We start from the raw sequence: 72,089 nt of genomic DNA, 5'->3' as shown, positions 1-72,089 counted from the left end.
GTTTTGTCTATATTCTGGCCATTTCTAATTTCACCAGATGACCATGGAAGGGTGGTTGGAATTTGGAATGCAGCCCAGGGAAATACTGCTCTCCTAAGTAGCTCTTGTTTAACTTTAGTGGAGGAGAAGTAAAAATGAATGCCCACTATGTGAATGAAGATAGGTTTTGGAGCTCATTTATTCAAATCTCTTTCCCAGGTTGGCACGAATTAAAATAAAAAAATTAATCTCACTCTGTCTCCAGCTATTGTAAAACAATTTCTGATTTTTGTTTGTCTTTTCTTATTCTTTTTCTCAAACTCTCCAGCTTCACTAAATTTAATTTATGATGTTTTAAACTGAATAAACTGAAAAAGACTTTGAGATGAATCATTTTCTATTTATAATTTGTTTAGGTATCCCAGTTCTTAAATCCTATCTCTTGAAAGACTCAGGATTTTTATCATAACCTTTTAAAATTTGGTATATTACCCTTGAGGGGTAAGTGCGATGTTTGCCTAGAATCCTGCAATTTATGAATTTAAACAGCAAAAATAAATCACTACTGGCATTATATTAACAAAAGATTTATAGTCACCACAAAGCTGCAAACAATAAGAAGTTGTTATTTAGCTTCAACTTGATTAAAAAACTGAGCAAGTGATTATACATTCATGGCTTTTGCTCCTGTAGCTCAATGAGAAATATAGTATGGGAACCAGTTTTCTAGGTGTTTCGGTTACCTATTGTATATAGTCTGGGGTGGTTTGTTACCACCCCATCAGCGTTGTTCTGAAGCTGCAATGAGATGGGCAATATAAGATCTATAAGCATTCAATTATTGAAGGGGTGGCCTGCCCCTCCACACCTGTGGGTGCTTCTCGTTAGGTGGGACGAAAGACTTGAGAAAAGGAATAAGACACAGAGACAAAGTGTAGAGAAGGAAAAGCGGGGCCCAGGGGACCGGTGCTGTGCTTACAGAGGACCCACACCGGCCCCGGCCTCTGAGTTCTCTTAGTATTTATTGATAATTATCTTTACCATCAAAAAGATAAGGGAGTGACTGGACAATAGGATCATTGTAGGGAGGAAATCAGCAGTAAGACATATGAACAAAAAATCCTTGTAACATCAATAAGTTTAAAAGAAAATGCTGTGCCTTGAGATGCATATGCGAACATCTCCATAAACCTTTTAGCAGTATTGCTCCAGCAAGCCCCACCTTATTCCTAAAGGCGGTTTTCTCCTTACTCAGTAAACAAAGCACACAAAGGGTTTTACCTGGAGATGTTCCATCGCCCAGGGACGGGCAGGAGACAAATGTTTTTCTTTTTCTCTAGATTTAAGAGAATGGTGATGACCTTTAACCATAAGCAGCCTTTAGGCACTTGTTTAACAAAGCACATTCTGCACCGCCCAAAATCCTTTTAACCTTAAGTCACCACAGCACATGTCTCTTGCAAGGACAAGGTTGGGGGTAGGGTCACAGATTAACAGCATCTCAAATACAGAACTAAATGGAGTCTCTTATGTCTACTTCCTTCTATATAGACACAGTAACAGGCTGATCTCTCTTTCTTTTCCCCACAAATTATTATGAACTATTATTATTATCTTCCCTTATGATTTCAAGCACATTTATAACATAATAGTTATTTTAACTTGTATTTTCCCAGGCTCCCTGTAGTTTAAACAGCCAGGTTGATGATGATGCCCTTTACTAAAATAGGAGGAATGAGACAAAAATATGTAATTTTGCAAGGAATGATTCTAGAGGCTGTTAAGAATATGTATGAGCATATATTCAATTGTTCATGTGTACATGCATAGATTTAATATATGCAGACATATAACGAGAGAGAGGGAGAGACAGAAAGAGAGAGGGAGATAATGAGAGAGAGGTAAGGGGTAAATAATTTCAGAGCCAACTATCCCAGCTGATAATGAATAACTAAGACCTTCGTTACTCTTTGCTCTTGAAGGCAGAAATTTTACCTTATTCATCTTTATAGTTTCTCTGACACACAACATTACCTGTCAACTTCATGTGGCAGGGCATTCATAATTTTTTTTGCTAAACTGTACTAACATATTCCATGTAGAGTTAGCATGAGAAATAATCTGGAGACAATTTTTGAAGCTCCTCATTATTTCACAGATTCAGTTATTCCAGGTTAAACCATGCCTTTCATTTACTGAGTGTTCTAAATATTCTTCTTTGCTTTCTCAATATGGTAACAGAACACAGAAAAACGTACAATGTGAGCATTCTCTTTGTTTTCTAAGGTCAATAACTTTTTTAGAACGTGAAACGTATCTGTTTTGTCATTTATTAGTATTGAGTCCTAATTTATAATTCATAAAATGTTTTATTAGTCATTTCAGAATTTGATAAAAAAATAAACCTTTTGGGTATCACCATTATACTCATACAATCAGTAACGAAGCATGCTCAGAGTTTAACCATTCAGCTAGTGCATGGTGGAAGCAGGACTTAAACTTTTGTCTTCCAACTTCAGGATGGATGTGTGCATGGCAAGGGCTTGATCAGGAAAAAGCAACTTTGGGGATGTATATGAATTTAAATCATTCCTATTACCTTGAGTAAGTTGAAATGATCCTACATATTTCAAAACGTCTAATTAAAACACTTTAGAAACATCTTTTTTTTTTTTTTTTTGAGGCAGAGTCTCGCTCTGTCGCCCAGGTTGGAGTGCAGTGGCGCTATCTCAGCTCACTGCAAGCTCCACCTCCCAGGTTCATGCCATTCTCCTGCCTCAGCCTCCCAAGTAGCTGGGACTACAGGCACCTGCCACCACGCCCAGCTAATTTTTTTTTGTATTTTTAGTAGAGACAGGGTTTCACCGTGTTAGCTAGGATGGTCTTGATCTCCTGACCTCATGATCCGCCCGCCTTGGCCTCCCAAAGTGCTGGGATTACAGGCGTGAGCCACCGCACCCAGCCAGAAACATCTTTTTAAATGTACCACCTGTGATTCTTCAGCAACATTTATGATTATTTTAAATACACAGGTTATTAATTCATAATCAAATTGAACTACAATGCTAGTATAAAAAAATTGTCAACAAATAAATCTATCATTAAAGGAAACTTTTTTAAAGTTGTTCCTTTGGGGCTAGTTACTGTATAACATCTTGAAAGTAAAATTATTTTAATTCTAGCAAGCTAACAATACTATATCAGGTTAAGAAACTATTTTGACTACAATATTGTCTTTACTCATAAACACCTATCTTGGCATATAGAAAATTTCATTAAAAAGACTTTTTTTTTTCCTTCAGCAATTGATAACCACAGTACAAAGCTTTCTTCCACTGTTATTTTAAAATATAAACCTGGCTTGTAGCCAACACCAACTAACTTGAGACAGAGCGGGAGGTTATTAATGTTAAGCAAATGGAGATTCAATCCTGATTTTCAGAATTTGTTTCTATAAAGCAGAGAATTACACTCAGTATGAAAGTACTATGCTGGTTTTTTTTTTTTCAACCAAGCAGAGGTATGCCCAGCATTTTAGAAACCACAAAATAAACACAGAGACTTTTGTACAAAATAAAGAAGGATATATCCATTTGTCATTGCAAAGAAGGGTTCAAAATATTTTTTAATTCTCATCATGACTTCTTGTAACACATGGGTCATTTAAAATATGTGTTTTTATTTCAAGCTCCTTTTCATTACTGATTTCTTAATTTATTGTGGCCAAATATATACTCTATATGACTTTGTCCCTTTGAAATTTGTTGAGAATTTATTTTGAGGCTCTGTTATTACATACATAACAATTTAGAGCCGGAGGAGAGGATCAAAAAACTACTTATCACGTACTATGCTTATTACCTGGGTGATGAAATAATCTGCACATAAAACCCCTGTGATAGGCAATTTACCTACCTAATAAAACTGCACATGTACCCCGAAACCTAAAATAAGAATTAAAAAAAGATTTAGAAATATTTTGTCTTTCTCTTGAATTAAAACATTTATTTCACAATGGCCATTTTTATCTCATTTCCCTTTTGCTTATCTTCTTCCCTTCCTGCTTCTCCTTTTCTCCCCTCTCCTTCTTCTCCTCCCACATACTATACATACATTGTTCTAAACAAACCAAAAGAAGTTGCATTTTACTTACAACAAAAGTTAACCCAATTGCTCGGAAAGAAAATTTAGTGATTTACAAAAACCAGGTCAATCTCAAAGAAAAAAGAACCCATGTTATATTTCCACATGACTCCACACGATAGGTGCATTCAGATAGTAGAAATTTAATGGTATGTCCGGTTTGCTATGGCACACAGCTCTTTCTTTGTGGTTGATGATGTGTATGCTAACCACATAATATCTTCATTACCAGTATCACAGGGTATCACCAGGGAAACTGCTTATATGACTTGTCCCAACACAACAATTTTTATTTTTAATTGTTCTGGATTTATCCTTCTCACAGAAGTTTCGATATTATACTGAACTTCATTCAGGACAAAAGGATTCTTCCCTAGCACAGTAGGGATGTGGTATTGTGGTTTTAACATGAGTTGATGGACTGGCTATTATTCTAGATGCTGTTATCCATGATCAGGATTTGCTACAATTGTCATTCTGGACAGCTATTGATTAAAGCCTCTTTGCTTACCAACAATAGAAAACACACGTTTATTGAGCTTTCATTCTGTGCCAGGCCTTATAGAAGTGTGTATCACAGAGGTATTTAGTCCCCAGTTTGTTTTGATAGTTTGTCTAAACTTTTAAGAAGGAGCCAGTTTGGATAACACAAATGTCATTGCTCAAGGAAAGCTGAAACACCCTGTCATTTGTATGTTCATAAACACTTGCAACGTACTTTCTATGAGTTCCCCAACCCTCAGGATGATGCCAGGGGCAGGTATTATAATTGAGAGCTTCTAGTAAAGGGATTTGAAGTTTAGAGATGTTAAGTGATTTGTTCAAGGTCCCTTTAGTGGTGGTAGAGTAGGGTGCTGAGGCATACTGGAAAGGGCATGGCATCAGAGAGACCTCAATTCAACTTCTACCATCTCTGTCATTTCCTGTGTTACCTTGGACAGGTTCCTGAAATATATCTGATCCTGTTTTTCATATTCCTTGGCTTTGACACGGGGTTCTTGATGGGTTTAAATTAACTAATGAGTGTGGAAGTGTCTGCAACCTGAAAAGTGTTGCCAGAGTGTGAATCACTATTATTTAATCTTTAGGTAAGTGATGACAGTGTCACAGACCACATTTCAAGTCAGACAGAACTAGTTGTAACTAGTATGTGCTGCATGAATTTGAGTGTGTTCCTTGAGCTCCCTGGGTATCTGTCTCCTCAGCTGTAAAATATGTGTCATAATGCAACCTTGTGTATTGTGAATATTGACCAAAGCCACAGAAGTGAAGTGTGGTGCACAGGTCACAGGAAGCACTTGGTGAATGTCAAGGCTCCTCTTTCTGGAATCAGCCCAGTGTCTGTATTGGGACAGCACCATCTCCTTAGGATAGCACTGCCTGCGTTAGTGTAGCACAGGAGATCTGTAATGGACTATGCGGGCCATTCCACGGATAAGTAATCTGACCTAGAAAGGTGAACTGACTTTTTCAGGTCATAGAGCTAATGGCAGAGTTGAGAGTTGAACTGCATTCTGATTTCAAATTCAGTAATTTTTTTTACACTATTAACATTTTAAAAATTAAATAATAACATTTTTAATCTTTCACCTCTGGAAGCACAGTGTGTTGCCTCTTGGAAATCCAGTCTTATCCCACAAAAGAGAAGTATGTAAACATAGCTGTTTATTAATTCTCTCTCTTTTTCTCTTTGTCTTCCTCCTCCCTCCCTCTCTCTGTCTCCCTCTATACCTCTGTGTTTCTCTCTGTCTGTCTCTGTCAGTTCTGTAAGGATCAATTCAACTCTCTTAAAATACCCCTGCTGTCCTCATGTGGACATCTGCTGAGAAGCATGATGTGCTCGAAATTGATGGCCAAGTGGTTAAAGAGGAATTGGTGGAATTATCACCTAGCTTCCACCAATGGGCTCCTTGTGAATTGCCGCCATCTCTGGCTGCTGCCAGGACTTTGACCTACAGTCACAGCTTTACCAGGTCTTTGGTTTAATTCGATAGACTCAGCTCGTTTCCTGGTGCTGGTAGCATATGAGTAGTTCTTCCTTATTTTCTCGTCTCAGTACCAAGGTCTGTAGTCAAAGGAGAAAGCAAGAGCAATTTCTTCATTGAAGTGCATGAAACTTCTCCATGTAAAGAGTTGTTAGCTCTCTTTGGAATGGAAAGGGCTGCCACCTGTTGGATTGTTTCTAGATGGGATCGGGATGGTCCTTCTCTGGTGTCCAGATTGACCTTCATCCTGGGCACCAGAGAGTCTCTGTGGGCTCTTTCTGCTGTTGCTTTATTTTTCCTCTAGGACTGGGCAGAATTCATTTTCTGAAGTTATAAAAATAACACATGTTTATTTGTACAAACTTTAAGAAAAGCAGATAGTAAAAGAAAGAAAAGTGACTCATGAATCTCAACATACTGTCATACTGTTAATAGTTTGCATTTTCATCCTATATGTGTATATACTTCTTAGGATCATTGTATCCCATTGTAGATTAGAAGTGGTTTTATACCACTCTTTACACAAAACAGCATATCGCAAGAATTTTTCTATGCTATGATGTATAATTGACATCATTGTTTTTACTGCTGTTCAGCATTTCTCATATTGGCATTGGTGCTTTTGCACTTGGATTTCCTTTTGTGAGGATAGGAAGATTTGAAAGATCTTCCTTTGGTTGGTTTCTTGTTGTCATGCAATCCTCAACCCAAATACCACCACCTTAGCATGGCCTTCCTTTGTCCTCAATCTAAAGAGTCTCCTCTGCCACTTGTCATTTCCTATGCCATAAGTCACTCGTCCTCTGAAACGATCTTGTTCACTTATTTGTTTGCTTGTGTTGGCTCTGCCCTGTGTAGAATATGGGCTCCCTGAGAGCTGAAATCTTCTCTATCTTTATTACTACACATCCTCGGGGATTAGAATAGTATGTGATGCGGATAATTTCCTCAGCAGATATTTGTAGACTGACAGACTGAATTCACTCGGTTGCTGCACCAATGTACCAAATGCATTCAAGCAATTTCTTATTGCCAAGATCTCAATTGTACTGTTTTTTTTTCTAATTATTTTATCTGATTATTAGTGACATTGAGCGCCTTTTCAACATATTTTCAAAATATGTTATTTCTGGGTTCTCTATTATGTTTTATTGGGCTCTCTATTCTGTTTCATTGGTTTGTTTTCCAGAGACAAGGCTTTCCTCTGTCACCTAGGCTGGAGTGCAGTGCAGCAATCATAGCTCACTGCAGCCTCAAATTCCTGGATTCAAGCAATCCTCCCACCTCAGCCTCTCAAAGTGCTGGTATTACAGGAATGAGCCACCATGCCAGGCCCATTTATAATATTTTAACAACATTACAAGAATGTCTTTGTGCAGTAAGACAGATCTTTTTTTTCCTCTCAACATTTTAAATTGAAACATTTTAAACATCCAGATAAGTAGAAAGAATACAGCAATGGACACCCACATAACTTTGATCAAAATTAAAAATTGGTTAATATTTTCGCACACTTTCTCTCTGCACACTTTCTTTGATGAACCATTTAAAAGTAATTTGAAGACTTTGTAATACTTCATAATTAAATATGGTATTAAAAAGAGTTTGAACTTAGGTTGTCTTGCAGGCTGTGATTTAGTACAGTTCATCTATTTTGTGAACCATAGTACAGTTTTGTAAGTAATGGCCTTTATTTTAAGTATCAATTTCCCCATTTTGACCTAGCTACAAACAGGAATATTTATTTATTTTTAAAACAACTTCATTGAGGTGAAATTGATATATAACAGCTGCACATATTTATAAAAATATGACTTATAAAATCGTCACCACAATCAATGCAATAGATACATCCACCCCTCCAGAAGTTTCCTTGTACCTCTTTGTTTTGTAGCAACATATAACATGAGATCTAGCCTCTTAACAAATTTTTAAGTGTATGATACTGAAACTTTATACCCATTGAATAACCACTCCCAATTTTCCCTTCCCTCAGCTCTTGGCAACCACCATTCTATTCTCTGCTTTTATGAGTTTCACTATTTTAGATTCCACATATAAGTGAGGCCATGCAGTATTTGTCATCTGTAACTGGCTTTATTTGTTTAGCATAATGTCTTCAGGTTTATCCCTATTGTTTGAAATGACAGAACATTCTTCTTTTTAAAAGCTAAATAATATTCACGCACATTTTATCCATTTTTGGATATTTGTGTTATTTCCATATCTTGACTATTGTAAATAATGACTATTGTGAATAATGAACTTGGGAGTGCAGATATATCTCCAGGGTCCTGGGTTTTCTTCTTCTGAATATATACCTAGAGGTGATATTGCTGGATTGTGTGGTAGTAATATTTTTAATTTTTTGAGGAACCTTGATAGTGTTTTGCACAGTAGCCACACCCTTGTACATTCTAATCAACAGTGTACAAGGGTTCCAATTTCTACAATCATTATCAACGCCGTTATTTTTTAAAAGTTTTTTTTTTTTTTTTGATGGGGTCTCACTCTGTCACCCAGGCTAGAGTGCAGTGGCATGATCTGGGCTCACCACAGCCTTGATCTCCCCAGACTCAGGTGATCCTCCCACCTCATCCTCCTGAGCAGGTGGGACTATAGGTGCAAACCACCACACCTAGTTAATTTTTGTATTTTTAGTAGAGACAGTGTTTTGCCATGTTATGCAGGCTGGTCTTGAACTCCTGGGCTCAAGAGATCTGTCCACCTCAGCCTCTCCAGGAGCTAGGATTACAGGCATGAGCCACTGTGCCTGACCTATTTTTTTTTTAAATAATAGCCATCCTAACAGGTGTGAGGTGATGTGTCGCTGTGGTTTTGATTTGCATTTCTCTGATTATTAGTGGTATTGAGTGCCTTTTCAATATGTTTTCCAAATATTTTATTTCTGGGTTTTCTATTCTCTTTTATTGGGCCCTCTATTCTGTTTCATTGGTCTATATGTCTGTCTCTATGCCAGTTCCATACTGTCTTAATTACTGTAAATTTGTAATACATTTTCAAATCAGGAAGTGTGATGCCTCCAGCTTCGTTCTTCGTTCTCAGGTCACTTTGACTATTCTGGGTGTTTTGTGCTAAGCTCTTGGCTTGACTTTATGGACCATCCAAGATATGCAACCCCATAATTAACACATTTTCTAGTTTGCCTATTTAAAGCTTTAGACATCTTGGGGCTTTGCTGATCCTGGAGAGACTGATCCTCCCAGGGCTAGCCAGTTTTTAGAGATACTAAGGGATTCTCTTGCACGTGTGCCTTTCATATGCAAACCAACCAACCTGGAGCCCACGCCCCACCACTTTCTCTGTTGGCTCTCACACTCTGGGCCACTATCCATCTGCCCTACTCACCCAAAGGCCAAATACCAGAAAGTAAGAACAATTCTTCTGCCTCAGAGCCCACTGAAATTATTCCAGCTAGCCAATCCTAAACCTGCTTGCCCTGCTAGTTCGAGTTCATAGTTGCTCTGAATAGCATCCTTGACTGTAACTGGAACCACCTGGAGGTGGGGCGAGGCTTTAAAACACTCACACTCAGCCTCAACTCTAGACTTACTAAATCAGTTTCTGGTGATGGGTCAGAGCTCGAGTATAAGGATTTTTAAGGAGAACCCGTTGATGTTTAAGTGCAGCAAGTATTAAGAATTACTTATTTAGTCTTTTAACATCTAAAGGAGGCCTCCTACTAGACTCTTTACTTTAGACAAGCTCTGGTCTTTGACCTCTGTCTGCTTACTTCATAAATACCTTCAAAACTGAAGGTTGCCACCATGGCACATGTATACCTGTGTAACAAACCTGCACGTTCTGCACATGTATCTCAGAACTTAAAGTATAATAAAAATAAATAAATAAAATAAAAAGCAAAACAAACAAAAATTCCTGAAGGTTCATTCACTTGGTTGGCAAATGCTATTAGGAAAAAAACAGCTTCAATACTCCACTTAACTCTTTGGTCTCCCACCTTCCCTTGGAATTTGGTCTTTAAGATCATTCATGACAAATTAGTCCATTTTTAATACTGCTTTTAAAAATATTAAACATTTTTAAATCCAAAATTTTACATTTTTTTCAGCACAAATCTTTGTCTGCATAGATTATTCAGATTAGTCTACCACACTCCCCAAATCCTCAGCCTAAGTTATTGCCAAAACTCGTATCTGCTCATTCTGCCACTTGCTTCTATTCTCAAATCCATTTAGCAGTGCAGCCATAGCAGACAGTTCCAGCAGCTGCTATGTCCTCTGTTGAGAGTCTTTCTCCTTTACTTACTCAGGTTTTTGTTCAGGCTATGTAAGGCTGCCTCTTTTGCCCAAGCACAGCTTATAAATTCAGAGGAGCTAAAGTCCCTGAGGGGAACTCTCAACCAATGGAAACTGGGTTGTTAAATAAATACTCCACATTGTCCCTCAAAGAGACAATTATGAAATGCACTCTATATAATTCTGCAGAATATCCACTTTGGGATTGATCTCCAGTTGCTCACAATAGTAACCAACTTTTGTGATTTAGTAATTCGCCTTTTTAGCTTTGTCCGTGTGTTACTCTCCCTTTCCCTGGCTTCCTGTCACCATTTCCCAAATAAACCATACACATCCAAGTCTTTCCTTCTTGGAGAGAGAAATCAAATAAAAATATATTATCCCCATGGGAACCTAAGACCTTACCATTTCTTTCATCATTTCAATTAACCTTTAAAAAACCTCCATCATAGCCATGTTTACGTTAGAAAATGCATACAGTGTTCTCAATGTATGAATTTGATTTATTTATATAGCTGGATTTCAACTTTATTATAACTTAAATTTTATTATGAATTCATTTTATATTTCAAATATGTTTTTTATTTTATAATCAATATATTACCAAAATTCATTTTATAATAAATATTTATATTAATACCATTATTTATAACACACTTAATCAATATTTAATAAATAATACATATATAAAGTTTATATTTACAATAATATTAATATTATAGTAAACTATATATAAAATTTATTTCAAGTATTTGAAAAATAAATTTGATTTAGCCATAATTTATAATTTATTATGAATTTCTATAAACTCTATTTTGCCATCAATAAATTTCCATAAATTCTATATTGATATCTATATATTCTATATTGATATCACTTTCCACAGGAAAATTCAATCATTCGTATATTACCAAATAAATTACCAAACATAGCCACATGATGGCAGTGCCTGCAAGCGCTTATCTCTTCAGTGTAGGCGTGCTACATCCATGGTAACAGTGCTGGTCCTTAATCTGTGTTTGAGGTGAACAGGCCGTATCTAGCAAATGCAAGCAGAAATATCTCTGCAAAATCTGTATTTATAACTTCATCATTGTCCACCCCACTAGGACTAGCCGGAGTCATCATGACATACATCCAAATGTTAGGCTTTCTTGCTCACTCACAGGGGCCTGCAGACCTGGGCAGGTGTTCCCCTAGCCAGACCAGGTTCTTCCTCATTACTACTGATTATGTTCCATCACCACGTGTTACTCTATGGCTTATGTAGGAGCTGTGGGCAGCGCTATGCTGTTGGGAGTTAGACAATGAATTGAGCAGACATGTCAATTCATTGCTCAGGAATCCAGGGAGAAATTCACTTGACTGATAGTCAGATAGACAGAGTAAACACATTTTTTGTTGGTATCTCTGCTCCGATGAGAATTTTTATATGTTGTTTGATCCAAATCACCTTAGAAGTAGACAGATTGAGAGCCTGGAACTGATCCACTAACTTGTAAGATACCTGGGCTGGTAATAATCCCTTGCATATTGTTCCATTAACTTTACCTAATCCAGGGGTCAGCAAACAAGAGATGGGCCAAATTTATCCCACTGCCTACTTTTGTAAATAAAGTTTTATTGGAACACAGGCACACTCATTTGTTACATATTGTCTATGGTTGCTCTGGAAGAATAGATTTGACAGAGACTTATGGTATGCAAATCCTAAAGTATTACTATTTAGCTTTTACGTTTTTTCAGAGATGGAGTTGCCTACATCTGGAGTGTAGTGGATGGCCTCAAGCGATCTTCCTGCCTCAGCCTCTAGAGTAGCTATTACTCCTGGTGCATGATAACATGCTTGGCTTATTTAGCCTTTCATGAAAAAAGTGCAAGAATTTGAGCAAAATGTTAAGGATGAGCCTCTCTAGATATGCAATTAAGGATTAGTTATTTTTATCTTTACTTGTCTTTATTTTTAAATTATTTTGTTGTAAAATGATTACTTGCTAAACTAGACATATATATGAGTATATACATTCATATTTATATATTGGTATGTTATATATAATTAGCTCTTAACAAGAGAGTTCACTTGCCCCTTAAAGCCTTGAAGCCAGGCATTGACTTCTCTTCTCTACTTAATGAAAGATTATATTTTATATGTGTATATATATATATATATCCATCCATAAAACACACACATACACACACAGAGTTTGGACTATATAGTTATTTTTAAGTAATAAGGATCAGCCAGATAGGGACTAATTTTATTTCTAATAGAAGTGTATACAGCTCTTACTCTGAAGCTTTCCAAAGTGTGACTACTAGAAAGATAGAAAAAAAACTCTCTCTTCAGGTTGTGATTGCCTAGAAGCTCCTTGACAGCGACGGTCTTGCTGTCTGCATTTTTGGGCCTGCTGCAGGGCCTGATAGAGGTAGCCATGCAGGCGCCCACCATGGCTCTTTCCAGGCCAATCACTGCTGCCCTGAGTTGATGTTTGGGGAGCAGCACATCCGGGGGGACGCAGCATGCCTGGCTGTCACTGCTCAGCTGTCATTGGTTCAAGTGGAGAAGTTGAGCTTCCCCAGAACTAAAGCCAGCCACAGACTCCTGCAGGCCAGGCAGCAGGCACCCTGCCCTTCCTGCCCATTCCTCAGTTGCTACTCTTAATCAGAAACCAAGTCTTGAGTTAGGAACTAAGTTGCATTTAAAAGAAAGTGAACATACCTGCTCTACAGCACTGCAGGTCCAAGAACAGTTTTCAGTTGCCTCACTCACCCCTTGGTCTCTTTCCTCCCTCTACTTCTCTTTTCTGTTCCCACTTAAAGGAAGAAAAAATAAAAAAGCTGACGGAGCTAGTTATTTCCACAAATGAGATGGTGCAACAAAACTAAACTTGAATGTAAAACTAATCCATGCTATTGTTGAAGAGTTTGCCAAGACATGCCTGAATCATCTGATGTGAGTTTGAGGATGGGTGTTGGGTGCAGGGGTGAGAGGAGGTCAGAAAAAGCCACTGATACTGCACAGTCACACCTTATTAGCAAGCACAGTCCTGTCAGATTGCTTTTGTCTTCTCCATCTTGGAAGGCTTCACGGGCTTTCTTCTTGATACCCCTCCCAGTTGGCTTTAGTTTTTTTAGTGGTTTTTTTTTTTTGCACAGAAGATAAAATCCACAGTAGAAACATAAAGCTCTAGAAACCAATAATATTTTTAAGCATTTTTCTTCTAGTTAGAATTCCTGGGTTCTTTTTTTAGTGTACAGCTTTTGATATTTTAAATATGTTTCCCCCGTCTCCATGACTCCTACCTCCCACCACAGGCATACTAAAGATATTGCAGGTTTGTGCCAGACCACTGCAAATAAGTGAATATTGCAATAAAATGAGTACACAAAACTTTGGTTTCCCAGGGCAACATGGAACTTACATTCACAGTATACTGTAGCCTACTAAGTGTGCAATAGCATTATGTCTAAAAACAAAATTACATACCTTAATTTAAAAATTCTTCATTGCTGAAAAATGTTAATCATCTGAGCCATCAGCAAGTTGTAATCTTTTTGCTCGTGGAGAGTCTTGCCTCAATGTCGATGGCTGTTGACTGATTGGGGTGGTGGTCACTGAAGGTCAGGGTGGCTGTGGCAATTTCTTAAAATAAAATGACAGTGAAATTTGATGCATTGACTTACTCTTCCATTACAAAATATTTATCTGTATCATGAGATGCTATTTGATATTATTTTACCCAGTTTTAAAAAAAATGGTAGTCAGTCCTCTCAAACCCTGCCACTACTTTATCAACTAAGTTGATGTAATATTCTAAACCCTGGGTTGTTGTTGCCACATGTTCATACCATCTTCACCGGGAGTAGATTCCATCTCAAGAAACCACTTTCTTTGCTCATCCGTAAGAAGCAACTCTTCATCCATTCAGGTTTTCTAATGAGATGCAGCAATTCAGTCACTTCTTCGGGCTGTAGTTACAATTCTAGTTCTCTTGCTATTTCTGTCACATCTCCAGTTACTTCCTCCACTTGTGTCTTGAATCCCTCAAAGTCATCTATGGAGGTTGGAATCAACTTCTTCCAAGCTGCAGTTAACATTGATATTTTGACCTCCTCCCATGAATCACAAATGTTCTTAAAGGCACCTAGATGGATAAGTTTTTTTCAGAAGGTTTTCCATTTACTTTGGCCAGATTTATCAGGGGAATTACTCCTATCTATGTCAGCTATAACTTCACAAAATGTATTTCTTGTGTAATGAAAATTGAGAGTTGAAATTATTTCTTGATCCATGGGCTACAGAATGCATGTTGTGTTAATAGACATGAAAACAACATTAATTTCCCTGTACGTCTCCATTAGAGCTCTCAGGTGACCAGGTACATGGTCAATGAGCTGTAATATTTTGAAAGATATATATTTTTTCTGAATCGTATGTCTTAACAGTGAGCTTCAAATATTCACTAAACCATGCTGTACACAGATGTGCTGTCATGCAGGCTTTGTTGCTCCATTTACAGACCATAGGCTGAGTACATTTAGTATAATTTTTAGGAGGGGTCTTAGGATTTTCAAAATAGTAAACAAATGTGGGATTCAATTTAAAGTTACCAACTACATCAGCCCCTAACAAGAGAGTCAGCTTGTCCTTTGAAGCTTTGAAGCCAGGCATTGACTTCTCCTCTCAACCTATGAAAGTCCTAGGTGGCATCTTTTCCAGTACAAGGCTGTTTCTTCTACATTGAAAATCTGTTGTGTAGTGCAGCCACCTTCATCAATTATCTTAGTTAGATCTTCTGGATAACTTGCTGCAGCTTCTACATCAGCACTTGCTGCTTCATCTTGCACTTTTCTGTTATAGATACAACTTCTTTTCTTAAACGTCTTGAACCAATCTCTGCTAACTTCCAAGTTTTGTTCTGCAGCTTCCTCACCACTCTCAACTTTCCCTGAAGCCCAACCCTAATCCAGAACAAAGCCATAGAATTAAAAAAAGCTATGGCTTTGTTCTGGATTAGGGTTGGGCTTCAGGGAAAGTTGTGGCTGCTTTGATCTATCACTAAACTTTCCACTGTTACTAAAGCTGTCTGCACTAAAATGTTAGTAATAAAAGACCACAAAAACTTTCTTGCTATTAGTGATTAGGATGTCTCACTTTCTCATCATTCGTGTGTTCACTGGAGTAGCACTTCTAATTTCCTTCAAGAACTTTTCTTTTTCATTCACAAGTTAGTAACAGCCACGTGAGGCCTATCTCGGCTTTACATGCCTTCCTCGCTAAACTTTAATCATATCTAGCTTTTGATTTAAAGTAGGGGATTTGGGCCGGGCGTGGTGGCTCATGCTTGTAATCCCAGCACTTTGGGAGGCCGAGGCGGGCGGATCACGAGGTCAGGAGATCGAGACCACAGTGAAACCCCGTCTCTACTAAAAAATACAAAAAAAAATTAGCCGGGCGTGGTGGCGGGCGCCTGTAGTCCCAGCTACTCAGAGAGGCTGAGGCAGGAGAATGGCGTTAACCCGGGAGGCGGAGCTTGCAGTGAGCCGAGATTGCGCCACTGCACTCCAGCCTGGGCGAAAGAGCGAGACTCCGTCTCAAAAAAAAAAAAAAAAAAAGTAGGGGATTTGCAACTTTTTCTTTCACTTGAGCACTTGGAGGTCATTATAGACTTATTAACTATCCTAATTTCAATATTGTTGTGTCCTAGAAAATATGGTTGCCCAAGGAGAGGGAGAATAGCAGGGGAATAACTGGTGAGTAGAGCAGTGAGAACACACACATTTTTAAAGTTTCTGTTTGTGGTGCACCGAAACAATTCCAATAGTAACGCCAGTGATCACTAGTTGCAGATCACCACAGCAGGTATAATAATAATGAAAATGTTTGAAATATTGCGATAATTACCAAAGTGTGACACAGAGACTTGAAGTGGGCACATGCTGTTGGAAAGATGAAACTGATAGACTTGCTCTACACAGGATTGCCACAAACCTTCAATCTGTAAATACACAAAGTCTGTAAAGTACAATAAAGTGAAGTGCAATAAAATGAAGTCTACTTGTATGTATGTATTCATATATGTGTGTGTGTGTGTATGTGTCTGTGTGTGTGTATATAAATATATGGCATAAATCTGTGGCACAATGGATGTTTAGAGTTTATTTGAGGAAGAAAACATGAATTGGGAAGCACCAAACCCAAGGAGGTTCAGCGTTAGGATGACAAAGCATCAGAGGCAAGTACTTATAAGGCAACTATGGAAGCAAAATAAAGAAATTACTTTAGCAGTTACAAGATTGCCTTTTTTAGTTTACCTTGTTGGAAAGTCTCTAGTCATGTAATCATACTTTATTTCACTGCTTATGACTGAGTCGGGGCAGAAAAACTTCTACCTCCATCCTTTTAGAGTCCTTGCTGGGAGCAAAAATTGACATAAGAAAGATTAAGAGGAAAGACACACAGGATGTTTTACATGGCATGAGAGCCATGTAAAGAAATGAAGACCCAAAGAAGTGTTTAGAATTAGTTACTCGTATAGTGGATTAAACAAAGAACAGTTGGCAGTGAAGAAGTAGCTAAATTATTTGGAGAGGCTTAAAAGATAAAACTATTTTAACAAGGTCTGTACAGAATTCCCTTGGTTTCAACTTCTCATCCTAAATATGAGGATATTGCCTTTCCTTCTAGTATAGACAGTGTGTCTTTTACATGGGAGTTTCATATTCTGCTTTTAAGAAACAGCATTATGATCAAACCCTGCTTTTTTTCTAGTGTCTTTAGCTTAAACATTCAATATGGCAGAATAGCATATTTTAACTTTCAGTTGGCTAAGCTTAAGCTTTTTTTCTAACATAAGCATTTGCCAGAAATTACCCAAGTTAACTTTTCACTTATGTTTGTAGTTTAAGTAAGGTTAAGGCTATTTTTAAGGCCCAGTTGATTTGTTTGCTCAAGGGTTTTTCATGCTCAGTGTCCATTTTATTTTATTTTTTAAATTTATTTTTTAATTTTTGTAGGTATATAACAGGTATGTATATTTATGGGGAACACGAGATACTTTGATACAAGCATGCAATGTGTAATAGTCACCTCTTGAAAAACTGGGTATCCATCTTCTCAAGCATTTATCATTTTTTGTTTCAAACAATCCAATTACATTCTTTTAGTTATTTTAAAATGTACAATTAATTATTGACTATAGTGCCTGTGCCTGTGGTGTATTACTCAAGAAATCGTTGCTCAGTCCAATGTCCTTGATAGTTTCCCCAGTGTTTTCTCTTAGTAGTTTTATAGTTTGAGGTTTTAAATTTAAGTCTTAATCCATTTTGATCTGATTTTTATATAGAACAAGAGTAGGGGTCTAATTTCATTCTTCTGCATATGGATATCCAGTTTTTCCAGGACCATTTATTAAAGGACTGTCCTTTCCCTAATGTATATTCTTGACACCTTTGCTGAAAATGGGTTCACTGGAGATGTATACACTTATTGCTAGGTTCTCTATTCTCTTCCATTGGTGTCTGTGTATGTTTTTATGCCAGCACCATGCTGTTTTGGTTATATAGCTTTGTAGTATAATTTGCAGTCAGGTAATGTGGTTCCTCCAGTTTTGTTCTTTTCACTCAGGATAGCTTGGTTTCTTTTGGATCTTTTGTTGTTTCATACAAATTTTAGGATTGTTTTTTCTATTTCTGTGAAGAATGTCCTTGCTATTTTGATAGAGAGTCTATTGAATCTGTAAGTTTCTTTTTTTTTTTTTTTTTGAGATGGAGTCTCACTCTGTCACCCAGGCTGGAGTGCAGTGGCGCAATCTCGGCTCACTGCAAGCACCGCCTCCCGGGTTCACACCATTCTCCTGCCTAAGCCTCTCAAATAGCTGGGACCACAGGCATGCACTACAACATCTGCCTTTTTTTTTTTTTTTTTTTTTTTTTTTTTTGGTAAAGATGGGGTCTTACCATGTTTCCAAGGCTGGTCTCAAACTCCTAGATTCAAGTGATCCACCTGCCTTGGTCTCCTAAAGTGCTGGAATTGCAGGCATGAGGCACCATGCCAGGCCTGTTTTGAAATTTCATACATATTTATAAAATGTGTGTTCAGGATGAGAGAGTATACAAAGAAGTTACATAGCATTGTATATCTGTATAGAATAAAAATGGTCTAAATCAATGTTGTCAGACCATGGCTTTATAGACACCATCTTCTAGTCAAATCACTCATCTGTTTTTACCCAGTGCTCATATTGTGGGAAAAGTGTAGGGGCACAGAACAGTGAACACTTTTGGGAATGTTGGAATCATTCTTTATTAGAATTTTATTCTTATACAAAATGTTGTTGAATCAGTCTGGATTTGGTCATGGAACCAACACCACTATCAATCCTTACAGAAAGAAGGTGTTTCATGTGGGAGTTTTAAGAATATAGGACAAATAGGATGTGGGAGAGCTGGGGTTTCAAGGTCTGATAAGGGAACGTTTGGTGGGATAAAGAAATAGTGACCAAGCACATGAGCCTGAAGAGACTTCTTAGAAACCTATCAGGCCCATATTTTCTTCTCCCAAAAGGCAAAAGTAATACTTAAGTCATTCTCACCAGGAGATTTGGCTACAGAAATGAATAACCCAATTTTTAATCTATTCAGCTAGTCTCACCACTGCTACCCAAAGAGCTACCTGAGAGTCTTGGAGACACAACTGAACACCAATGATAATCTCTTAGATTATAGCTGGGGATATTACCAAAGATGTGATTTACCCAGAAGGATTAACTCTAGTGAAGCAGCTAGATCAGGAAGGTTACTGGGGTCTGGGTTTGGACTATGCCCTGCTTGGAATGAATATATGGTCAGAAATCTTTCTTGTACTGTTAATAGAATGACCTGCTCCACTGGCCAAACCATCAGAGAACAGCAGAAGTCCCAAACTCCCTTGCTCATGTGGTCCTAGACAACTACATTGTTTTCGACTATCTCCTTGCTGTATAGGGTGATGTTTGTGCTGTTGCTAACATTTGCTGCTGCACCTGGGTAAATACATCCAGTTAGATTGAATTGGAAACATCTAAGATCCTAAAGTTAGCCAAATCTCTGAAAGGGAAACCTTCAAAAAGCCTCCTGGCTGGACTTCCTGGTTTGAATGTACAATTTCCAGATATTTTAAGTTGGCCTTTGTCTCTAGTCTAGGATACCTTCTGTGTTCCATCCTACAGATCTTAATGATCCTTCTATTTGGGCCAATCATTCGGGTACTCCTCAAATTGTTCTAGCCTGGTTTTTTGTTGTTGTTGGTTTTTTTTGTTTGTTTGTTTGTTTGTTTTTGAAATGGAGTTTCACTCTTGTTGCCCAGGCTGCAGTGCAATGGTGGGATCTTGGCTCACTGCAACCTCTGCCTCCTGGGTTCAAGCGATTCTCCTGCCTCAGCCTCCCGAGTAGCTGGGATTACAGGCATGCGCCACCACACCCGGCTAGTTTTGTATTTTTTAGTACAGATGGGGTTTCCCCATGTTGGTCAGGCTGGTCTCAAACTCCCAACCTCAGGTGATCCGCCCACTTCGGCCTCCCAGTGTGCTGGGATTACAGGTGTGAGCCACTGTGCCCAGCTCTTCTAGCCTGTTTTAACAGATATCTTCAAGAGACTTGGATCATGCTGACCTAACCCACGAGACTTTAAATTTACTCCAGACAGGAACCAGAATCAACATAACCTATGAGACTTTGATTAGAATCTGACAGGTACCTGAGTGCCTTTTGTAAGTAAATGGCTCTAGTTGCTCAATTGGCCACTGCTCTGCCACCAGGATCCCTAGAAGAGACCAGATAAACCTGAAGCACATAGCTAATCACTTCCATGCCATGATGGAATGCAATGCTGTCTGCCAACAAGTTTGAGCCAATCTTTCAAGGTGCATCCTGAGTGGCTAATTGGGCCTACATTTAAAGTTGAGCCAAGGGGCCATTTGCTAACGAGGGGACACACACATGTTCTGAGTTCACCCAAAACACATACCTTATTATTTTGGGGCTTTTCAGCTCACCGGCCTCTGTCAATCAGGGCTCAGCTGTATTGACCAATTAGAACCCAGCTGGGTTGACCAATCAGAACTAAGTGAGTTTCAAGTTTTAATTCTCAATTGAATGAACAGACCTGATTGGGAACCTGCATGGGAACTTTGGCTATACAAGCTGAGCATTCTTTCTGTTCTCTGGAAGAAATAATGTTTAAGTTGCTAACACTTTGTGCATTTTCCTAAAATTGAATCAAACAACTCCTTCTGAAACATAACCCTGATAGCAGGGAAGTCGTACAACATCGTGCTAAACAATTTTATTCCTCTAACCAAGGTCTGTGCCCCAATGAGCCGGAAGTGCTAGAGTGCTTGTCGCCCATTCTCCCTCAAGATTGAGAAATGAAAAACCAAAAAAAGGGGATTTGAAACTGCAGAACCAGCCCAATGTGGTTCAAGTTTGTGTAATAAAATAATGCGTTGTTTTACGGTTGCCACAGACTCCTGGTTTCAAGTTATGTTACCTGAGCATGCCCAGATACACATGGCGTGCAACCACGGTGGAACCTAAGTACTTGGACCAAGGAGCAGGGCTGATTTAAGAAGGAGACACCTCAGGGCATAATCTGTGATCTGATCAGATCCAGCCCCGACATCACCTCATGGCACGATGCAGTCAGATCGCACCTCATTACCTTCTGTCTATAAAACCTGCCCCAACCCCCAGATCTGAGAGACAAATTTGAACATTTCTCCCATCTCCTTGCTAGTCGAATAAAAATAAACCTTTCCTTCTACAAAACCCTTGTGCTTCCTTGTTTGGCTTTCCATTGCAATCAGGCAAACGGCCTCTATTAGTGTAGGTAACTAACACTCCCAAGACTCAAGGAGCTGCCGCGCAGCACTATTTTGAGAGCCCAGCCCCCATCAGACTGTATCTTGCTCTGGGGTGAACAGCCTCATCATCTCCACGTCCCTGGAGTCCTGCGGACATCTCTTCATTTCCACCCAGAGGGCTGCAACTTTGTCCCGTGGGCTGAATCCAGTGGTGCAGTAAGGAACAGGCAGGGCACCCCACTGGGGAGGCTGCTCCCAGGACAAAGGGAGCCCAAATGCACACTCTGCAGTTTCTGAAAGCCACTTGCCTGGAGCCACTGCCACTGACAGCAACCCTCTCAACCTTCCACCCGAAGCAGGGCCACCAAGCATCTGCATGTGCCTCCAATGGTCCTGGAGCTGGTCTGCCCAGACACTGTTCTGTGTCCTGAGGACAGGCTCTCACACCACCCACCACGCAAACATGCTGCCCAGGGCCTGGGGATCATGCTGCCTCAACTGTAGCTGCGGGCGTGTGCACACAACATCAGGAAGTCTGACAGCAGGCTCAGGTCACCTGCCACTGGGACCCAAGCATGCCATCCAGGGGCCTGGTGATTGCCCGGCCCCACTCGCCATAGCCTGCACCCTTGCACACCATCGGAGGGTCTAAGGGCAGGAAAGCAACATGCCTCCCTGGAGAGAGCTTGATTCTGTTCTGGCATATGCTAGAGAAAAGTACTAAACCAAGTCAGATGGTTTGGAATGTGGTCTAAATATTAATGCTACCAAACTGGGGAGGAAGTAACTCAGTTTTGCTGATTTTTCATTTTCTTATGCTTCATTGGTTAAGAAAGAAACCACTATTTGCTTTTGAAGGCAGAGTTATTATTTTCTACCATGAAGTTACTTCAACTCATAAAAATGTGTGTTATTTACACCTTTGTAGCAATGGAGTTTGGAAGAAAATATAAAGCATATCTACATGAGCATTTCATCTAGTATTCTGTGGTCTCACCTGGTCTTCTATGAAGTTTCAGTTCAAGTGAGGAAACAGCACCATGCTCTATTGTGAAAGGAGGCATTTGCCATGTGATTGGATCAGAGGTAGCTCAAGGTAATAAAAGGCCTCAAAGCAATTAGAAAAGACAGGATTATTAATGTGGATTTAATGGCATTAGCTGCTTCCCTCCTTTTTTCTTACTGTGTTATTTTGAATAACCACATAGTTTTTTCAAGATTCTAATATATATAATCTAATCCATATGATTTTTATACATGTGAGTTACACAAGGCAGGTATATAAAACTGACCAATGTTTCTGTAAAGCAGAGTTCTGCAAACTATGGCTTATGGGTGCCACCCTGTTATTGAAAGTAAAAATTGATTGGAATACATCCACACCTATTGGTTTATGTATTTTCTATGGCTGCATTTGCACTACATGCAGAGCTGAGTACTTGAGACAGAGACTGTATGACCTGCGAAGTCATAAATAGTTACTATCTGGTATTTTCAGAAAAGATTGCCAACCATTGCTATAAAGACTAAAACCTTATTTTCTGGCAAAAATAACTTTAAAAAGAAAACTTAATCAGAAATAAGAAGCCTAATGAAATATATTGTATTTTCAGTTCAAAAATAATTTTTAATTGCTATAAGAAACATCAACCACTTTCCTAGGACTTTTGACACACGAGATAAAGTCTATGTATATACTATGTAAACACAAGAACATTATTAAATAGGTCAAAAATGTCAAAAAACATCCCATATTCTCTTCTGGGGAAACTCAGCAAGATTTCAAGTATGAGTGTTAAGAATTAGAAAAGACTAGCATACGCTTTAGCATTCTAAATAATAAATAATTGAATTAGTTCAGTTCTGTTACACAGGATCTTTTAAAGTCCATCTTTGCAAATTCTACATTGCCATAAATACAGTGTGTAATTGGCATTATGTGACTTTGTTTAATCCAGTGTCAATTGTCTAATGGTCTAAAGTGTCCCATTAAAGTTATAATCTGGATGAACTGAACAAGAAGAAAAGTTTTCTTCTTTAGCCCATTTGTTTATCACTCAATTCTTGCTTCTGCCCATGGTTTCTTCCACCTACCTCTGGAGAACATAAAGAGATTCTAGATCTCTGTATAAGGTGGTTTGCTTTAGCTTGAAATCATCAGTGAAGACAATACATGGGCAATGTCCACAAATTACATTATTGCTCATAGACTGTGTAGCCCTGATCTAATGGATAACTGTACATTGTCTTCACTAAGAAGCCAGGGTGGTTGTCCTTGATATTGGGACATTGTAGAATTGGCCAGACCAATGCCCAAATATTTCCCAAGACTTTTACCTAAGACTCTGCTCAGTATCCATTTGTCTACTGCTGGTCATCTGGAAGAATAAACTTCTCCTGAGTGGTACCAGCTTATGAACCTTCCTGAGTTGGTACAGAGCTAAATCCATCTTTATTGCACAATTTACAGTCTTTTTTTTTGGAAAAAACATGATTTTGATCACTGTACCGCATGCCTTCATAAATTTTGGTGTTATAATGCAAGATCTAATTATTATCAAATGTAGTGACACGTGTTCCAAATTCTAAAATTGTTTCAATTATGCCTTGGGTAGGGGTGACAGGAAGGCTCTGGTCTTTAGCTTATGGTACATGTCCATGGTTGTATCATTGTCCTCTGGAGATTCTGTATCTCATTTTGGATTCTTCTGCTTAGGTTTTCAAATCTCTCTTTTAGTAGTCGCTCTTGTTCCTAAAGAGGGACAAATGGGGGCTGAATAAAGTGTAGCATCGGGAAAATTGAAATATTCTATCTGGTTTCCACATTCAATGATTTGTTATTTAATTTTCTCTTAAAATTTTCTCTAGCCTTAATTTTCATTATACTTTTGCTTGGGCATCCAGGCTCAGTGATTTCTTCTTCTACGAATCCTTTAGCTAAGAAAGAGTTTCAGCTTGTACATTTTGCTATGTTTGATGAATCTAAATTACCAGCCTTGATTTTCCCCCCATTAATTGTATACAGCCTTGGTGGGCAATCTTGACCGTATGTTTGGCTTCAACTCTTATCTATGCATTATACATTCTTTTATATACCTACCTACACATTTACTATTTGTCAGGCTCACGACTATGCCACAGGTCATGTTGAGGTCGGGAGGGAGTGGGCGGATGAGCCGAAAGAATACTCGGGGCCGTAGGCGTGTGAATATGATTTTATTCAGCACCAGCTCTTATCAACAGCTTTCTCACACTAGCTGTCTACACTGTCTGCCTTGTCTTGACTGCTTAGCCTGGCAGCCCCCCACACAGCTGTGCAGCCGGCTCTTCCCTGCCTTCAGTGTCAGCAACTTAACTCTTTCTCTCTCTCTAGGCACGAGTGGCCTGAGCTGTGTCCTGGTTCCCCTCTGTCTGTCTGCAAAGACGGACAGCTTTGGCTTTCTCTTTGGGTGCCAGCACCTGCACAGTGTCAACAGGGAATTATATCTTTTATAGACAATAGTGGCTTAGAGCCAAGTGATGGCCTTCCCTATGTTATGGCTATGGTGGTGAGCTTCTCTATGTTATGTCTGCATGGCTGTGATGACAAGTGGAGTTATACGCCTGTGCTCTAGACTCACTGAGTCACACAAGATGTAAACATCGTACTTTGGCCTATCCTTGACCAAAGCACAGCCATGTTCCTTACACTATTATTTATACAACATAACACAGAAATAAACAAAGTATCCTCAAAATCTCATAAGGTATATGAATCATGGACTAGGAAATTTGATCTAAGCTGCCACACCTTGGTGTCAGGGGTAGCAGAAGATAGGTAAGAAATCTGAGTGCCAGACTGACCATACTGAGTTTCTGCACATAGCTCACAACTCAAAACAAACTGGGACCAGGACATAAAAAATCGTCAGAATTAGCAGAGGGTTAGGAGCCTTTCTGCTCATAAAGGTTTTCTTAAGTTTAATTTCATACTAGGTGTCACAGAAAAAAATAATCATTGTGGATTCCACTAAGTGATGAAGACAGCTCTGATATACTTACTAGCTGTGTGACTCTATTTATTTATTATTTTTGGAAACATTGTTTATTCTCCTAAGTAATAAGAATATAGTTCTTGCTCCATATGGTATTAAGCAAGAGATACAGATATTTTAATGATGCCTAGCAGATAATAGCTGCCTTGAAATGAAGGATATATAGATAAAGCACTGAATGTGACACAACTGCAATATTTGCAGTTTAGTGACCAGACTTGGCAGTAGCCAGTCAGGCTGGACAGACAGGAATTGAAAAGTACAAGTAAGCAAGCAGGGTCCTTCCCCTGAGCTTCATGTTCTCTCTGCCACACTAAGTCTGTGATCGGGGAGAATGGAGGGAAAACAGAAAAACAGAAACCTCAAGGTGATGCAATTAGATACCTGAAGTTTAAGAGCGAGGGTCCTCTCTTGCTCTTTCAGCAACTGGGCCCTGTCCCTCTCCATCTTCTCAGTCAGTTGTTTCAAGTGTTCCTGATAACTCCTCTCCTTCTGTTCCATCATCTGCTCATTCTTTCTTTGCATTTGCTGCAACATTTTTGCTGAAGCCTGTGCAGACTCAGCTTTCACACGTTCCACTGTGGAGGAAAAGGAAGAAGGAAAATTTGTGTGGGGTTATCTTGTTGCCTCATTCTTCCTTATACACTTACCTGTCATTGTTGACTGCATATGCCCTACTCAGAGATGACCTCAGCAAGTAAGACACACCTTTGTGGATCTTGCTCTAGTTAAAGGGTCCCATGTTTATCCAGTCACGTTATTTCAATTTTTGGAGCTTTTGAGGCCATCTAATCTCTTAACTCACTCCTCACCTTCAATCTCCTTTTCCTTTTCTGTGAGACTCTGGTCTGTCTGGAGAATTGCATCAGTCATAGACTTCTTGGATTTCAAGTATGTCTGCAGAATCTCTTCAGCCTTAGGACCCAGAGAACACAGAGTGAGAAGTAGGAAATGGCTGTAAGCAGGTGTTCCTGTTTGTCTTCCTGCCATCCTTTCCTCTGGGAATTCTTTCTCTTGGCCCTGTTGACCTTGGTGGTCAAATTCCCTGTCAGAGCGAGAGGCACATGCTCCTGGCAAGCTGATTGGAGCATCCTCCTAAGCAGTCATTTTTAGTAGGCTAATATAGGTACTGGGAAAAGGAGAGTCTCTGTCCTGTTTAGATTAAGGGCTCTAAGTTTGGAACTGTTAATGCTGTGGTCCCATATGGGCTAAGCCTGCTGGGCAATGAAGCCATCATTGAGAAAGCAATATCAGAGTGACTCAGATAGAGGGAGGGTGGGAGGGAGAAAACTGTGGGGATGGGGGAACACTGGACAGAGAGACAGTTCATGATGTTACTTGAAACCTTAGACTCACCTGTCCTGTAAAGCCAGTTTGCCGCCTAAATCAATGAATTACTATTTTTGTTTAAGCAGCCACCATTAGGTTCCTGTCTCTTGCAACAGAAAAAGCCCAGCTTTAATGATGATAATAACAACTTGGTGCTTCATCTGCTAATTGAATTTGTAACTCAATAGTTAATTGTACTCTCTTTGTTGAGCACCCAGGATGTATCTGGAATAACAGCCTCTTTGCATATGTTATTGAATAAAAGCATGAATGTTATGCAAACAAAAAAGCACATCTGTGTGCAGTGAAGCTTGGTCACCTTGGTGTTTGTAGGAGGCAGGTCAGCAGGTTTCCATAATCGACAGATGAATCTTGGTTACCTGTATCCCCTTCCTCAGTTCCTCATAGTACTTTTTCTTCAGGTCTTGTAACTTCTGAATAAAGGGATGACAGCCCCCTGGTTTCGAATAAATTCCCGCCTTCACTTCTTCTTCTAGAGGACTGAAAATGTCCTATGTAATGGGATAATGTATTTGCAAGCTATTCAACTTACAAAGGACTAATGTTCAGAATATACAAGAGTCTCAACTCAAAAACAAACAAACAAATACTCTTATTTAAAAAATGGGCAAAATACCTGAATAGACATTTCTCAAAAGAAGAGATACAACTGGCTAACAAGTATATAAAAAATGCTTAACATGTCTTAGATCTGGCACGATGGCTGAACAGGAATAGCTCCGGTCTGCAGCTACCAGTGAGACCAATGCAGAAGGCAGGTGATTTCTGCATTTCCAACTGAGGTACCCTGTTTATCTCATTGGGACTGGTTAGGCAGTGGGTGCAGTCTTCTGCGTTTCCGACTGAGGTACCCTGTTCATCTCATTGAGACTGGTTAGGCACTGGTGCAGCCCACAGAGGGCGAGCAGAAGCAGGGTGGGGTGTTGACTCACCTGGGAAGTGCAAGGAGCCAGGGACCTCCCTCCCCCAGCCAAGGGGAGCCCTGAGGGACTGTGCTACCTGCCCAGATACTACGCTTTTCCCTGTGGTTTTTGCAATCTGCAGACCAGGATATTCCCTCTTGTGCCTACACCACCAGGACCCTGGGGTTTCAAGCACAAAACTGGTCAGCTATTTAAGAAGACACCAAGCTAGCTGCAGGAATTTTTTTTTTTCCCCTAGTGATGGAATCCCAGCGAGACAGAATCATTCATTCCCATGGAAAGGGGGCTGAAGCCAGGGAGCCAAGTCGTCTCGCTCAGCGGGTCCCACTCCCACAGAGCCCAGCAAGCTAAGAAACACTGGCTTGAAATTCTCACTGCCAGCACAGCAGTCTGAAGTTGACCTGGGACAACTGAACCTGGTGGGGGGAGGGTGTCCACCATTACTGAGGCTTGAGTAGGCGGTTTTCTCCTGACAGTGCTAAGGAGGCTGGGAAGTTTGGACTGGATGGAACTCAACAGAGCGCTGCAAAGCAGCTGTGGCCAGACTGCCTCTCTAGATTCCTCCTCACTGGGCAGAGCATCTCTGAAAGAAAGGCAGCAGCCCCAGTCAGGGGCTTATAGATAAAACTCCCATCCCCCTGGGACAGAGACCTGAGGGAAGGGGCAGCTGTGGGCACAGCTTCAGCAGATTTAAATGTTCCTGCCTACCAGCTTTGAAGAGAGCAGTTGATCCTGATGAGGAGGATTCTCCCAGCACAATGCTTGAGCTCTGCTAAAGGACAGACTGCCTCCTCAAGTGGGTCCCTGACTGGGAGAGACCTCCCAACAGGGGTTGACAGACACCTAATACTGGAAAGTTCCAGCTGGCATCAAGCTGGTGCCCCCCTGGGACACAACTTTTGGAGGAAGGAGCAGTCAGCAATCCTTGCTGTTCTGCAGCCTTTGCTGGTGATACCAGCAAACAGGGTCTGGAGCGGACCTCCAGCAAACTGCAACAGACCTGCAGAAGAGAGGCCTGACTGTGAGAAGAAAAACTAACAGAAAGCAAAAATACCAACATCAACAAAAGGGACCCCCCACACAAAAACCCTGTCCAAAGGTCATCAGCCTCAAAAATCAAAGGTAGACAAATCCACAAAGATGAGGAAAAAGCAGCACAAAAATGCTGAAAATTCCAAAAAACAGAATGCCTCTTCTCCAAATGTTCCCAACTCCTCTCCAGCAAGGGCACAAAACTGGACAGAGAATGAGTTTGACAAATTGATAGAAGTAGGCTTCAGAAAGTGGGTAATAACAAACTCCTCTGAGCTAAAGGAGCATGTTCTAACCCAACGCAAGGAAGCTAAGAACCTTGATAAAAGATTACAGGAACTGCTAGCTAGAATATCCAGTTTAGAGAAGAACATAAATGACCTGATGGAGCTGAAAAACAAACTATGATAACTTCATGAAGCGTACGGAAGTATCAATAGCCGAATCAATAGCAGAAGAAAGGATGTCAGAGATTGGAGGTTAACTTACTGAAATAAGGCATGAAGACAAGATTAGAGAAAAAAGAAAATGAATGAACAAAGCCTCCAAGAACTATGGGACTAAGTGAAAAGACCAAACCTACAACTGATTTGTGTACCCAAAAGTGATGGGGAGAACAGAACCAAGTTGGAAAACACACTGCAGGTTATTATCCAGGAGAACAGCAAGACAGGCCAACATTCAAATTCAGGAAATATAGAGAAGACCACTACGATACTCCTTGAGAAGAGCAACCCCAAGACACATAATCGTTAGATTCTCCAAGGTTGAAACAAAGGAACACACATTAAGGGCAGTCAGAGAGAAAGCTCAGGTTACCTACAAAGGGAAGCCCATCAGAGTAACAGCAGATCTGTCTGTGGAAACCCTACAAGCCAGAAGAGAGTGGGGGCCAATATTCAATTTCTTAAAGAAAAGAATCTTCAATCCAGAATTTCATATCCAGTGAAACTAAGCTTCATAAGTGAAGCAGAAATAAAATCCTTTCCAGACAAGCAAATGCTGAGAGATTTTGTCACCATGGGGCCTGCCTTACAAGAGCTCCTGAAGGATGCACTAAATATGAAAAAGAAAAACTGGTACCAGCCACGGCAAAAACATACCAAAATATAAAGACCATTGGCCCCATGAAGAAACTGCATCAACTAATGTGCAAAATAACCAGGTAATATGATAATGACAGGATCAAATTCACATATAATAATATTAACCTTAAATGTAAACGGGCTAAATGCCCCAATTAAAGACACAGACTGGCAAACTGGATAAAGAGTCAAGACCCATCTGTGTGTTGTATTCAGGAGACCCATCGCACTTGCAAAGACACACATAGGCTCAAGATAAAGTGATGGAGAAATATTTGCCAGGCAAATGGAAAGTGAAAAAAAAAAGAAAAGGAGGGGTTGCAATCCTAGTATCTGATAAAACAGACTTAAAACCAACAAAGATCAAAAAAGACAAAGAAGGGCATTACATAATGGTAAAGGGATCAATACAATGAGAAGGGCTAACCATCCTAAATATATATACTCCCAAAACAGGAGCACCCAGATTCATAAAACAAGTTCTTAGAGACCTACAAAGAGACTTAGACTCCCACACAATAATAGTTGGAGACTTTAACAGCCCACTGTCAATATTAGATCAATGAGACAGAAAATTAACAAGGATACTCAGGACTTGAACCCAGCTTTTGACAAAGCAGATCTAATAGACATCTACAGAATTCTCCACCCCAAATCAACACAATATACATTCTTCTCAGCATCACATAGCACTTATTCTAAAATCGACCACATAATTGGAAGTAAAACACTCTTCAGCAAGTGCAAAAGAACAGAAATCTTAACAAACAGTCACTCAGACCACAGTGCAATCAAATTAGAACTCAGGATTAAGAAACTCACTCAAAACCGCACAACTATGTGGAAACTGAACAACCTGCTCCTGAATGAATACTGGGTAAATAACAAAATGAAGGCAGAAATAAAGATGTTCTTTGAAACCAATGAGAACAAAGACACAATGTACCAAAATCTCTGGGACACATTTAAAGCAGTGTGTAGAGGGAAATTTATAGCACTAAATTCCCACAAGAGAAAGCAGAAAAGATCTAAAACTGAAACCCTGACATCAAAATTAAAAGAACTAGGCCCAATGTGGTGGCTTACATCTGTAATCCCAGCACTGTGTGAGGCCGAGGTGGGTGGATCATGAGGTCAGGAGATCGAGACTATTCTGGCTAACATGGTGAATCCCCATCTCTAGTAAAAATACAAAAATTAGCCAGGTGTGGGGGCATGCACCTGTAGTCCCAGCTACTTGGGATGCTGAGGCAGGAGAATTGCTTGAACCCGGGAGGCGGAGGTTGCAGAGAGCTGAGATCGTGCCACTGCACTCCAGCCTGGGTGACAGAGGAAGACTCCATCTCAAAAACAAACAAACAAACAAACAAACAAAAAAACGTAGAACTAGAGAAGCAAGAGCAAACAAATTCAAATTCAAAAGCTAACAGAAGACAAGAAATAACTAAGATCAGAGCAGAACGGAAAACCCTTCAAATAATCAGTGAATACGGGAGCTGGTTTTTTGAAGAGATCAACAAAATGGACCACTAGCCAGACTAATAAAGAAGAAAAGAGAGAAGAGTCAAATAGACACAACAAAAAATCATAAAGGGGATATCACCACTGATCCCACAAAAATACAAATTACCATCAGAGAATACTATAAACACCTCTACACAAATAAACTAGAAAATTTAGAAGAAATGGATGAATTCCTGGACACATACACCCTGCCAAGACTAAACCAGGAAGAAGTTGAATCCCTGAATAGACCAATAACAAGTTCTAAAATTGAGGCAGTAATTAATAGCCTACCAACGAAAAAAAGCCCAGGACCAGACAGATTCACAGCCAAATTCTACCAGAGGTACAAAGAGGAGCTGGTACCATTCCTTCTGAAACTATTCCAAACAATAGAAAAGGAGAGAATCCTCCTTAACTCATTTTATGAGGCCAACATCATCCTGATACCAAAACCTGGCAGAGACACAACAAAAAAAGAAAATTTCAGGCCAATATCCCTAATGAACATCTATGTGAAAATGCTCAATAAGATACTGGCAAACCAAATCCAGCAGCACATCAAAAATGATCAAGTTGGCTTCATACCTGGGATGCAAGGCTGGTTCAACATATGCAAATCAATAAACATTATCACATAAACAGAACCAATGACAAAAGCCACATGATTATCCCAATAGATGTAGACAAGGCCTTCAACAAAATTCAACACCCCTAATGCTGAAAACTCTCAATAAACTAGGCGTTGATGGAACGTATCTCAAATTAATAAGAGCTATTTATGACAAACCCACAGCCAATATCATACTGAATGGGCAAAAACTGGAAGCATTCCCTTTAAAAACCAGCACAAGACAAGGATGCCCTCTCACAGCACTCCTATTCAACATAGTATTGGATGTTCTGGCCAGGGCAATCAGGCAAGAGAAAGAAGTAAAGGGTATTCAAATAGGGCAAGAGGAAGTCAAATAGTCTTTGTTTGCCGATGACATGATTGTATATTTAGAAAACCCCACCATCTCAGCCCAAAATCTCCTTAAGCTGATAAGCAACTTCAGCAAAGTCTTAGAATATAAAATCAATGTGCGAAAATCACAACCATTCCTATACACCAATAATAGACAAAAAGAGAGCCAAATTATGAGTGAACTCCAATTCACAATTGCTACAAAGAGAATAAAATACCTAGGAATCCAACTTACAAGGGATGTGAAGGACCTCTTCAAGGAGAACTACAAACCACTGCCCAAGGGAATAAGAGGGGACACAATAAATGGAAAAACATTTCATGCTCATGGATAAGAAGAATCAATATTGTGAAAATGGCCATACTGCCCAAAGTCATTTATAGATTCAATGCTATCCCAACCAAACTACCATTGACTTTCTTCACAGAACTGGAAAAAACTACTTTAAACTTCATATGGAACCAAAACAGAGCCCGCATAGCCATGACAATCCTAAGCAAAAAGAACAAAGCTGGAGGCATCACACTACCTGACTTCAAACTATGCTACAAGGCTACAGTAACCAAAATAGCGTGGTACTGGTACCAAATCTGATATATAGACCAATGGAACAGGACAGAGGCCTCAGAAATAACACGACACATCTACAACCATCTGATCTTTGACAAAGTTTACAAAAACAAGCAATGAGGAAGGATTCCCTATTAAATAAATGGTGTTGACTGGCTAGTCATATGTAGAAAACTGAAACTGGACCCCTTCCTTACACCTTGTACAAAAATTAACTCAAGATGGATTAAAGACTTAAATGTAAGACCTAAAACCATAAAAATCCTTGAAGAAAACCTAGGCAATACTATTCAGGACATAGGCATGGGCAAGGACTTCATGTCTAAAACACCAAAAACAATGGCAACAAAAGCCAAAATTGACAAATGGGATCTAATTAAACTAAAGAGCTTCTGCGCAGCAAAAGAAACCATCATCAGAGTAAACAGGAAACCTACACAATGGGGGAAAATTTTTGCAATCTATCCATGTGACAGAGGGCTAATATCCAGAACCTACAAAAAACTTAAACAAATTTACAAGAAAAAAAACAACCCCATCAAAAAGTGGGTGAAGGATATGAACAGACACTTCTCAAAATAAGACATTTATGCAGCCAACAAACATATGAAAAAAAGCTAATCATCACTAGTCATTAGAGAAATGCAACGGAACCACAATGAGATACTATCTCATGCCAGTTAGAATGGCAATCATTAAAAAGTCAGGAAACAACAGATGCTGGAGAGGATGTGGAGAAATAGGAAAGCTTGTACACTGTTGGTGGGAGTGTAAATTGGTTCAACCATTGTGGAAGACAGTCTGGTGATTCCTCAAGGATCTAGAACTAGAAATACCATTTGACCCTGCAATCCTGTTACTGGGTATATACCCAAAGGATTATAAATCATTCTACTATAAAGACAAACACACACATATGTTTATTTTGGCACTTTTCACAACAGCAAAGACTTGGAACCAGCCCAAATACCCATCAATGATAGACTGGATAAAGAAAATGTGGGACATATACACCATGGAATACTATGCAGCCATAAAAAGGATGAGTTCATGTCCTTTGCAGTGACATGGATGATGCTGGAGACCATCATTCTCAGCAAACTAGCACAAGAACAGAAAACCAAACACCACATGTTCTCATTCATAAGTGGGAGCTGAACAATGAGAACTCATGGACACAGGGAGGGGAATATCACACACTGGGGCCTGTTGTGGGGTGGGAGACTAGGGGAGGGATAGCATTAGGAGAAATACCTGATGTAGATGATGGGTTGATGGGTGCAGCAAACCACCATGGCACATGCATACTTATGTAACAAAACTGCACGTTCTGCATATGTACCCTACAACTTAAACTCTATTAAAAAAAAACTACAGGCCAATATCTCTGATAAATATTGATGCAAAAATTTTTCAACACTACATTACCATATCAAATTCAACAATACGTTGAAAAATAATTTATGACTAAGTTGGACTTATCCCAGGGATTCAAGGATATTTCCACATATGCAAATCAAACAATGTGATACATTATATCAACATAATGGAGAACAAAAACCATTTGATCATTTCAATTGATGCTGAAAAGGCATGTGATAAAATTCAACATCCTTTCACAATAAGAACCCTAATAAAACTGGGTATAGAAAGGACATACTTCAACACACTAAAAGCCATATGTGACAGACTCACAGCCAATATCATACTGAATGAGGAAACACCGAAAGCCCATTCTCTAATACCTGGAAGATAACAAGGATACCCACTTTACCACTGTTATTCAACATAGTACTAGAAGTTCTAGGTCGAGCAATTGGACAAGAGAATGTCATAAAGGACATCCAAATTGGAAAGGAAGAAGTCAAATGATCTTTGTTTGCACATAATACGATCTTATATTTGGAAAAACCTAAAAACTCCACCAAAAACTATTAGAACTGATACATTCAGTAAAGTTTCAGGATACAAAAGTAATATACAAAAGTCATAGCATTTCTATATGCCAATAGTAAACAATCTGACATAGAAATAAAAATGCAATCACATTTAAAGTAGCTGCTAATAAAATTTTATACCTAAGAATTAACCAAAAGAATGGAAAGATCTCTACAACGAGGCCAGGCATGGTGGCTCAGCCTGTAATCCCAGGACTTTGGAAGTCTGAGGTGGGCAGATCACCCGAGGTCAGGAGTTCGAGACCAGCCTGCCCAACATGGTGAAACTAAAATGGTAAAACTCCATCTCTACTAAAAATACAAAAATTAACTGGCTATGGTGGCAGGTGCCTGTAATCCCAGCTACTTGTGGGGTTGAGGAAGGAAAATTGCTTGAACCTGGGAGGTGGAGGCTGCAATGAGCTAAGGTTGTGCCATTGCACTCCAGCCTGGGTGACAAGAGCAAAATTCTGTCTCAAAACAAAAACAAAACAAAAACAAAAACAAAAAACAAAACAAAAACAAAATCTCTACAATGAAAACTACAAAACACTGAGGAAAGAAATCGAAGAGTATACAAAAAATGGAAAGTTATTCCATGTGCATGGATTTGAAGAATGAACATTTTAAAAATGTCCATACTACCCAAAGAAATCTACAGATTCAGTGAATTCCCTATCAAAATATCAATGACATTCTTCACAGAAATAGAGAAAACTATTTAAGTTCCACATAAATCCTACAATTTATATGGAACCACTGAAAACTCAGAATAGCCTAAGCTGTCCTGAGCAAAAAACAAAATTGGAAGAATCATATTACCTGACTTCAAATTATACTACAGAGCTATGTAACCCAAATAGCATGTTACTAGCATAAAAACATACATGTAGATAATGAAACAGAATAGGGAACCCAGAAACAAATCCATACACCTACAGAGCACTCATTTCTGACAAAAGTTCCGAGAACATACATGAGGGAAAGAAAAATCTCTTCAACAAATGGTGCTGGGAAAATGCATATTCATATGCAGAAGAATGAAAATAGACCCCCACCTATCACCATATACAAAAAATCAAATCAAAATGGATTAAAGTTTTAAATCTAAGACCTCAAACTATGAAACTACTACAAGAAAACCTTAGGAAAACTCTACATTGGAATGGAAAAAGATTTCCTGAGTGACCAAAGAAAAAATGGACAAGTCAAATCACATTAAGTTAAAAAGGAAAAAAATTTAAAAACTGAAGAGACAACCCACAGAATAAGAGAAAATACTTGCAAACTATCCATCTGACAAGGGATTAATAACCAGAATAGATAAGGAGCTCAAATCACAAGGTTCCTTAAAAAACTAAAAATAGAGCTACCATATGATCCAGCAATTCTACTGCTGAGCATATACCACCCCAAAAGGAAATAAGCACATCAAAGGGATATCTGCACTTCCACGTTTGTTGCAGGATTCTTCACAATAGCCAAGATTTGGAAACAACCTAAGTGTTAATCAATAGATGAATGGATAAGGAAAATGTGGTACATATACACAATGGAGTACTATTCAGTCATCAAAAAGAATGAGATTCTGTCATTTGCAACAACTTGGGTTGAATTCATGGTCATTACGTTAAGTGAAATAAGCCAGGGACAGAAAGACAAACTTCACATGTTCCCACTTAGATGTAGGAGCCAATAGTTAAAACAATTGAATTTATGGAAATAGAGAGTAGAAACATGGTTACCAGAGGCTAAGAAGGGTAGTGGGGTGGTGTGAGGGAAAGTGGGGATGATTAATGGGTAGAAAAAGTAGTTAGAAAAGATGAATAAGACCTAGTTTTTTATAGCACAAGATGGAGACTACAGTCAATAATAATTTAATTGTACATTTTAAAATAACTAAAAGAATGTAATTGGATCGTTTGCAAGACAAAGGACAAATGCTTGAGGGGATGGATACCGCATTTACCATGATGTGATTATTATGCATTGCATGTGTGTATTAAAGTATCCCATGTTCCCCATAAATATATACACCTACTTAGTACCCACAAAAATTAAAAATAAGAATTAAAAATACATATTTCTCAGGGATAGTGGCCTGTAGTTTTCTATTTTTGATGTATGTTTCTATTTTTGATGTCTTTCATCTGGTATCATGATGTCATAATATCAGCCTTGTAGAATGAATTTGAAGTTTTCCCATTTCTTCTATTTTTTTTTGGAATAATTTGAGTTAGGATTGGTATTAGTTTTTCTTTTAATGTTTGGTAAAATTAAGCAGTGAAGCTATTGAATGCCAGCCTTTATTTGCTGGGAGACTTTTTATTATGGTTTCAATCTCATTACTTGTTACTGGCTTATTTGGATTTCAGATTTCTTCTTCTTGGTAGGTTGTATTTGTCTAGGAATTTATCCATTTGTTCTAGGTTTTCCAAGTTATTGGCATATAGCTCCTCAGAGTAGTCTCTAATGATCTTTTGAATTTCTGTGGTGTCCATTGTCATGTCTCTTTTTTCATGTCTAATTTCATTTATTTGCAACTTCTCTCTGTTTTTCTTAGGCTAATGGTTTGTCAATTTTATCTTTCAAGAAATCAACTTTGTTTTGTTAATTTTTGGTATTCTTATTCATTTTCACTTCATTTATTTCTGCTCTGATCTTTCTTATTTCTTTGTCTACTAATTTTGGATTTGGTTTGCTTTTGCTTTTCTAGTTTTTTAAGATGCATTATTAGGTTGTTTACTTGACATTTTTCTACTTTTTTGATATACATATGGTTTTCAATGATCACCTTATTATTCATTTCTAGTTATAATTTCAATGTTTTAGACTGTTTTGTGGTCTAACATATTGTCTATTCTTGAGAATGATACATGTGCTAAAGAGAAGAATGTGCATTGTACAGCTGTTGGATGAAAAGTTTTTAAGTATCTGTTTGGTCTATACTGCCTTTGTTGTCTAGTGCAGATTAAATCTGATTTTTGTTCTTGTTAACTTTCTGTCTAGAAGATCTGTCCAATGCTGAAAGTGGGCTGTGGAAATCTCCAGCTATTATCTCTTTAAAGGTGAAGAGAGAGATAGACCCCAATACATTAATAGCTGTCAATGTTGGTGCATATATATTTACAGTTGTGCTATTCTTTTGCTGAATTGACTCCATTATTATTATATAATTACCATCTCTTTCTCTTCTTCCAGTTTTTGTGTTGAAATATGGAATATTTTTTCTATCCATTTATTTTAATTTGATGTGTATTTTTATAGGTGAAGTGTGTTTCTTGTAGGCAACAGATAATTGGGGCTTGGTTTTTAAAAATCCATTCAACCACCCTTCCTTCCTTCCTTCCTTCCTTCCTTCCTTCCTTCCTTCCTTCCTTCCTTCCTTCCTTCCTCTCTCTCTCTCCCCTTCTTTTTCTCATATGTTTTTTCTTCTTCCTGGGCCTGGCAGGCTAGGAGCAGAATACAGACGAAACCACTGGAACATGTGGGACTGGAATAGCCTGATGTTCGACTGCTTGGGTGGTAACTGTGAATGGGTGGACCAGGGTGTGTAGGGAGCAGAGTCATCCTCCCAGAACTGAGAGAGGGCCCTTGGGGCATGCAAGCAATGCAAGTGTTGAGGTTGGCACGGGTACAAGAGTGAGGTTATGGCATGAGAGTGAGATGGATATGGTGGGGTGGGGTGACTGTTGGAAGAGCATGTTAGCATGTTTTAGAGTTGGGGCCAACTCAGGGCATGGCACGTTGGGGCACATTTGACCCTGGATCTTGACTGAGAAGCTGGGTGCCAAGGGCTGGAAGAACAAAAGGCCCATGGGTCAGCAGGACCCATGAAGATGTGACTGCAAATGGGATCAGCACTGGGAGAGGCTGAGGCTCCAAGGTGACTCCTATAGCAAGGCAGTGAATGGGCAGGCCTGGGTTTCCCATTTAGAAATACATTGTCAGCTGCAGCCACTCTTGGATATTCACTTAGAATGGTCTAGTGTCATCTTTGTAAAGAGATTTCAAGGCATGAAACGAAGCATCTGGCCTGACCAAGCAACTGATAAAGTTGCCAAAATCCATGTTCTCTCCTTCATGCAAGTAATGTCAGAATATTATGTTGTAGAGTTGTTCATTCAGGTGGAACCCTGCTGACTCAAAGGCCCCTGCAAGTTCACTGCTGCAAATGGTTCCGGATTGGTCAACATCAAACTGCTTGTATATTGTCTGTCACTTTTTGATGTTGTTCCACAGGTACTTGAATTCCTCAAAGTCCAGCTTGCCTGTGGTGTCACTATCCATCATGGCCACCATGCTTTGACATGTATCAATGCCAAAACCATGAGTCTTCAGTTCAGTCCTACTGATCACAACCTTGTTGACAACATTCATGAGTTCTGTGCCGCTGACCTCGATGTCATCTCCAGCCAACTGGACAAAGAGTCTCCAGAAATGATGGACCTCCTCACTCTTGTTGGCCTCAGTGTTGGAGCAATGTGTGTGTTGAGGCAGGGGCTCTAGGTTGTGCTGTGTAGCCACCTCCATGATGGAGCTAATGATTCCATCTAGGAAGCACATGGCCACTCTGCCGTCTCTTCTGCCTCTGCTGAAGAACTGACTGCCAGACCTCTGGATGTGAGGAGACATGTTCCTAGTTAACTCATTCTTGAAGGGTGGAGGTGGCAGTGTCAGGAATAGGAGAGATGAAGACCTGGATAGGGGCCTGGGAATGTGCTTGGAGGCCTGATCAGTGGGGGATCACTCTATGGCTTTTGATTAGAGAGTTTCATCCATTCACATTCAATGTAATCATTGATAAGTAAGGACTTAATCTTGTTATTTTATTTGTTTTCTAGTCGTTTTGTGGTCTTCTTTTCTTTCCTGTCTTCCTTTTAGCAAAGGCAATTTCCTCTGATGGTATGTTTTAATTTCTTGCTTTTTATTCTATGTGTATCTATTGTTACGTTTTTTGATTTGAGGTTACAATGAGGTTTGCAAATAATATTTTATAACCCATTATTTTAAACTGATGACAACCCTGATTGCATAAACAAATAACAAACAAGCAAAGAGAAAACTAATAAAAATTCTACACTTTAATTTCATCTCCCTGCTTTTCAAATTTTTGTTGTTTCTATTTGTTATTATACTGTCTATGTCTTGAAAAGTTGTTATAGTTATTATTTTAGATAGGTTCATCTTTTAGTCTTTCTACTTGAGATACAAGGAGTTTACACACCACATTTATGGTGCTGTAATATTCTTTTTTTCCCTGTATACTTATTACCACCAGTGAGTTTTGTACCTTCAGATGATTTTTTTATTGCTCATTAATGTCCATTTCTTTCAGATTGAAGGAGTTCCTTTAGCATTTCTTGTAAGACAGGTCTTTTATTGATGAAATCCTTCAGCTTTTGTTGGTCTGATATTATAAAATTGACTCATTGAAAAAATTATACATGGGATAATTTTATAGTATTATTTGCAATGAATCATTTCTTTTTATTATACATTTTCTAAATATAACTTGAAAGTAGTCCATAAATAGATCTTTGGCTTCCTATACTTTTTAAAAATGGATTTACCCAGTTTGAATTTTCAATAATAATCTCAGAAAGCACCCATATGAATTCCTGATATTAAAATAAATTGATTTTGTTGGACTAAGTCCTATTTTTGTTTGTTTTTTTAAATTTACATTGATTAGGAATAATATAAAGGGATCTGGGGATATGATTTGTCCCCAAAATATAAGTTATTTCCAATCTTCCAGATAGAATCTATTAAGAATTTGATCAAAAAACCCCCAAATTATACCAAATTATAAACTCTTGATGGCAGTAAAACTATAGGCCAAATCTAGAATTCTGGTATGGTTTGAAGATGTCTAATTCTATTTTCCTGATCTTCAGGTCCCTTCTTGTCAGGCGCTAATCTCATTTCCAGTCTCATCTTTCATTTCAACACACCTATTCAGTGCTTCAGTCAAATGGAATAATTCTACAGTACCTTTAGTAAGACCTATACTTTCTAACATATCTGACTTGGCTTATGCTGGTCTTTCCACTTGCATGGTCCCTTTATCTCTACAAGTACACCTTGTATAAATTTTTAAAAGACCAGCTATTTTAAGTCTCGGGCTATTTTTTATGGTAGTAGTCTCTTGTTCTGAACTCACAGAGTACTTGTTCCCATTTATTGGAATTACCACATTTTCTTTTACATTGTAGCTTTTGATATCATTTCTGGCAAACATTATCACCCTGGTTGCATTTATATTTTTACTTGTTTATTTCCTTCACCAGAAAGTCATCTTTATGAGGGCAGAGACTGGTATATTGAGTTATACATAAAATAAAATGCAGTGCCTGGCATTTAGTGGATGAACAATAAACATTTGTTGGGTTTAATTTATAGCATTTTTACCCTGAGTACAGCCCATAACTGATAAAAAATTTGCTAAAAAAATACTTATCCACATCTGAAGTTTGAACTTAAGACTGTCTTCAAAATGTATGTCTTTTTGTCCTGTTATCTAGCGTATATAGCCTAGCTGAAATACTCATAGGACAAATGAATGAATGAAGAGTAGATGCCTAAATCTCTTGCTGCCATATACTTTCTAGATTGATTGCAAGAATGACTTGTGGATTTTGGGCCTGATAGTGCTTTCGAGTGGCCACTTTGTCACAACACCATGGGCACCATCAGTCACCAGGCTCAGGAGAAGCTGTGGCATCCTTCTAGGACCTGAACCACCATGATTTATTGATTTTACAGGATTGGCAACTAAGGCTGTTCCTCTTTCTTATAACTCAAAATCAAGATTGGAGATAAGAGGATACAAGGCCAAAGAGAATGTTCATGAAACTTGTTTCTAAGTGATATTTGGAAATTGTGAGATAGGGTGCTTATCTTTCCTTAGATAAGGTCTATCTATGTGGCTGAACTAACAAAGCTAACCAGGGCATGATCCTCACTTAGAGTGGAGTAGAGAACTCCACTAAGTTTGAAATTTCTTTTTAGCTTAGTTTGAATTGTATGGGATTTTGTGCTGTAACTGAAGATAGTTGAATGCCCCACTACCAGAGATTAGTATCTGAAGCATGTCTTAAAACTGATTCGAGGTGACAGAGCATGACCTTGGTGGTAGAAAATTCAGTAGGAGGTGGGAATCAACCTAAAAATTTGATGTCAATTTTTATGTAAGACTTGATCAAAGCCTGTTTCAGTGATGATTTCTGGTTGTTGAAAGGTGATTGATAATTTATTTTCATGGGTTACTATTCCTTGAGAAACTCCAGCAGCTTGAGTTTGAGCACATTAAGGAAATTTAGGCCCAATGTTGGATCAAGTGATTGTAGGCCAATTAGTACCATAATATTTGTACCATATCCAGGTTACAATCAGTGCGATAACTTCTTAAGGCTCATATACATATATTCCTTATTAAATACTTTTTCTTTTCTATATCAAGAAAAATAACTACAGTCATCCCTCAGTATACATAGAGAATTGGTTCTAGGACCACTGTGGATAATCCATACAAAATCCTTGCATGCTGAAGTCCAGCAGTGGCCCTGCAGAATTCATGTATACCAAAAGATGGCCCTCCATATATGTGGGTTTCACATTCCTCAAATAGTGTATTTTCATACTGTGTTTAGTTGAAAAAAAATCCATGTTAAGTGAACTCAAAGTTCAAACCCGCACTGTTCAAGGGTCAACTGTAATCAAATTGGAAGTTTCTAAGCACAGAATAACAATGAAATAAAATAAACTACTTTTAAAAACATGTACTTACAGCATATTTTACTAGAGCCTAGATAGTTACATCTTTCAGAGAAAGAATATTTATACTTTAAAAAGTCAAGAAAAAAATAGACATATTCTTCCAGTAAGACAATAAAAAGCTTTATTTTGTCTTTCTCATGTTATCACCTTCTTCATTCTTTAACACTATCTAATAAAAGGTTGATTCTGTAAGAAAGATCTGGCCCTCAACTGGTTCCTGGGACATAACAGATAAGCCCTTAGAACAACCAGCCTTATAATAATGTTTTGGATATGTTGAGGGCTTGGTCGACACCAGGTACTTTATGCTAAAAATGTGATTTATGGTGGAAGTCTTAAGATATACCATACCAGTTTGACCTCTGAAGGGACAGGAGTCTGAGTAAATAAGATCAGCCACATGAGCACTCCATTCCTACATGACTTCCCTCTAATAAAAACACTAAAGTTTGTGTGACCATCCCTGGTTGACACACGTCACACATTATTTGTGGGAGAATTAGATAATGTCTGTGCAACTCTCAAGGGAGAAAACACAAATGCAAGCCTATCCTTGGTCTCAGACTCTGGTCCATGTCCCTTTTGCTTTTGTTGGTTTCAATTTGTAGCTGTTCAATGTAATAAGCTCTAACTGTGAGCATAAAATTTTTCTGAGTTCCATGTCTTCTAAAGAGTCATCGAACCTGAGGATGGCCTTGGGGTCTCTTGATCCCACTTTGTTGTCAAAATGGGATTCACTAGAATGTCTCTGAATCATTGAAACATGGCAAAAGCATGCTCAGAAAAGGAAGGATGAGTGGTGCTTATAAGGTGGTCTTATTGTGCCCCAACTGAATAGTGTCTTAGTCTTCTTGAACTATAGTCCTTAGAAAACATTGAATGGGATTCTTGTTACAGGCATCAAATATATCTGAAATAGATCTATCCAGTTTTGAAAGTATCAGATTTGACCTGATATGCAATACAGGATATTGAAAGCTCTAAAATTGTCTTCATTTCTTTACAGATCTGGGTGAACCACTCTATAAAGCACAGAGAAAAATTCTTTCTTTGATATAGTTTTATAGAAACTGTGATACATGAAGTTACAGATTTGTGTGAGGTTATAGGTTTGTCTGAGTCACTGTATAAAGCACAGAAAAAAAACTTCTATCTTTGGCCCAGTTTCACAGAGACTGTAAGACATGAGGTCTAGAGGAGGACACTGTACCAGGAAAATTTCTTTTCTTCTCATAGCTTTAATTTAATTTAATTTAATTTAATTTAATTTAATTTAATTTAATTTTTTGAGACAGAGCCTCACTCTGTCGCCCAGGCTCTGTTGCCCTGGACGAAGTGCAATGGCGCAATCTCAGCTCACTGCAACCTCCGCCTCCTGGGTTCAAGTGATTCTCCTGCCTCAGCCTCCTGTGTAGCTGGGATTACAGGCATGTGCCACCACACTTGGTTAATTTTTTATTTTTAGTAAAGGCAGGGTTTCGCCATGTTGGCCAGGCTGGTCTCAAACTTCTGACCTCAAGTGATCTACCTGCTTCGGCCTCCCAAGTTGCTGAGATTATAGGCGTGAGCCACTGCACCTGGTCTCATAGCCTTTAAACCACCTCAGAGACCTTAATCTGGTGTCGAAAATTCAAACAACTTATTACCACTGATCTCTGGAAAGTTCATGAGATTTTATCAATTGAAAATAATCACTCATGCATCATCCTATTGTTTTTATAAAAGAAGCTTATTTAGCACAACCTGTGCCTGAACATACTCCCAAGGAGATGTACAGAAAAATAAGGTATCTGTCTTCAAACAAACTTTACCTTTAAATTTCAAACAAATACTATATTGCAAGAAGTTCATGTGTGCCAAGACTATAATTACAACCTGGAAGCCCTAGCTCCCCATTTTAACAGGCATTTTATGATGACTTTCCATGATCTAGGTACCATGAGCAACTTGGATCCTGATTCCAAGGGTCCTTGAAATATTTGGGTGTTTGTATTTCCCTAGTATAGGGGTATCTAGTAAATGGCTCCAGAGGTTTCCTAGAAGGAGAACTTGGGAAATCATTATCATTTATTTGGGTCCTGGAGTTGCAGTGTCATTTTCCTGGGGTACTGCCCTCCACTCCAGCTGAGTTCAGGGTCTGAAATTAGCTCAGATCAAGGCTATGGATGTGACACTTTATCGGGGCTACTTCTTAACATCCTGGTAGACAGCATTTATTTCACTTGATTGTTTTCTTCCCATCCCATTTAACCCTATAGCTGATCCATTGTATTGGCTATCTTCAGAATTATCTCCGTCAGGCCTAGCAGTCTGCCACTCATTACTATAACTGAATCTTCTTAGATTCTAACAATTAAGGGTCAACACCAGGCCTCTATGTGTCTGGGTCTATCATCCCCCATCAGGGGGTTCAGTTCTGGAAAGGCACATTGTCCTTTCTATCTGAGCCTACCGCAAAAAGACCACTACTGACAAGGTTGGCAGGATCCTTCCTATCAGTGCTTAGTCTTAATGTTTGGTAATTTATGCTTCTAACACCTTAAAACTTGAATTCAGAGAAAGGAAGTAGAGGCTACTGTAGCTGAGATGTCAAAGGCCACAGAAAAGTGTATGCCTTAGTCTCGAAACAAATAGAAGGGATCGAAAAACCAGGCCAAAATGAAAACAAGAATAGGATGCAAATTTTTTGCATTCTAGTACTCAGATCTTAGTCTTAGACCCCTCATTGGGCTGGCTGATGTAATTCCTAGAAGCAACAAGCAATTTCATCATCTGATAGCCAATTTCACTATTTTTTTTATTGTTATCATTATTAGCATTGTCTCTTACATTTTCTTATTTATTTCTGAATCGGTAAAATAAGATTTCTTTACAAAATTCAAGAGTATCCAGTGAAGAGTATGTGTTCCTTCAACCCCTACTTTCACCTGGTTCTTCCCAGAAGGAGCCAATAATAATAGATTTTGATTAATCTTTCCAGAGATATATTTGCATGCTTGCATATAATAATTGCATTTTTTCCTTGGTGATAAGATAATCTACAATGCTTTACAACTTTTCTTTTTTTCATTTTATAATATCTCTTCAAGACCATTCTTTTTTTTTTTTTTTTTTTTGAGACGGAGTCTCACTCTGTCACCCAGGCTGGAGTGCAGTGGCGCGATCTCGGCTCACTGCAAGCTCCGCCTCCTGGGTTCACGCCATTCTCCTGCCTCAGCCTCTCCGAGTAGCTGGGACTACAGGCGCCCGCCACCACGCCCGGCTAATTTTTTTTATTTTCAGCAGAGACGGGGTCTCACCGTGGTCTTGATCTCCTGACCTCGTGATCCGCCCGCCTTGGCCTCCCAAAGTGCTGGGATTACAAGCGTGAGCCACCGCGCCCGGCCGACCATTCTTTACTGGTACAAATAGAGCTTCATTTTCAATTTGTTTACTGGCTATATAATATTCCAGTACACGCACATACTAAAATTTATCTTACCAATCTAATGTGAAGGACATTCAAGTACATTCCAATATTTTGCCATTAAAAGCAATGCCTCAGTGGACCTCTTGTATGTAAATGATTTTTCAAAATTCTATTTCCTAAAAGTGAACAAGATTTTTCAAAGTGTGTATGGATCTGTTCTATCTCACATGGGCCAGGCACTGATATCCTCTAATAAGCACTTTTTATGTTTAAAACTTTGCTAAATGAGGGCTGGGGGTGGTGGCTTATGCCTGTAATCCCAGCACTTTGGGAGGCTGAGGCGGGTGGATCATTTGAGGTCAAGAGTTCGAGACCAGCCTGGCCAACATGATGAAACCCCGTCTCTACTAAAAATACAAAAATTAGCTGGGTGTGGTGGTGTGCACCTATAATCCCAGCTACTAGGGGGCTAAGGCAGGTGAATCTCTTGAACCCAGGAGGCAGAGGTTGCAGTGAGCTGAGATTGCACCACTGTACTCTAGCCTAGGCGACAGAGTAAGACTCTGTCTGAAAAAAAAAAAAAAACTTGCTGAATGAAAATGAAAAACATACAGATCAAAAATAGTCCAAAGCATATATGTACAATCTATAATATCCTTAAAAGGGGAGCTTATGCTTTTTAAAGAGTGAGCTCACACCTTTGACACCATGACCAATTAATTTAGCAGGGGCAGACAATACTGCAGTTAGCTCGTCGGCAAGTGTGTCCAAGGTTCGTGCAATCCAGGGAGTATCATCATTTTTTGTAGTATCAATCATACGTTTAAAGTGACTTATCTCTGCATTCATCTCCTCAGATTTCTTCTTAAATCCTTCATGAAGCCAATCATTTTGGACCTAAAGACAATGTAGGAAGGAAAGTAAATTTTTAAAAATCCATATTCTTTTAAGACTTATATTTTGTATTTAAAACCTGTGTGAAACTTTCTTTATTTTACTCCTAAAAACATTTTCTCAATTATTAGAGGAGAACTCGGACCTAGACATTGTGAGGAAGCATAGTTTACAACTTTACTAATATCCACCCACCATTATGGTTTTGCTATGGTGCTAACCTAGGTATGAGGACAAATTCTACATGTTCCTGCCCAAAAGATGCCAGTTGGGAGGTAGCCATTGGTCTGATTGCATAAATTCTCAGTCCCAATTGGGCAGCATGGTCACCCATATTGTAGGAATAACAGAAACTTATAAGCTGATGTAGAAATCCCTTATGAGAGAACTTTCAGATGGACAATGCAAGAATTCTCCCTACACTGTGTGCTAATTTGGGCAGGCTACCTACACAGGGTGACAACTGCAGCAAGTTTAGAAACTGTCCCTTTCCTGTCCTTTTAAGTCTGGAAATTTCTAAGAGTTGTATGTCAGCATGGATCTACCTCAGGGTGTTTGGATGGTAGTAGAACTCCTGGTAATATGTGGTCTTGGTGAAGGAAACCAGCTGCTGTTCACATCAAATACACTGTGTGGAATATATGTTTAACCTCTTGAGATTACTTTTAAAATCTCCCAAAACAGCAGCTCCAACCCTATTTATATTCCCCAAGGACTTGTAGGGATCATAGTCAACCTTACCTCTCCAGAATCTAAGTATAGAGAATATAGAGAAGAATTCCAAGTCTTACTGAAACAATTAAGAAAAAAAGGATTCAGGGCTTTTAGTGACTGCCAAGCAGCAAATGGTGATGTGCTTCCTTCCATGATGTTGCTGTAACCTTCACCAGCCCTTCCTGAGGTACCTGGGCGAGGACCGTCTGGCCTGCTGAGGCCAAGGGCAGACTTACCTTCTGCGTGTGCTCCAACATCATAATCTGCTCTCTTAGTAGGTGTTCTCTCTCCATCTGCAGCTTCTCCTTCAATTGGGCTATGTTTTCCTTGAGACTCTTATCTTGAGCCTCCATCTGTTGCTGCTGCTCCTGTAATTTCTGTTTTAAAAGTTCCTGTTCCTTCTCAGCTGCCTGCTTCTTGGCCCGATCCACTGTTCCATGAAGATATTAGAAAGAGAAGAAAATAATAGGTGAAGATTCATCTCCACTTTTCTGAGCTGAGACTAAACCAAATTTGAAAGGCAGGGTGAGAAATCGCAGAATTAACCCAGGTCCACACCATTAAGAGCGCATTTGAGAATGTGATGGGAAAGGCTCTGCCTGTCTGGCCGATGTACAATCATAGCTCCCCTTGTTATTTTCAGATTTAGCAGAGTGTGTGTTCCACAGAAGAGAAAATTCCTCATTTTGGGAAGGTTTTCCTGTTAGATCTGTTAGAGGGCATTGTATAAACGTACCCCTCCTGCTGTAAGCTGAGCCCTGCCCCATACCTGCCATTGCCTTCTCTCTATCAGTGAGGGCTTTATCTGACTGCAAGATGGATTTCTCTATCACCACCTGTGACTCCAGGAACCTCTGGAAGACCTCTTTTGCCTATGGAAGCAAGAAAAAGCACTTAGATTTCTTTGAAAATCTATGTTCTGGGTATTAGTGTTGCAAGAACAATTATGGTCTTGTAACTTTTGCTCTATGCCTAAAATTCTAAAGTGGCCCCCTACAAAGTGTGCGGGCTCTTTAGGGTGACCAGAGCCCCTCCTCAATTCCTGCTTCCTGTCTCCCTCCAGTGCCTTTCCCACTGCTATAATATCTCCCTGTACCTGTTTTGGGTTCCGGCCAGGAAGAACTATGTGCACAGGTGTACAAACTCCCAATCTCTGATGCTTATACATGTTTGTCTTCCAGTGTGCAATGCTGCCTCTAATCTATGCTGTTGCTTTCTCCTGCCACTTGCTGGCTAGAACTTTAGGCAAGTTATGTAATCATCCTTGGGTACTAAGTTCAGATCTGTAAAATTTCCAAAATAAAGGTGCTTCTTAAAGTCATTAGGAAGATTAAATTAAAATGTCTGGGGAAGAATTTAACAGTATACTGTAGGTAATAACAGCTCGTTATGAGTTAGTTGTATTATTACTACTATTATGTTTATTACCACCACCTAGGTGGTAATTTTCATTCTGTCTCTCCTGGATTTCTGAATACTATACCCTTTGTTTTGGAATAAAAATTTTTATTCTAAGAAATAAATGTTAAGTAGTGGACATTGAAAGCTGAGGTGTTATGCTATCCCTCTGCTCTCTTATTACCCACGGCTGGTGCTGAAGACTCTATTCACTCTATCCTATAAACTTCCCCATGCTCCCCTTATTCCTCACCTTTACTCCTTTCCTGGGCACTTGCCAATAGTCCTGTTCAATCCTTTCCTTTGTTTCCGTGTAGAGCTTGTGCCCTCCAGGAACAGAGAAACTTCCTGCTGAGATACTTTCCATTAGCCCCTTTGAGAGCTCATTGAGTTTAGCCTGGCAGTATTGAACAGATGACTCTTCATTCTGCAGCAAGAAATCCCCCTTCTTATTCCTTGTGGTTTCCTGCAAGGGAAATGTAGAGAGATGTCACCAGAAGAAACATGGAGGAGATGAAATTCTAAAGAATCTGGTGGAAGAGTCAGTCTAACTGTGGTCCTCATGAGAAAAACATTCTAGTGGAGTAGATGTGGAATCAGAAACACAAAACTTCATTCATTTACAATGCTAGAAATTCTCCTCAAGGCTATGGAAAATTTCATTAATCTTCCTGAGCTTCAGGTTCCTCATCTGTGACATGATGGGCCTACATTCCATAATCTGTATGGTTTGTTGCAATGGTATCATCCTGTGTTCCTGTCCTCAGTGGTACAAGGATACAAGAAGGAGCAATGTAAGTTGAACAATGGCCCGGAATTAAGATCTGGTAAGAGAATCTTTGTTTCCTGGGAAAGGTAGACTATGCATAGAAAAAGTGCACTGCTCAGGGATGACTTGTGAGTGTTCAGAGCAGTCCTGGAATCCTTAGAAGTATTCACTTAAGGAGGATCTTAAGTGATCTGTATTGATTTTACCTCAGTTATCAAAATGTTTTCTAGTTAAGTGCTTAAGGTTTGGGGAGATAAAAGAGGGATATGTAGTCTTTTGAAACTCTATCCCTCATGAGACTCCACGATAAGTTATTCCTCAGTGACAGATGAGCATTGGTGACAATAAAGGCAACTATAGGCTTCATTCTTCAAGGGGAAGGATGATGAACAGTAATGACTAAGGCAAATTACCATGAGCTTCTTCTGGAATTCCTGATTTTCATCCTTGAAGGAGTGCTCCATGAAGATTGCAATGGCTTCCCTCTCACAGGCCGCATGCACGTCCAGCAGCTCCTGGAGCGTGTCTGTGGGGAGCTTCACTCGCTGGGCCATCTGCTGGCTGTAGTAGTCAGCTGCCCTCTGCATGGCTGCTGTGTTCTCACGCTGGGCCAGAGTTATCACTGCATTCTCCAGACAAGGCACTGCTCCACTGTTGATGGCCTCTACATAAGTCACTGCCAGAGTTCCCAGACCTAAATGAACCAGGAGATTTGGGGGCTAAATATGAAATTAAAGCTCAATGGGATCCTAGGCTACATTTCTGAGCACACACATGCACGTACATACACGCACGTGCACACATGCAAACACATACACCCACATCCCTACCTCCTTCTGCTATTATCACTTTTATTTTCATAATGACTCTTCAATTTTATGGATCTCCAGTCCACAGTGCTAAAAAATTTAAATATCTACTTGTATCTAACATACTAGAGGGTATACAAGAAGTACAATTTCTCATTTAAAAAATTACAAGTAGTTTACACAGATAAAATGAGGCAGGGTAAATCATATCACATTTATTCCTAATTCTGAAGCTACCAATGTATTTTCAGGGAATTATGGGCTAATATTTATTTCTAGACTTTTTTTTTTTTATTTTGAGGCCCAGGCTGGAGTGCAGTGGTGTGATCTTGGCTCACTGCAACCTCTGCCTCCCAGACTCAAGCGATTCTCCTGCCTCAGCCTCCTAAGTAGCTGGGACTACAGGCATGTGCCACCATGCCTAACTAGTTTTTGTATTTTTTGTAGAGATGGGGTTTCACCATGTTGTCCAGGCTGGTCTCAAACTCCTGAGCTCAAGTGATCTGCGTGCCTCTGCCTCCCAAAGTACTGGGATTACAGATGTGAACCACCACCCCCAGCCTTCTAGAGGTTTTTAAACTTGAACATATCTTTTCTATTCTCTTGGCAAAGAATACTGAACACATAGGACTTAGAAAATATTTCCCCTAAGAAAATATTATATGTGTTTTTTATTCAGTTAATTATTTTATCAGTGGGGGATTTTTTTCAGATATGTGGAAGCCACAGATATCAGTGACAGAGTTTGCAATATTGGAGAGGAATTTGTAAATTGCAATAAGTGTGATAATTATACACATCTCTTCACTGAGTGTGAATACCTGTATACACATAGTTTTTCTATATGGAATCTAACAAAAATTCTGAGAAACCCATTATACAATATATTCAACACACATGAGGCCCCACAGAAATGTAAAAAGGAGACTCACGATTCCCAGTGACTGTGATTCCCTCCCTGAGGGTCTTGGTTCTTGCATGCGTCAAGATGTAAGAAGAGAAAATATTTGTTTGTTCCTGGAATTTGGGATCCAGTTGCTTTTCTGACACCTTCTCAATATTAGCTAGAAGGTCTTTGTCATTTGTTGGCCGGTCAAAGACAAAACACTTCCGTTTTGGAAAGAAACGCCTGATGCACTCCCTTGGCAAATTGGATGTTTGAACTCTGGGATTCTTGCCTGAGGGATAAGAAAAACAGAGAATATAGTGAAAACAGTCTTGTTATAAGGGAGCTAAAGGTATTTTTGATAGGGTTTATTGTCTTTTTGCCATCTTCTACGCTTACAGACCTCCTTTAACATAAAAATTAAATACTTCTGTGCACATGAAACTTGTACCAGTGATAAAATGCTGGCAGGAAACTTTGGGAGATATCTTACCCAAGTACCAACAAAACCCATGGCTAGTATCTGTAGACCTGAACATAGTGCTGAGTATAAAGTAATTGTTATGAGATGTTTACTAAATGAATGTCTGAATTAATGAAATATCAAATGTAAATTCTTGTCCACTTCATTCCGTGTAGAAACTGAGCTGTGGGACCAAAAGAAGAGCCAGAAATAAACTATCCAGGATAAATATTATAAGTAGCAACATTTGGAATAGTAAAAAAGATACCATGATTATTTACGAAAACCACATTGATGCTGAAAGAATTTGTATAGTGTTAGCTATTTTTTAGTAAAATCCTCTGAAGACTAAATGTAACAAGAATATAATCTTTTATTGTTTTGTTTTTTCGAGACGAGGTCTTGCTCTATTGCCCAGGCTAGAGGGCAGTGGCACAATCACGGCTTACTGCATCCTTGATTTCCTAGGCTCAAGTGATTCTTCCACCTTAGCCTCGTTAGTAGTTGAGACTATAGGTGTGCACCATGACACCAGCTGATTTGTTCTAGTTTTTATAGAGACAGGGTCTCACTATATTGCCCAGTCTGGTCTCAAACTCCTGAGCTCAAATAATCCTTTCACCTCTTCCTTCCAAAGTGCTGACACTACAGGTGTGAGTCACCGTGCCCAGCCAAGAATGTAGTTTTAAGATAATCATCACTTCTTTATAAACTCTAAAGAGTAAAAGACTGTATTCGATTTGACAGTGTTGCTCTTCTGCCTATGAATTTTTAAGAAATGTTTCAAGAAAGCATAAATAGAAAAATGAAAGCAACAATGAGTTCACTGGAATTGATATTTCTCATAAGGTTTTATCAGATACACACTCAGATAAATGTAACCCATTAAAACAATTATTATGAAATTCTAGCATGGATACATATGTTGGGTTTAAGAGAAAAATCATAACATAGAAAGTAAAATGAATATTCCGACAATTATCAGAAATTTTGAAAAGGCACAGGTGGTAAAGACGTGCTTCTTCAGGTTGCTTTAGAACACAAAATCATTTTTGTAGATGATATAACTATATGGGTATTGAAAAGTTATATCCCTCCATGAGAAGAATAATATCTGTGTAACATGTTGATGTATTTTGGATGTGTGTCCCCTCCAAATCTTATGTTGAAATGTGACCCCAGAATGTTGGAGGTGGGCCTAGTGGGAGGTATTTGGGTCACAGGGGCAGATTTCTCATGAATACCTTGGTACCATCCTTGTGGTAATGAGTTCACACAAGATCTGGTTGTTAAAATCTGAGACCACCCCCCCTGTTGTTCCCTTTCTCACCATGTGACACACCAGCTGCCCCCTTCACTTTCCACCATTAGTAAAAGCTTCCTGGGGTCCTGACTAGAAGCAGATGCTGGTGCCATGCTTGTACAGCCTGCAGAACTATGAGCCAAATAAACTTCTTTTCTTTATAAATTACCCAGGCTCAGGCATTCCTTTATAGCAATGCAAAATGGACTAAGACGCACATTTATATTTTTATTAGATAGGCTTTTCATTGTAATTTCATGTCTAACAATTATCTGGTCAATCATTTTCTAAACACAGAAAAGCAGAGGGCAAAACACAGATCACAAGCATCTTGTTTTTAGAAAGTCTTAGCACCCATTGTAATCTGAATGCTAAGGTACTAATTGTACAAAGAACAAATCTGTCTTGAATAATTTATCTGCACTTTAGACTCTACTTTTCTTAAGTGAACTAGGCTCCATTCCTAGAGCTCTTCAACATACCCCGTTTCTACAGACCTCAATCTAGTCTCAAATACAAATGAAACCCCAGAGATGATGGGCAGTGTTTAGCAGATCACACACCCAGTGGACCACCCACAACCCAGGCCACATTCTGATACCTTGAATCAGCTTCAAGGCATTCTCCAGGTATTCATCTTCTGTGATAGGGTGACCGTTCAACTTCAGCTCCAGAGTGAAATCCCGTACTGTCCAAATAAAGTCTGGAAAGAAACTCACAAACTCTGTGGAATCTTCTACTCCATCAGGCCTTGGGGTGGACTTTGCCTTAATTAGTTCTGTGAGCTCCGTCACATAACTAGGACTTAGGTAAGGAAAAGCAACTGTCTGCCCACAATTCACACATTTCTCTTATAAAAATATTATAAACACTCTCTTTTGTCTTGGGTTCCCTATGCTGCACCACAGGTAATTACATTAAAGGAAAGGAGGAAATGACTTGATCTCCATTCCTATAAAGTCAATGAAACCTGGTGGTTCTGTTCTGTTCTTGGAAGGATACTGCAGCTGCTCCAGGGCCTGGTGGTTGATGGTGCTCATGCTGTTGTAGATAAAGGTGCTGCACAGGAGCACAGCCAGGGCAAAGATCCAGGAGTCATTCTTAGGGTCACCCTAAAAAGCACATTAGAGCAAAGGACTTAGGAGTGTAGTCTTTAGAAATTCACTGAGACATTTATTTTGTCAGTCTTTCATTTATGATTTCAGCTAATGTACTTGCTGTACAAAGAAGATAGACATGAATGTAAACAACAGTTTGTTACAATATGTCTTCTAATCACAATTTCTTTACATATAAAAGGATTCTAATCTTCATAGGGTTTTTCTTTTCCTCAATTGGATGAAATAAGATGCATATATGGAAAAACTAGTACAATATCTGGTTTTCAGTTGGATATTCATGATGAGTGCTAACACTTCTTTAGTCTACACATATTTATTGGCCATGTATCACCTACAAAAACCATACCATAGTATGCATAACTGGGGATTGTAATTATATTCAATTAAATTCAGCAAACACTTATAGGAAACTGAAGAATGTTTCTCACTGTTCTTATGTTTAGAAAAGCAAATTTAATAAATTTACTCTTAAGATGACTATTTCAAAGCTGTGACAAATATTCATAATGATGAATTCAATAAAAATGACAATATTTATAGATAACATCTTAGTAATGTACATAAGAAGTAGAACCCATAGCTGTAATGTTAAATTAAAAATTACAAGTCTATCCAGGAAGATAAGAGCTATGAAAATTGAAGAGTGTATGTGATATGAAGGTTTCCTGGAAGTCATGAGCTGAATGTTAAAAAATTGATAGAATGTGGATTTGAAGAAATGAAGGTGATTCTGCAAGTAGAAAGACCCACAGAAACAAAATTAGAGATTGTAGATTTCAGGAGTCTTTGCAATAAGAACAGAGTTTATTGGTGGGTGGAGCCAAGATGCCCCAATAGGAACAGCTCCGGTCTACAGCTCCCAGCCTGAGCGACACAAAAGACGGGTGATTTCTGCATTTCTGTTTCAGGTACTGGTTTCATCTCACTAGGGAGTGCCAAACAGTTGGTGCAGGACAGTCAGTGAAGCGCACTGTGCGCGAGCTGAAGCAGGGCAAGGCATTGCCTCACTCTGGAAGCGCAAGGGGTCAGGGAGTTCCCTTTCCTAGTCAAAGAAAGGGGTAACAGACGGTGCCTGGAAAATCGGGTCATTCCCACGCTAATACTGCGCTTTTCCAACGGGCCTGGAAAACGGCACACTAGGAGATTGTGTCCCGCACCTGGCTCGGAGGGTCCTATGCCCACGGAGTCTCGCTGATTGCTAGCACAGCAGTCTGAGATCAAACTGCAAGGCAGCAGCGAGGCTGGGGGAGGGGCGCCCGCCATTGCCCAGGCTTGCTTAGGTAAACAAAGCAGCCAGGAAGCTCGAACTGGGTGGAGCCCACCACAGCTCAAGGAGGCCTGCCTGCCTCTGTAGGCTCCACCTCTGGGGGCAGGGCACAGACAAACAAAAATTCAGCAGGAACCTTTGCAGACTTAAATGTCCCTGTCTGACTGACAGCTTTGAAGAGAGTAGTGGTTGTCCCAGCACGCAGCTGGAGATCTGAGAACAGATAGACTGTCTCCTAAAGTGGGTCCCTCACCCCTGAGCAGCCTAACTGGGAGGCACCCCCCAGTAGGGACAGACTGACACCTCACTTGGCTGGGTACTCCTCTGAGACAAAACTTTCAGAGGAACTATCAGACAGCTGAATTTGTGGTCTCACGAAAATCCGCTGTTCTGCAGCCACCGCTGCTGACACCCAGCCAAACAGGGTCTGGAGTGGACCTCTAGTAAACTCCAACAGACCTGCAGCTGAGGGTCCTGTCTGGTAGAAGGAAAACTAACAAACAGAAAGGACATCCACACCAAAAACCCATTTGTATATCTCACCATCATCAAAGACCAAAAGTAGATAAAACCACAAAGATGGGGAAAAAACAGAGCAGAAAAACTGGAAACTCTTAAAAGCAGATGCGATCAACTGGAAGAAAGGGTATCGCTGATGGAAGATGAAATGAATGAAATGAAGCGAGAAGGGAAGTTTAGAGAAAAAAGAATAAAAAGAAATGAACAAAGCCTCCAAGAAATTTGGTACTATGTGAAAAGACCAAACCTACGTCTGATTGGTGTACCTGAAAATGACGGGGAGAATGGAACCAAGTTGGAAAACACTCTGCAAGATATTATCCAGGAGAACTTCCCCAATCTAGCAAGACAGGCCAACATTCAGATTCAGGAAATACAGAGAATGCCACAAAGATACTCCTTGAGAAGAGCAACTCCAAGACACATAATTGTCAGATTCACCAAAGTTGAAATGAAGGAAAAAATGTTAAGGGCAGCCAGAGAGAAAGGTCGGGTTACCCACAAAGGGAAGCCCATCAGACTAACAGCTGATCTCTCGGCAGAAACTCTGCAAGCCAGAAGAGAGTGGGGGCCGATATTCAACATTCTTAAAGAAAAGAATTTTCAACCCAGAATTTCATATCCAGCCAAACTAAGCTTCATAAGTGAAGGAGAAATAAAATACAGACAAGCAAATGCTGAGTGATTTTGTCACCACCAGGCCTGCCCTAAAAGAGCTCCTGAAGGAAGCACTAAACATGGAAAGGAACAACCGGTACCAGCCCCTGCAAAAACATGCCAAATTGTAAAGACCATCGAAGCTAGGAAGAAACTGCATCAACTAATGAGCAAAATAACCAACTAACATCATAATGACAGGATCAGATTCACACATAACAATATTAACTTTAAATGTAAATGGGCTAAATGCTCCAATTAAAAGACACAGACTGGCAAACTGGATAAGGAGTCAAGACCCATCAGTGTTTTGTATTCAGGAAACCCATCTCATGTGCAGAGACACACATAGACTCAAAATAAAGGGATGGAGGAAGATCTATCAAGCAAATGGAAAACAAAAAAAGGCAGGGGTTGCAATCCTAGTCTCTGATAAAATAGACTTTAAACTAACAAAGATCAAAAGAGACAAAGAAGGCCATTACATAATGGTAAAGGGATCAATTCAACAAGAAGAGCTAACTATCCTAAATATATATGCACCCAACACAGGAGCACCCAGATTCATAAAGCAAGTCCTGAGTGACCTACAAAGGGACTTAAACTCCCACACAATAATAATGGGAGATTTTAACACCCCACTGTCAACATTAGACAGATCAACGAGACAGAAAGTTAACAAGGATATCCAGGAATTGAACTCAGCTCTGCAAAGTGGACCTAATAGACATCTACAGAACTCTCCACCTCAAATCAACAGAATATACATTTTTTTCAGCACCACACCACACCTATTCCAAAATTGACCACATAGTTGGAAGTAAAGCTCTCCTCAGCAAATGTAAAAGAACAGAAATTATAACAAACTGTCTCTCAGACCACAGTGCAATCAAACTAGAACTCAGGATTAAGAAACTCACTCAAAACCGCTCAACTACATGGAAACTGAACAACCTGCTCCTGAATGACTATTGGGTACATAATGAAATGAAGGCAGAAATAAAGATGTTCTTTGAAACCAACGAGAACAAAGACACAACATACCAGAATCTCTGGGACACATTCAAAGCAGTGTGTAGAGGGAAATTTATAGCACTAAATGCCCACAAGAGAAAGCAGGAAAGATCCAAAATTGACACCCTAACATCACAATTAAAAGAACTAGAAAAGCAAGAGCAAACCCATTCAAAAGCTAGCAGAAGGCTAGAAATAACTAAAATCAGAGCAGAACTGAAGGAAATAGAGACACAAAAAACCCTTCAAAAAATTAATGAATCCAGGAGCTGATTTTTTGAAACGATCAACAAAATTGATAGACCACTAGGAAGACTAATAAAGAAGAAAAGAGAGAAGAATCAAATAGATGCAATAAAAAATGAAAAGGGGGATATCACCACCGATCCCACAGAAATACAATCTACCATCAGAGAATACTACGAACACCTCTATGCAAATAAACTAGAAAATCTAGAAGAAATGGATAAATTCCTCAACAAATACACCCTCCCAAGACTAAACCAGGAAGAAGTTGAATCTCTGAATAGACCAATGACAGGTTCTGAAATTGTGGCAATAATCAATAGCTTACCAACCAAAAAGAGTCCAGGACCTGATGGATTCACAGCTGAATTCTACCAGAGGCACAAGGAGGAACTGGCTAGCCAGTTTTGCCAGCACCATTTATTAAATAGGGAATCCTTTCCCTATTTTTTGTTTTTGTTAGGTTTGTCAAAGATCAGACGGTTGTAGATGTGTGGTATTATTTCTGAGGGCTCTATCCTGTTCCATTAGTCTATATCTCTGTTTTGGTACCAGTACCATGCTATTTTGGTTACTGTAACCTTGTAGTATAGTTTGAAGTCAGGTAGCATGATGCCTCCAACTTTGTTCTTTTGGCTTAGGACTGTCTTGGCAATGCGGGCTCTTTTTTGGTTCCATATGAACTCTAAAGTAGTTTTTCCAATTCTGTGAAGAAAGTCATTGGTAGCTTGATGGGGATGGCATTGAATCTATAAATTACCTTGGATAGTAGGGCCATGTTCACGATATTGATTCTTCCTATCCATGAGCATGGAATGCTCTTCCATTTGTTTGTGTCCTCTTTTATTTCATTGAGCAGTGGTTTCTTGTTCTCCTTGAAGAGGTCCTTCACATCCCTTGTAAGTTGGATTCCTAGGTATTTTATTCTCTTTGAAGCAATTGTGAATGGGAGTTCATTCATGATTTGGCTCTCTGTTTGTCTGTTATTGGTGTATAAGAATGCTTGTGATTTTTGCACATTGATTTTGTATCCTGAGACTTGCTGAAGTTGCTTATCAGCTTAAGGAGATGTTGGGCTGAGATGATGGGGTTTTCTAGATATACAATCATGTCATCTGCAAACAGGGACAATTTGACTTCCTCTTTTCCTAATTGAATACCCTTTATTTCTTTCTCCTGCCTCATTGCCCTGGCCAGAACTTCCAACACTATGTTGAATAGGAGTGGTGAGAGAGGGCATCCCTGTCTTGTGCCAGTTTTCAAAGGGAATGCTTTAAGTTTTTGCCCATTCAGTATGATATTGGCTGTGGGTTTGACATAAATAGCTCTTATTATTTTGAGATACGTCCCATCAATGCCTAATTTATTGAGAGTTTTTAGCATGAAGAGCTGTTGAATTTTGTCAAAGGCCTTTTCTGCATCTATTGAGATAACCATGTGGTTTTTCTGTTTGGTTCTGTTTATATGCTGGATTATGTTTATTGATTTGCATATGTTGAACCAGCCTTGCATCTCAGGGATGAAGCCCACTTGATCATGGTGGATAAGCTTTTGATGTGCTGCTGGATTCGGTTTGCCAGTATTTTATTGAGGATTTTTGCATCGATGTTCATCAGGGATATTGGTCTAAAATTCTCTTTTTTTGTTGTTGTGTCTCTGCCAGGCTTTGGTATCAGGATGATGCTGGCCTCATAAAATGAGTTAGGGAGGATTCCATCTTTTTCTATTGATTGGAATAGTTTCAGAAGGAATGGTACCAGCTCCTCCTTGTACCTCTGGTAGAATTCAGCTGTGAATCCGTCTATATATATTCAATCTCAAAAAAGGGAATTTTGTCATTTGCAACAACATAGATGAACACTGAAGTCATTATGCTAAGTGAAATAAGTCAGACATAGAAAGACAAATACTGCATGATCTCACTTATTTGTGGAATCTAAAATAGTCAAATAGTTAAACTCATAGCAGCAGAGTAGAATAGTGGTTGCCAGGGGCTGGGGATGCAAGAAATGAAGAAATGTTGGTCAAAGAGTACAAAATTTCAGTTATGAAAGATAAATAAACTCTGGAGATCTACTGTACAGCAGTGTGACTATAAGTAACAATAGTATATTGATTGTGACCTTCATTTCTGCTGAGAGGACAGATCTTTTTTTTTTTTTTTTTTCTGGGGACGGAGGCTCGCTCTGTCGCCCAGGCTGGAGTGCAGTGGCGCGATCTCGGCTCACTGCAAGCTCCGAAGTGGACAGATCTTAATTTTTCTTACCACACCAAAAAATAAAAAGAGAGCATAGAAAAAAGAAATGGTAACTATGTGAGGTAACAGCTATATTATTGGCTGGATTGTGGTGATCATTTCACAGTGTATACACATATCAAAACATTAAGTTGTACAGCTTAATTATATACAATGTTTATTTGTCAATTATACAACACTAAAGCAGAAAAATAAACAGAATTTCTAACGCCTGTTTGGGCAAAAATAAAGTGTATAGAAATTTAGAAACTATTCCCAAATAAGTCTCAAACTAAGACAATAAGAGAGAGAAATTATTTATTTCACCCATTCATAAGAAGCTAAATACCAAAAATTCATCTTATAATGTTTATTGTAGGGAGAACAAATACTTTTATATGACGAGCACAATCAGAAATGTCTCAAAGCCTTCCAGAATGCTCTGTGGGTAGTTGATGAGCTTCACCATGAGAAATATAAACTGAACTCTCTTAATTCCAACCCTCAACTGTACTCTTCACATGGTAGCTTAGAAGGTGGGTGAGAGGGCTCTCCTCATCTCCTGAGATTGGAGTCAATACCTCTTCTCTTTCTTATCAAGGCACTGTTATACACAAGTGTATGTGGTGAAACCTGTGAGGTGCTGCCTGTATCACAGGTGTCAGCTCTCTTTTTTTTTTTATTATAATTTAGGTTTTAGGGTACATGTGCACAATGTGCAGGTTTGTTACATATGTATCCATGTGCCATGTTGATTTCCTGTACCCATTAACTTGTCATTTAGCATTAGGTATATCTCCTAATGCTGTCCCTCCCCCCTCCCCCCACCCCACAACAGTCCCCGGAGTGTGATGTTCCCCTTCCTGTGTCCATGAGTTCTCATTGTTCAATTCCCACCTATGAGTGAGAACATGCGGTGTTTGGTTTTTTGTCCTTGCGATAGTTTACTGAGAATGATGTTTTCCAGTTTCATCCATGTCCCTACAAAGGACACGAACTCATCATTTTTTATGGCTGCATAGTATTCCATGGTGTATATGTGCCACATTTTCTTAATCCAGTCTATCGTTGTTGGACATTTGGGTTGGTTCCAACTCTTTGCTATTGTGAATAGTGCTGCAATAAACATACGTGTGCATGTGTCTTTATAGCAGCATGATTTATAGTCCTTTGGGTATATACCCAGTAATGGGATGGCTGGGTCAAATGGTATTTCTAGTTCTAGATCCCTGAGGAATCGCCACACTGACTTCCACAATGGTTGAACTAGTTTACAGTCCCACCAACAGTGTAAAAGTGTTCCTATTTCTCCACATCCTCTCCAGCACCTGTTGTTTCCTGATTTTTTAATGATGGCCATTCTAACTGGTGTGAGATGGTATCTCACTGTGGTTTTGATTTGCATTTCTCTGATGGCCAGTGATGATGAGCATTTCTTCATGTGTTTTTTGGCTGCATAAATGTCTTCTAATGAGAAAGTTTTCCAGGGCAGACTTCCAGTGATTGACCAGCACCAGGGATGAAGGCCTAGCACCCTTGTCCCAAAACATGATAACTCAAAAGGGCCATTCCAGCCACAGAGCTCCCTGTGGAATTGACAGAGGGCAGGGATTGCATTGCATTCCAATCTCCTCCCTCTCAGCAACCTGCTCCTTTCCCAGTCACACTATATCCTGAAGGCTCTTTGTGGGGAGGAACTTTACTTTGTTCACCAATGTCTATGCTACTCAGCCCAAAGGCCTGGAACTCAACTGCTTAACAACCTTTTATCACATTGAATCAAATCATTCACCACTGTGCGAAGAAATAAAAGAATGTTTTACCTAATATACCATGATATCTAACCTTGTCTAGAAGTGTGATTCAAACAGGTCAAAGTTTGCCTTATTCGCTATAGTTGGATTTCTAGTTTGCACAAATAGATCACAACAGTTCAGTTACAAGGATCATGTCTGGAATAAAAGGAACCTGTCTATAACTCTCTGTCTTACCTTTTCCACATCGCCCAGACCTTCGGTGTCCAGAAGGACCAGGGTGTGGTTTGGCTTGGAGGGGTGGGGCACGCACCACATCCAGATGCCCTTGGTTTCAGACTGCACCGTGGAGCCCAGAGGGAAGCCTGCAGGGAAGAGGAGGAAGCTAAGCACAGGGACAGCAGAGGAGCCAAGCCGCCCTTGGGCCACGACATCAGACTGGTTGGATTGTAACTACCCCAACATACATGATGGTGCTTTCTCTGTTTCCTCAAGAATGGCTTACTTTGTGAATAATCTATATAAAAAAAGTAAGGGACATTAAATGTGAGAACGATGCCAAGTAACGGCTCAAAATGGAGACAAAGAGAAATCTATGAATCAGACAAAAAGGAGGTCACTGATAACAGGAACATCTTAAAAAGTGGTGGGGTTCAAAGTCAGAGAAGAGTGGGTTGAAGAAAGACACGAGAAGGAAAAAACTCAAAAAGGGAAATTGAGATCTTTTTTTGCATGGAAAAGTGATTAAAAACTAAAACAAACACAAAAACAAAACAGAAGTTGGTGGCCACATGGGATGTGGAACTCAGGAAGGGTTTTCAAGATTATATAGATTAAAACATCTTTGTATGTTGATGGGAATATTACATGAGGAAAGCAAAATATGTTGTAAGACAAAGGAGACACAATTACAGGAGCCCAGGACTTGAATACACAAGGGAAGGTAGGATTCTGGGCACTAGTAATGTACAGTTTCCTTAATGGGAATGAGGGAAAAAATATGAGAATGGATTATTGTAAGGTAGTGGTTTGGTGGTAAGAATTGGAATGAGAAGCTTGGTTTATTGAAAGGAATTGGAGTCTACCTTCATGTGCTCTGGGGTAGAGAATCAAGAAGCTGAGATATAGCTGGAATCAAGCAACTGGCCTGTGTCCCAGGATACCACTTACCATGATTCTGTCCTGCCAGATGGTTCATCAAGTAGGATTTCCCTGTACGGTAGAGTCCTACAATGGCCACCACCACCACTGGCTGAGAAATCTTTTCAAGAATCTGTATAGCTTGCTGGTTCACCAACAGCTTCTCATGGTTGTTTTCCACCAGGCAAATGGGGGCCAACATTTTGGGTCCAGATTCCATGGCAACTACCAACCTAGAAGAGCCTCCCAGTAGAAATAACATTACATTGTCATTCTCTGTCTCAGTGTTTCCCAAGCACCCATCAACACAGGACTAATGAGACTTCTATGTTTCTACTGGACAACATGTAATCTAGCATTAGCTGACTGCAGAAGGCTTCTTTTATCACTCTCCCAAATCTGTAATGACGTTTAGTGATGAAACATGGAACATTATCTTCTTTAAAGTTTTACTTCAGTAGTACTATTAAAATCCAAGTAATTGTTACCATAATAGGGGGCCCACCAATACTCCAAGTCCTGTGATGCATGCCTTAAGTATCCGACCCCACTGACACAAAAATCTGCAAGTTAGAGATTATTATAGCCACAAATACACAAATGATATCATGAGTCTTACAAAGGATGAATGCAGAAATCATAGAACCCGGCTTACAAACCTGGACAATTGAGTAAAATAGCAGGCTAGGAAGTTCTAAGTCTTTCTCTCCTTGGAGACATCACAAAACAACTTTAAAAAAATGGCTAAAATGATCTTCTAGGAGCTCTGGAAAACAGGCATAAGTCTATAGCAATCAGGCAAATGTCCAATATTTTTAAAAGGCACATTCAAAATGGTAGGCGATTTCATGGCATTTTGATTGCCAGTTCTGCCCACTCCACTCAGTGACATGGTCTTAGTTTGGAAGAGGTGGTTTTTCACATCCCAGTTCTCTCCCTTGAAGTGGAGGGAGCAAAGAAGACCTTATTTGCAACACACTAACCTGACTGGGAGCTACCTCTTCTGGTTTCTGTTCTGCCTACCTTGGATTTCTGGTATGTCATACACAATGATTTCTTGTGTATGATACCAAAACCACTGGAAACAAGTGAAACAAATTAGACACACCACACTTCATCATAATTAAAAACTTTTGTGCATCAAAGAACACTATCAACAGAGTAAAAAGGCAACCTATGGAAAGGGAGAAAATATTTGCAAATCATGTTTCTGATAGAACACATAAAGAACTCCTAAAACTCAATAGCAACAATAGCCAAAAATAAAAATTCAAAAATGGATAGACTAGATGTTTCTCCAAAGAAGAAATGGCCAATAAGCACATGAAAACATGCTCAACATCATTAATCACTAGGCAAATGAAAATCAAAACTACAATGAGGTAACATGTTAGACCCACCCATTAGGACTATTATTTTTTTTAAAAAGCCCAAAACCTCAAAACAGAAAACAGGTGTTAGCTAGGATGTTGAGGATTTGGAACCTGTGTGCACTGTTTATGGAATGCAAACTGGTACTGTCATTATGAAAACAGTATGATGGTTCTTTGGAAAACCAAACATAGAATTAACATTTGATCAAGCAATTCTACTTCTACATATACACTCCAAAAAATTAAAGGCAGGGACTCACACAGGTATTTGTATATCAGTGTTTATGGCAGCATTATGCACAATAGCCAAAAGATGAAAACAGCTCAAATGACTATAAACAGATGAATAAACAAAATGTTGTATATACCTACAATCAGCTATTATTCAGCCATAAAAATGTAGGAAATTATGACACACGCTACAACATGGATCACCTTGAAGACATTATTCCAAGTGAAATATGCCAGACACAAAAGAAGAAATATTGTATGAGGTACTAGAATAATCAAATACATTGAGACAGAAAGTAGAAGTGTAGCTACCATGGGCTGGGGGAGGAGGGAATGTAGAATCATTGTTTAAATGTAGAGAGACTCAGTTTACAATGATGAAGTTCTGGAGATGGCTGCACAACTAATGTCACCAAAGTATATTCTTAATTAGTAAAATAATAATTTTATTAAGTATATTTTACCAACAAAAAAGAGAGTAAAAGACAAAAGCCTGGATAATCAGGCAACCTATTACTCTGTGTTATGCTACTGCAATCACTTATCTGTGAGAATAATCTACCTCAAAGACAGTGGTTATGCTATAAGGTTTTTGATCAACAACCTGCAGTAACTTTTTAATCATCATCATATACTGAAACTTGTTCTCTAATGCATCACTGTGACCTTATATGTTTGTCTTTTATCTACAGGTTTGGAAGAGTGATGAGAATAGAAGGGAGAAGGGAAAGGATCCACTATAGGATGAGGAAACTCTAGAGAATACCGGCTGTCTTTCCAAAAGAGAAGCAGGAGAATGTCCAGAATCTAAAGAATTCAAGTACAGCCGGGCGCGGTGGCTCACGCTTGTAATCCCAGCACTTTGGGAGGCCGAGGCGGGCGGATCACGAGGTGAGGAAATCGAGATCACGGTGAAACCACGTCTCTACTAAAAATACAAAAAAAACTAGCCAGGCGTGGTGGCGGGCGCCTGTAGTCCCAGCTACTCGGAGAGGCTGAGGCAGGAGAATGGCGTGAACCCGGGAGGCGGAGCTTGCAGTGAGCTGAGATTGCGCCACTGCACTCCAGCCTGGGCGACAGAGCGAGAGTCCGTCTCAAAAAAAAAAAAAAAAGAATTCAAGTAGAGGCTGAAATACTTAGCCTAGAAGGGTCAGGATCTCTGCAATTTACTCCCACAGATAAGAATAAGAATAACAATACATATAATATTACATATTATATAGAGAGATAAATTATAGATATCTAGAGAGATAAATTACGTACATATATATTAATAGATAAGTTAGATTTCTTTTTGAGAGATAAAGTCAATGTCACTTTTGGGTGAATCGAGATGAAAGGCATATGGGATTTAATTGTAATATTTTTAGAGGTGAAGTTTAATTCCATAAATTTAGCATTGAAAGTACAATTATTCTGTAGATCTCCTGGCACATTTTTATTGCCATTATATTAAAATGGTTTTCTATGATACCTGTATTTCCTTATAATTAGAAAAATGTAAACATGATATTGTCTTCAAATGTCTCAAGTACTCAGTTTTGAATTGATATGTCAAACATTCAAGATGCATCTAATGCCACCAAAAATACCAGCTCTATCATTCACTACTTATGTGACCTTGACCAAGGAGCTTCATCTAGCTGAGCCTGTTAATTATAGGGGCCTGTGAGTTAAATCATACATCCAACCTGGAGGGTGTTTTGATAATAAAATGAGACATTATAAGTTTATATCTTTGCATAGCATGCACCACAAAATAGGATTTCAGTAAATGTTGAATTAAATGGAGGTTACTACAATAATTACAATAACAATTGGTCCATTAGATTATATATTTCAACAAAATATACAAACTATAAGTTACTAAGAAATAAAAGCTGCAAATAAATATTTCACGGGAGCAAAACTGTAAAGTTCAAGCACGCTGTTGCTGTACAACCTGCTCTTGTCTGATTCTTCACTGAGGGGAGTAAGGAAAATGGAGATCAAACACGAGGTCCTGATTTCCACAGTGAAATGCATTGTAATGTGATGGGTAACGTGTTCATCACATTATAGTGACTGCAACTGTACGGTCCCTTCTTTAAAGTGAACAATAAAGGCAGCTCTAGGAAGATGTGGCTGCTCCTGCAAACAACTTTATGTAAACCAGGCCTCTGGTTTCTTAGCTGTGTGGGAACCACAGACCTTTTAACTTCTACTAAATGAAATACAGCTGTTCAATCCCATTCAGGACTGGTTTTCACACTCTGATGTACATAAGAATCACTTGATCACTCTGATGATAGTTTCTTTTGCTGTGCAGAAGCTCTTTAGTTTAATTAGATCCCATTCTCAGCAAACTAACACAGGAACAGAAAACCAAAAACTGCGTGTTCTAACTGGTAAGTGGGAGTTGAACAATGAGAACACATGGACACGGGGTGGGGTGGGGGGGGGGTGGGAAACTCACACACTGGGGCCTGTTGGTGGGTGGAGGGCAAGGGGAGGGACAGCATTAGGACAAATACCTAATGCATGCGGGGCTTAAAACCTAAATGACGGATTGATAGGTGCAGCAAACCACCATAAGACATGGTGGTTTTAAAAAAAATCTTTTTGATTTTAAACATAGTTTCTATTCTTCATCTTTTTTTTTTTTTTTAAAAGAATCACCTGAGAGGATTGTTCAAACCCAGATTCCCAGGCCTAAGTATCTATCTGTTTAGCAAGAGCTGCAAGTGACTCTGATGTTCCTATGGGAAACTAACACCCCTACCCCCGCCCCACACACACACAGAGTTTGGACTATATAATTATTTTTAAGTAATAAAGACCAGCGATGTGGGGCCTAAGTTTATTTCTATGTAGAGATCTATAGAGCTCTTATTCTGAAGCTTTCCTAAGTGTGACCACTAGAAAGATAGACAAGAAACTCTCCCTTCCAGTATAATTGCGTGGAAGCTCCTTGTTCTCTGCATTCTGGGGCCTGCCGCAGGACCTGAGAGAGATAGCCAGGCAGGCGCCCACCAGGGCTCATTCCATGCCACTCGCTGCTGTCCTGAGTTGATGATCAGGGAACAGCACATCCAGGGGGACACAGCGTGCCTGGCTGTCATTGGTTCAGGTGGAGAAGCTGATCTTCCCCAGAACTAAAGCCAGACACAGGCTCCTGCAGGCCAGGCAGCAGGCACCCTGCACTTCCTGCCCATTTCTCAGTTGCCACTCTGAATCAGAAACCAAGTCTTGAGTTAGGAACTAAGTTGCATTTAAAAGAAAGTGTACATACCTGCTCTACAGCACTGCAGGTCCAAGAACAGTTTTCAGTTGCCTCACTCACCTCTTGTTTTCTTTCCTCCTTTTACTTTTCTGTTCTTTCCTTTATAAAAGGAAAAAAAAGCTGAGTAAGCTAGTTGTTTCCAAAATGGGATGGGGCAGTAAAAATAAACTTGGAAGTAAAATTAATCCATGCTATTAACAAAGTGTTAGCAGAGCCATGCCTGAATCATCTGATGTGAGTTTGAGGATGGGTGTTGGGTGCAGGGGTGAGAGGAGGTCAGAAAAAGCCACAGATACTGCACAGTCACACCTTAGCAAGCACAGTCCTGTCAGCTTTCTTTTATCTTTCCCATCTTAGAAGGCTTCACAGGCTTTCTTCTTGATACTGTTCCCAGGTGGCTTTAGTTTCCTAGGCATACAAGAAAAACAGGAAATCTACAGTAGTCACATAAGCAAAGCTTTAGAAACCAAGAATATTTTAAGCATTTTTCTCTTAGTGGGAATTCTTGAGTTCTGGGGTCTTTAGTTAGTGAAGAACTTTTGATATTTTAAATGTGTTCACACATGCGCGCGCACACACACACACACAGAGGAGAAAGAGAGAAAGTGAGAGATCTAAAGATATTACTGGTTTAAAAAAAGAATGAACCATGTCTTTTACAGCAACATGGATGGAACTGGAGGTCATTATCTTAGGTGAAACAACTCAGAAACCGAAAGTCAAATACCACATTCTTACTCATAAGTGGAAGCTACATAATCTGCATACATGGACATAGAAGGTGGAATGTGCAGTGCATAACAGTGTACAAGCTCCTATGAGAATCTAATGCTGCTGCTGATCTGACAGGAGGCAGGGCTCAGGCCTTAGTGCTCTCTCCCTGCTCACCTCCTGTGTGGCCCAGTTTCCAATAGACCATGCTCTGGGGGTTTGGGACCCTTGATGTGGACTATTTATCGAACAACCCATAGTTTCCATTGGTTGAGACTTGTCCCTGGGGACTTTAACTATTTTGAATTCACAAGCTGCCCTTGGGCAAAATAGACACCTTTCACGGCTTGGAGAAACATCTGAGTGAGAAAAGGAGAAAGACTCTCCACAGAGGACATAGCAGCATACTGGGACTGTCTGCCATGGCTGCACTGCTAAATGGATTTGAGAACAGAAGCAAGTGGCACAATGAGCAGACATGAGTTTTGGCAATAACTTAGGCTGAGGATTTGGGGAGTGTGGTAGACTAATCTGAATACTCTATTCAGACAAAGATTTGTGTTAAAAATGTAAAATTCTGGGCCGGGTGCGGTGGCTCATGCCTGTAATCCCAGCACTTTGGGAGGCCGAGGCGGGCTGATCATGAGGTCAGGAGATCAAGACCATCCTGGCCAACACGGTGAAACCCTGTCTCTACTAAAAATACAAAAAAATTAGCCGGGCGTGGTGGCAGGCGCCTGTCGTCCCAGCTAGTCCAGAGGCTGAGGCGGGAGAATGGCGTGAACCCGGGAGGCGGAGCTTGCAGTGAGCCGAGATCGTGCCACTGCACTCCGGCCTGGGCGACAGAGTGAGACTCCGTCTCAAAAATAAAAAAAGGAAAATTATGGATTAAAAAATGTTTAATATTTTCAAAAGCAATATTAAAAATTGACTAATTTGTCATGAATGATCTTAAAGACCAAATTCCAAGAGAAGGTGAATGCGCCCAAAGAGTTAAGTGGAGTTTTGACGCTGTTTTTTTTTCTAATAGCATTTGCCAACCAAGGGAATGCGACCTTCAGTTTGGAAGGCATTTATGAAGAGGCCAGAAGTCAAAGACCAGAGCTTGCCTAAAGTAGAGTCTAGTAGGAGACCTCCTTTAGATGTTATAAGACTAAACCAGTGATTTTTAATACTTGCTGCACATAAACATCAATTGGGGTTCTCCTTAAAAACTTGAGCTCTGATCCATCACCAGAGACTCTGATTTAGTAAGTCTAGAGTGGAGGGTGAGTGTGAGTGTTTTTTTAAAGCCTCACCCCACCTCCAGGTGGTTCCAATTGCAGTCAAGGAGGCAAAGAACTGGAGTAAATGTTCAGAGCAAGTGTGAACTAGAACTAGCAGGGCAAGCAGGTTTAGGATTAGCTAGCTGGAATAATTTCAGTGGGCTCTGGGGCCGAGGGATTGTCCTTACTTTTGGTATTTGGCCTTTGGGTGAGTAGGGCAGATGGATAGTGGCACAGAGAATGAGAGCCAACAAAGAAAGTGGTGGGGCGTGGGCTCCAGGTTGGTTGGTTTGCATATGAAAGGCACACTTGCAGGAGAATCCTGTAGTATCTCTAAGAACTGGCAAGCCCGGGGAGGGTCCGTCTCTCCAGGATCAGCAAAGCCCCAAGATGTCTAAAGCTTTAGATAGGGAAACTAGAAAATGTGGTAATTACAGGGTTACATATATTGGATGGTCCATGAAGTCAAGCCAGGAGCTTAGCACAAAACACCCAGAATAGTCAAAGTGACCTGAGAACGAAGAACAAAGCTGGAGGCATCACACTTCCTGATTTCTAAATGTATTTCAAATCTACAGTAATTAAGACAGTATGGAGCTGACATAAAAATAGCCAGACAGATGAATGAAACAGAATAGAGAGCTCAGAAATAAAATACAATATTTTGAAAATATATTGAAAAGGTTCTCAACATCACTAAGAATCAGAGAAATGCAAATCAAAACAACAGTGATATATCACCTCCTACCTGTTAGGATGGCTATTATAAAAAAATAGATGAGCATTGATAAGGATGTAGAGAAATCGGAATCCTTTTACACTGTTGAGAATGTGAAATGATGTGGCAACTCTACAAAACAGTATAGAGGTTTCCCCAAAAATTACCTATTATATGATCCAGCAATACCACTCCTAGGAATATATTTAAAATGATAAAAATCAGAATCCTGAAGAAATATCTGCTCTCCCATGTTCACTGTAGCATTATTCACAATAGCTAAGATATGAGAAAACACAAATGTCCATCAACAGATAAATGGATAAAGAAAATTTGGTGTATGTGTGTGTGTGTGTCTGTGAGAGAGAGAGAGAGTATTATTCAACTTTAGAAAACAAATATGTTCTGTCATTTGAAACAACATGGATAAACCTGAAGGACATTATGCTAAACAAATAAAGCCAGTTACAGAGGACAAAAATTGCATGACCTCACTTATATGTGGAATCTAAAATAGACTCATAAAAGCAGAGAATTGAATGCTGATTGCCAAGAGTTCGGGGGGGAGGGAAATGGGGAGTATATTCAATGAGTATAAGGTTTCAGTCATAAAGATAAGTAAATTCTAGAGATCTAGTGTACAACATAAGAACCATAGGGCATAGCTATAGTTAAAAATAGTGTATTATACACTTGAAAATGTGCTAAGAGGCCAGATCCATGTTACATGCTGTTACAAAACAAAAGCAAATAGCAACAGCAACAACAAACAGGCAGGAGGAAACTTAGAGGGGATGGGTATGTCTATTACCTTGATTGTGGTGACGATTTTTTAAGTGTATGCAACTCATTAAATTATATATAATAAATATACGCATTTAAAATATGTCAGTTATACCTCAGTGAAACTGTTTATAAAATAAATAGATAAATAAATATTCTTGTTTGCAGGTAGGGGAAATAGATAATTGAAATAAAAACCTTAACTTGCAAAACTGTACTGCGGTTCACAAAGCAAATAAACTGCGCCAAATCATAGCATGCAGAACAAATTGGCCAAGCTCAAATTTTTTTAACACCAGCTCATTCAGCTATATAGCTTCTTGAAGAGCAGACAGGTCTATTGATCTAACAACTCATCAGGAACCCATGAGTTCTAAAGGTGAAACTCCTGACTGTGGCAGTAACTCACTTAGTTTATAAATTCCGGCCAGTTCCTGCCAAGATCATCCTATTTTAACCCCAAACCCCTGTATCCTTTCTACCTCCCCACTTTTGGATGCCCTATGGTTCTCTATGGTTGCATTCTTCCTTGCTGCAACAAGCAAAGAGATTTAACTTTTTCCTCATGTATTTTCGTTTTTATATGTTTAAAATATAAATAGAAAAATAAAAAGAAGAAACCTTATAAATTAGAGTTGAAAAATAAAATTACATCTATATCTATGTGGATATAGATATAGATATTGGTTTAGACCACTAAAAGATTCTTGAAGAAATAGCACTGTAATATTAATG

At 39.3% G+C, this 72,089-nt stretch overlaps 2 protein-coding genes, 1 long non-coding RNA gene and 1 pseudogene across 10 annotated transcripts; all 4 read right to left on the bottom strand.

The window, feature by feature from the left end:
- Nucleotides 1–6,376: 6,376 nt before the first annotated feature.
- LOC134734625 (uncharacterized) lies at nt 6,377–13,193 on the bottom strand. The gene is made up of 3 exons (XR_010117755.1): nt 13,107–13,193; nt 11,311–11,426; nt 6,377–6,431 (listed from the first exon to the last, which is right to left on the bottom strand). It is a non-coding gene; the product is annotated as an uncharacterized lncRNA (long non-coding RNA).
- A 9,149-nt stretch (nt 13,194–22,342) lies between these two features.
- LOC134734815 (guanylate-binding protein 1-like) lies at nt 22,343–34,428 on the bottom strand. The gene is made up of 6 exons (XM_063628206.1): nt 34,389–34,428; nt 28,386–28,480; nt 26,972–27,103; nt 26,075–26,177; nt 25,647–25,840; nt 22,343–23,980 (listed from the first exon to the last, which is right to left on the bottom strand). The coding sequence occupies exons 1-6, from the start codon at nt 34,426–34,428 to the stop codon at nt 23,867–23,869; spliced, it is 678 nt and encodes a 225-aa protein (XP_063484276.1). The 3' UTR covers nt 22,343–23,866.
- A 4,135-nt stretch (nt 34,429–38,563) lies between these two features.
- LOC134734814 (calpain small subunit 1-like) lies at nt 38,564–39,265 on the bottom strand (annotated as a pseudogene).
- Nucleotides 39,266–45,190: 5,925 nt separating this feature from the next.
- GBP6 (guanylate binding protein family member 6) lies at nt 45,191–68,591 on the bottom strand. Of its 8 annotated transcripts, none has more exons than XR_010117465.1 (13): nt 68,098–68,144; nt 67,887–67,976; nt 63,042–63,254; nt 62,109–62,236; nt 54,060–54,169; nt 53,659–53,855; nt 51,338–51,583; nt 50,010–50,290; nt 49,081–49,293; nt 48,199–48,301; nt 47,666–47,859; nt 46,374–46,718; nt 45,191–45,576 (listed from the first exon to the last, which is right to left on the bottom strand). XR_010117465.1 is itself a non-coding variant. In XM_063625349.1 (13 exons), exons 4-13 carry the CDS (start codon nt 63,229–63,231, stop codon nt 46,479–46,481), a joined length of 1,902 nt encoding a protein of 633 aa, XP_063481419.1. In that variant the 5' UTR covers nt 63,232–63,254; nt 67,887–67,976; nt 68,185–68,285; nt 68,526–68,591; the 3' UTR covers nt 45,191–46,478. The 8 variants fall into 8 exon arrangements, 5 of the variants coding, with proteins under 5 accessions (XP_063481419.1, XP_063481415.1, XP_063481418.1 ...); XM_063625349.1 differs by lacking the exon at nt 68,098–68,144 and adding exons at nt 68,185–68,285; nt 68,526–68,591 and having other exon boundaries at nt 45,191–46,718; XM_063625345.1 differs by lacking the exon at nt 68,098–68,144 and adding exons at nt 68,187–68,285; nt 68,505–68,584 and having other exon boundaries at nt 45,191–46,718.
- Between the last annotated feature and the right edge of the window lie 3,498 nt (nt 68,592–72,089).

Source organism: Symphalangus syndactylus, chromosome 12 (genome assembly GCF_028878055.3).
Source record: "Symphalangus syndactylus isolate Jambi chromosome 12, NHGRI_mSymSyn1-v2.1_pri, whole genome shotgun sequence".
Taxonomy (NCBI): Eukaryota; Metazoa; Chordata; class Mammalia; order Primates; family Hylobatidae; genus Symphalangus; species Symphalangus syndactylus.
Note: the sequence above shows the minus strand (reverse complement) of the source record. Positions and strands in the feature narration are given on the sequence as shown.

Bases quoted from the DNA above. Each gene is read 5' to 3' on its own strand.
- LOC134734815 (XM_063628206.1), bottom strand. From the start codon at position 34,428: ATGGGCTTTCGGTGTTTCCTCATTCAGTATGATATTGGCT. The intron at 28,481-34,388 runs GTGAGTCTGTCA...TGGTATCACCAG, and splicing joins CATTCAGTATGATATTGGCT to CAAAGGCTGCAGAACAGCAA. The intron at 26,178-26,971 runs GTAACCAAGATT...CTGGGTCCTAAG, and splicing joins AACTGAGGAAGGGGATACAG to GCTGAAGAGATTCTGCAGAC.
- GBP6 (XM_063625349.1), bottom strand. From the start codon at position 63,231: ATGGAATCTGGACCCAAAATGTTGGCCCCCATTTGCCTGGTGGAAAAC. The intron at 53,856-54,059 runs GTATCCTTCCAA...CCTAAGTCCTAG, and splicing joins CAGGCCCTGGAGCAGCTGCA to TTATGTGACGGAGCTCACAG. The intron at 49,294-50,009 runs GTAATTTGCCTT...TTTCCCTTGCAG, and splicing joins AATTCCAGAAGAAGCTCATG to GAAACCACAAGGAATAAGAA.